General features: G+C 43.3%; 1 protein-coding gene across 2 annotated transcripts; it reads right to left on the bottom strand.

Annotated features, from left to right (window-relative positions):
* Positions 1 to 17,104: 17,104 nt before the first annotated feature.
* SLC39A13 (solute carrier family 39 member 13) lies at positions 17,105 to 39,894 on the bottom strand. 2 transcript variants are annotated; one of them, XM_063438221.1, is made up of 10 exons: positions 39,838 to 39,894; positions 33,908 to 34,128; positions 33,567 to 33,680; positions 30,597 to 30,736; positions 26,962 to 27,045; positions 26,612 to 26,701; positions 25,095 to 25,145; positions 22,961 to 23,093; positions 20,930 to 21,029; positions 17,105 to 18,872 (listed from the first exon to the last, which is right to left on the bottom strand). In XM_063438221.1, exons 2-10 carry the CDS (start codon positions 34,125 to 34,127, stop codon positions 18,797 to 18,799), a joined length of 1,008 nt encoding a protein of 335 aa, XP_063294291.1. In that variant the 5' UTR covers position 34,128; positions 39,838 to 39,894; the 3' UTR covers positions 17,105 to 18,796. The 2 variants fall into 2 exon arrangements, with proteins under 2 accessions (XP_063294291.1, XP_063294290.1); XM_063438220.1 differs by lacking the exon at positions 39,838 to 39,894 and adding an exon at positions 38,437 to 38,513.
* Positions 39,895 to 72,089: the final 32,195 nt, after the last annotated feature.

Below are 72,089 nucleotides of genomic sequence, written 5' to 3'. Positions count from 1 at the left end.
ATGAAGAATATACCTGTAAGGTACATGTATATCCAACGGCACGCTTACAGGCTATTCTTATCGTGACAGCAGTCCAGTGGTGATACAGTGTAAGTAAAATGTAACTTTTAATTGTCAATTTAAAAGAAAATAACACAAAATTTGTCTAAGAGGTAATGAATGGACAGAAATAATTAAGAGGTAAAGAGGTTGATGAGCCGTTAGTCGGCGAAACGCGCGTCGGGACTAGGGACTAGCATAGGAGAATGAGCTCGTACGGACTGAATTATGCTGCTTAACTAGACTTTCCTAAATACATAGATAGCCTCCTTCTTCAAGACGAATTCGATTAGCTTTTACAATATAGGATTTTAGCTAGGACTAGAAATAATAGCACTCAGGCAGGGAAATCTACCGAGGTAGTTTATGCCGTGTGATATAGAGAAGTGGGGGTTGCCTTTTTGACTTAGTGTGGCTACGCTGGGATTCAGCAGAGGGGAGGAATATCTGGGGGTTTCAGTATAGACCTTCTGAACTCTTTCATGGTATTTCCCTCGTATTTGAGCCACCTTTTTGGTTTCAACCTCTTTACCTCTTAATTATTTCTGTCCATTCATTACCTCTTAGACAACTTTTGTGTTATTTTCTTTTAAATTGACAATTAAAAGTTACATTTTACTTACACTGTATCACCACTGGACTGCTGTCACGATAAGAATAGCCTGTAAGCGTGCCGTTGGATATACATGTACCTTACAGGTATATTCTTCATTTCTTTCTTCTTTCTTAATCTCTGTAGCCCTGCCCGTTCTATACCTCTAAAATCCTGGGCCGTCATTCCTGGTAGGAATGCTTTGTTCCTCAGCAGGGGGGTCATTGGAGAGGGGGAAGACGCCAGGCCGTACTTAGGGGCGGCCGTGTCCCATATCCTCAAGGAATTGAGAATCGCTGGACAGGGCACTTTGATGTTTGGCCTGTGCTCCTTAGGCGTCCACATAAGGAACTGAGGCATATCCATCCCCATAAGGGACGCTTCCAGGTCCACCCATCTCCTTTCCTCCGGCGGAGAGTGCCACAATGCCACCTGGGCCAGTTGGGCTGCCTCTGGTTACTCAAATCGGGAGTGCCTGAAACAAGAACAATATTCTAGGGAGCACATTCATTTTCACAGAATGAATCCTCCCTATCCAAGAGATTGCCTTATCTGTCCATTGCTCCATATCCGTCATCAATGTCCTTATCAGCAGGGTATAATTCTGTTGAAATAATTTAGTTGGGTCCGCTGTCAATTGTATGCCTAGGTATTTTATGTGATCGCTTGCTATTCGTAAGTTATACGTTGCCCCTATGTAAGTGACGTCCCGCTCTGGCATACCTAAAGGCAACACGCTGGACTTGTCCATATTAACCTTGTATCTGGCCAAGTCTCCAAAGTCCTTCAATACATCTGTTAGCGCCACCATAGATTCCCTTGGCTCAGTCAGAGTCAGCAATACGTCGTCTGCGAACGCCGACACCACATATCTTTGCCCTCCGACGTCAACTCCTTTAATGTCCGGGTTCGCGCGTATTGCCTGGAGGAGTGGTTCTAGCTGTCTAGTGCCGTTACTCAGATCAAAAGGATAGATCTTTGCACCCGAAATGCAAATTTGCGCCCTGACGTTGGTATACATAGCTCGTACCGCCGTCGTAAACTGAGCTGGGAAGCCAAAATGATCTAGCATTGTAAATAAGTAAGGCCATTTAACCCTGTCGAACGCCTTTTCGGCGTCCAACGACAGTAACATCGTTGGTATTTTCCTTGTGGTTTGTCTCCATATGAGGTCCACATTACGTCTGGTATTCTCAAAAAGTTGTCTATTTGGTATAAACCCCACTTGGTCCGGGTGGACCAATCGAGGTAGCATCGGGTTTATACTGGCGGCCAGAATTTTCGCAAGTATTTTGGAATCGTGGTTGATAAGGGAGATCGGGCGGAAGTTTTCCGGGAACGACAAATCCAGTCCCGGTTTCGGTAAGAAAACAATATCAGCGAGTGACATGTCCCTATCAGGGGTACCTCCATCTATAAATTCGTTAAACCAAGCTTCCATATACGGAACCAGTTCTTCCCTAAAAGTTTTATAATAGGAGCCATCGAAGCCGTCGGGTCCCGGTGCCTTGTTACTCTTCAATGCAGAGATCGCCACATCTACTTCCTCTGCCGAGATCGGTTTCCTCAAGCCTTCAACCTCCGCCCCACTTAGTTTTGGTAAGTCCAGCCCAGCAAGGAAAGTGTGTATTCTATCGCTTTCACTTCACATTCCGGTTGGGTCCGTTGTGGAATGATTGTACAGTTTAGTAAAAAATGCTGTAAATACCTTTGCTATGTCCGTAGGATCTGTGTGGCACTGACCTGAGGCATCTTTGATTTTAGTGATGTGGGTTCTATGCTGTCGTGGTCGGAGCGACCTCGCCAGTAGGGTGTCCATCTTGTTAGCTTTTTCAAAGAAAGTCCGTTTAGACCCTATGATTGCCCGTGCCGTATCGTCTAGCAGCGTGTCTCTTACCGAGGCCCTCAGTTCCTGAACCGCCTGTAAGTTGGCGGGTGTAGCGTCAGTCTTGTGTCTTTGTTCAGCCTTACGCAAAGACTCCAAAAGGGATGATAGTAATAGGGCTTTAGGTTTTTTCTTTAATGTAGCTTCACGATGCCTCTGATCACTGTTTTATGAGCCGACCACACCGTCACCCTTGACAGATCTGATTCAGCTTCTCTAGCAAAATATTCAGTTAATTCCTTCTTCACCGTCTCAACGATCGCAGGATCACGGAGCAGAGACGTATTCAATTTCCAGGACCATGGGGACGCCACACTTAGTTTATCCAGTGTTAGGGAAACGTCTGCGTGATCCGACCAAGTGATTCCGATACTTTGGGGACTGAGGAGGGACTGACCAAAAACAGATCAATTCTCGAATGTGTCATGGGGTGCCGATTAAAATGTAAAATCGTTATCATCCGGGTGTTGCACCCTCCAGACATCAACGAGGCCTGTATCTTGCATGAAAATATGTAACAATTTGTCCTGCCCGCCCCTTTTATGTGACCTAGGGAGACTTTTACCAGGTCCCCTATCTCTCGCTGGGTATGGAACTGCATTGAAATCGCCCCCTACTATTACCATTCCATGTGGCAACGTGTTGATTACCTGGGTTAACTCTGCCCAGAACTCTTTAGAAGGGTCATTTGGGCCATAAAGATTTAGAATATGTATACTATGGGAATACAGTGTCCCTGATAGGAGTACAAAGCGGCCTCCCGAGTCCATGTGTACCTTTGAAACATTGAGTGGGCATCTGTGATGTATCAAAATAGCTACCCCATTCCTCTTATTGAGAGCTCTAGACTCATATGTAGTGCGGTATGTATGGTCCCTAAGCGCAAACTTCGCCGATGCCTGGATGTGTGTCTCCTGCAGGAAAGCTATATCAGGGTTTAATCTTTTGAGGTCCCTAAACATGAGGCGCCGTTTTTTGGGTGCATTGAGGCCTTTAACATTCAATGACAATATCTTCACCGGCATGGGTCCGCCCTATGGGTTGCGCTATAATAAGGCAAAATGTTAAGCATGCGCTCTAAATTGACCTCATTCACCTTTCTCGCAGGTAGAAGGAGTATTGTTAGCCAGCGCTTTCTAGTCTGTTTAGTGCCCATGGGACCAAGCAATGTAATCTTACCAGTCGTCACGTTTCCCCTCCTCGATTGAACTCGTCCATCCCTCGGGTGTACCTCATTAAGTCTCCGGCTGATCCTTAGGGGTGCCGCCCCCTCAACCCCCTCCAAGGAAAAGTGGGGTAGAAAATGAAAAAGGGAAAAAAGGGAATAGAGAAATGAGAAACATATTATGTACAACTGGTGCCTGGTCTTACCGATAGCCAGGCCTACGTGGGGTGTGAGTCCCTGTCCCTCAGTATTCCTTAGAGGTCCCACAGGGCCAGGGACCCAGACCAACCCAAATCTGAACATAAGTCATCTTAAGCCTCCGTTACTGATACAGTTGCCTAGTAGAGACATCCCTCAGCAGTTTGCCAAGGGTCATTATACGTGCATTCCTTATCGGGCTACCCCCATCCCCCATCAAATCGTCCGCCCCACGATTCCCTCACCATCCTGATCCCCTAGAGAACTCAATGGTTCCACCAAAGATGACAGTAGAGTTATAAACACCTAAGTAGGCCCGGTCAGGAGAACCATGGTGCGCACGGCAGAGCATGATCTCTTACCTAGTGAGTAGTCAGAAGCCCACAAAGTATAGCAAATTCCCAGCAGTCGGAGCTGGGAAGTAGGACGGTAAAAAACTCAAAAGACCACTGCTCCCCCCGCATACTCGCAAATCCCGTGCCCTACCCGTGCTTGAGGTGCCCTCTAAGCTATAGCTGTACTAGGTGCTACGAGTGGTGCTTACAAAGAAACTAGCAAATGATAGCGTCGTCCCCCAGCCACCCGCCACCACGCATCTTAACAGCGAACCTCGGCCTATATCCGATAATAAAAGCTCAAAAAACATTGGTACATTTAGGGCAATACAATTGGACCATACAGTGAATAAAACAACAGTTGTGAAATACAAAAAAAATACAATTTATCTCCCCGCCGCAAGCCACCCCGCCGCCCATTACAACCTTCCCGCCACCCGTCGGCCATTTTGCAAGACTTAAGTCCGTGCCCCGGTTCAAAATCCTAAGCGTCCACATAGAATCTAATATCTACACCGCGCTTCGGGTACAATCTGGGCGCGGGCATGGAGAAGCGATGAGAACGTGACCCCAAAGGGGACCAAAAACAGGGGTACCATCCCGCCCCTCATTGCAAGGAGTCATCACAGGGAGTCACAAGCCCTAACCCGCCCCACAACAAATCGGAGCCCCCCCCCCCCCGTACGGAGGGTCTCTAGCCGAGTATGGAGGACCCGGTCCCAGCGGGCAATAGAACCCCTAAACCAAAAATAGTAAAACGTGCCCGCAAAGAAAAAGAAAACCCCTCCTCCCAAAATCAGGATGCAGAACACCCCCCAGCCAGCCAGCTCATTTGGGGGTTAACCCCACGAGAAAATGGCCCCCAGACTGACGAAAATTCCCTTCTGACTTCACTCGCCCGCCGTGTACCAATCTCAGGGGAGGGGATGTACCGTCGCCGTCGCTGTCGCTGAACCAGGAACTGAGATTTCTCCCGTGTCTCGCACCCCCAGCTCGTGGAGAAATGACACCGGATTGCCACCCGGGTGCAGGATCTTGGAGCGCCCGTCCTTAAAGGCCATCAGCTGAAACGGATGGCCCCACGCATATTTAATAGAATGCCGCTGAAGCAATGCCGTTATAGGCCGCCATTCCCGCCGTTGCCGCAGTGTGTCCGGCGTTAGGTCTTGATACAAGGCCAGTTCAGTTCCTTTATACTTAATTTGGCCTTCCCTACCGTGTCTCATCAAAGCTTCCTTTGTTTGGAAAAATTGAAACTTAATGATGACATCTCTGGGCCTGCTATCATTAGCCCGGCGGGCTCGCAGTGCGCGGTGTGCTCTTTCAATATGCCAGTGGCTTTCCGGTATACTTGGAAGGAGCGGTTTAAATATGGAGGAGACCACCTCAATCAGGGAGCCGTCCCCCTCCTGTTCTGGCAAACCCCGCAGCCTGATGTTGTTCCTTCGCGAGCGGTTGCCCAGGTCATCCAACGCTGATTCAGCCGCCGCTAACCTGGACGTTAATGAGTTAATCTGAGCAGCAGCCGGCGGTGTTCCTGGCTATTTCTGTCGCCAGGTAGGACCTCACCTCAGCCAAGGTTTCCAGTATCTGTTTGGCATCCGGCTCTTGGGGTCCAAGTGCTGCGCTGGAGCCCAGGCTAGAAGGGGATCGGGGCCCTCCCGTGTTCTCCCGTCCGCCATCTTGGGTGGTAGTTCTCATAATGCGGGAGGCAGCGAAAAGGTCTGTCACCGCAGCGCCCTGGTCAGTGAGCTTTTTCAATTGTTTTTTCGGGGCCCGCTTATCCATCTCGGGTTCCCCGGTAATCAGGTTAGTAATAAACTTACGATCTGCGGCTATTATCGTCTGTTGGTCCGGCGATCCCGGCAGAGCTTCACACGGACACGTCCAGCTCGCTCCTACCGCAGACCACACTTGCGTTGACAAATTTACACATGTTCAGTTGTAAGATCACCTAGCAACATCCTAGTGTTTTTTAATGTTTCTTTTATGGGTCAGTGTTGACAAATCTTCGTGACCCCAGGCATTTGTGAACTGCATTTAGACTGTCTGAGCATCAAAGGAAATGTAGCTCCAATCAAATAAACTTAGTCATCAGTGAGAAACACCAAGCATTCATTTAGTGTTCTTGCCTGCTTAATTAAAAAAAAATATATTTGGTTTTTACTATTTTAAGAACAGAAAACAAAAACCCCAAAAAAGATTCCACTGTTGCTATAACAACAGGTATAGTCCTGTCTGGTCTCTTTTGTAAAGCAAGATATATCTCAGCATTTTCTCTGTATATTCTCCAGCCGAGCTTTGATGGCTACACCGACAAAGAACAGCTTGGTGACCTGAACAAATTCAACTTTGGACATTTTATCGTCTCACTCCTACACGTTAAATAGACCTATATATAATTACTTATTTTCATGGGAGGGGTCAGAGTCCCTGGCCAGTATGTCTCAAATGAGCACTGCTCCCCAGCAGTACTGCTTGGCCCTTGTGATACAAGGAGTCAGGCTTTTTCTGCAAATAAGACCTTCCGAACTTCCTTCCTGAGATTTATTTTTTCTCTTGAATCTCAATCGCTGATGTTTAGTGATCATGTATTGACTGTTGCATGTTTTGTTGATTTTTCTTTTTTTTTTTTAAAGATTCTTTATTTTTCATTTTTCAAAGTGAGAAAAAAAACATTTTCACAGAAGAGAAAAAAGTAAGGTTAGGGGTAGGGTTACAACAATATGGCATTACAATGGTTCAGTTAAGTGTGGGTTTGGCACATTCGAGTGTGAGGGTGATTCTTTGGGTTGTGCTCTTGGGTTGTGACCTGGTCGCTAGAGAAGCCTCTCGGGTCGTTCTTTTGTTATGGATGTGATTGGGTGGATTGTTGCCTGAGAGGTTAAGCCTGTTTAACCCCTTAAGGACACATGACATGTGTGACATGTCATGATTCCCTTTTATTCCAGAAGTTTGGTCCTTAAGGGGTTAAGGTACTGTTTTCCGGGTCGTGTGAGCAGATGATTGTGCTTGTTTGGTGGCCATTGGTTGTGATAGTAGTGGCGGTGGTCTTGTGCCTAGGGGGGTTAGGTGGTAGTATGTTGTCGTTGGCTGTTTGCCGTTGGTGGGTTGGGGGGGGGTATGGTGTGTGGGTGGCGGGGTGTGGGGGATCATTGCTGCCCTCCTAGGGTCCCTCCCGGACCCCGTTGGATGTGTTGAGTGGGTGGTGGGTTGCATGTTGGCGTTGTTGTTGCGCGTGCTGGGGTTTGTCAGTGTGGGTGTATTGATGAAGGGTTTACCATGGTATGGGGATATGGTTCTCCAGCCATGGGTCCCAAATTTTGTGAAAGGATTTTGGGGAGTCATGTATCAGTGCCGTTATTCTGTCCATGTCTATGCTGTCTGTTATTTTGTGGAGGATGCGCTTGTGGGATGGTATGTGGGGGGTAAGCCAAGTTTCGGCTATTGCTCTTCGAGTGGCTAAAGTTATTCTGGCTATTAGTTTGTTTTCGCTGCGGGTGAAGGGGTCTATAGGTTTGGATAGTAGGAGTGCCCACGGGTCTAGGGGCATTGGTCTGCTGAGGATTTTCGTTAAAAGGTTTGTGATGGATTTCCACAGGGGGACGAGCTTGGGACAGGTCCACCAGCAGTGGAGGAAGGTGCCGGTGCCTCCGCACATTTTCCAGCAGAGGTTTGTTGTGGATCGTTTCATGGCCATCAAGCGTTGGGGTGTGAGATACCACCTGAAGAGCATTTTATAGGCCTGCTCTTTGTGGGTGACGCAGATCGTGATTGATTTGGTGGCCGCCCATATGTCGGCGCATTCTGTGGGGTCTTCTAGGGCGCTTAGATCTTTTTCCCATGCTGAGATGTATGGTAGTGTTACCTGTGAGTGGTGGGTTGTTAGTGTGAGGTACAGGTCCGATATTTGGCTTTTTTGGGATGGTGAGTGAAGGCTTTTTTTTTCGAATTCGGTAAGGGTTGACGTGGCGGCTAGTCTGATTTCGTCTGTGGTTGCAAAGCTGCGGAGTTGTAGGAATCGAAAGTGATCGAATGTTGTCAGGGTGTGTCAGGATCGGGACAGGGATCCAACACGCAGAGTACGAACAGTAGAGATGTACGTATACCGGACCTTAGAATGGCCGGACTAACGTAAGGAGAAAGCAGAGAATAGTCAGAGACAAGCCGGGGTCGAGGGAACGAGAGGACAGGTAAGCGAGAGACAAGCCGAGGTCAAAGGACACGAGAGGTAAACAGGAACGATAGTACAAGCCGAGTCAAAACCAGATAGAACGATAAACATAAGAGCACTGAGGGACCAGACAAGCTAGAACCACGACAGGGCAATGAACCATTAGCCACATCCCTCTTTTATACCCTGGTTCTCTAAATCATGGCTCCGCCCTTGCCGAGCCCTGATTCGTTGTTCCGAACCAGATTGACAGGTCGGGATGTGATTGCCGTCATGACGTCGGCTCCTGAGCGTCGTGTCATAAAAGGAAGTGGGGTTCTCGCGGCCGGCGTGGGAATGACTATGAGAGCTGTGAGGATTAGATGAATCAGCCCCGCTGAGAGAACGGACGTCGGGAAGTCTAACCTCCTCCGAGATAGAGACTTCAGGTACCCTGACAGGGTGTCGGAGTTGGGTATGTCTGTGAATTGTAGGAGTTTGCCGTCGGGGTAGAGGTGTCCTATTCTGCTGATGTCTCTTTCTTCAAAGTGGGCGTAGTGTTGTGGTGTTAGGCCTGGTGGGAACATTTTGTTGCGTAGTATTGGAGTGAGGGGTGATATGCCAGCGGATAGGTCAAACTTTTCGCTGAGGCGGTCCCAGAGGTCTAGCGAGTCGGTGATTGCCGGGGAAGTGGGGGGGGGGGTATCGGTCTGTGCTGTCTTGGGAGCCACATGTATTGGGAAGGGTGGTCGCGTCCAAAGATTAGGTGTTCGAGGTCTACCCATCGTTTGTGGGTTGGTGGGAGGTGCCAGTGCTGTATTTGTGTCAGGTGTGCTGCATGTAGGTAGTGTGTTAAGTTGGGAAGGCCTAGCCCGCCCGATGGTGTGGGGACATATAAGGTGGTTCGGCGGACCCTAGGTTTCCGTCCGTTCCATATAAAGTGGTCTATTGCTGTTTGTAGGTGTTTGAGGTCTGTCTTTTTACATGGAATGGGTAGTGCTTGGAACGCGTAGAGGAATTTGGGTAAGAGGTTAATTTTTATAGAGGTGATTCTACCTAGCCATGAGATGTTCATGGGTTTCCAGCGTTGAAGGTCCGCCTGCGCTTTGCGGAAGAGAGGGGAGTAGTTAGTGGTGTATAGAGTGGTAGTGTCGTTGGTGAGTTGTATCCCTAAGTAGGAGATTGCTGTTGAGCAGATGCAGAAGGGGAATTTGCTTTTTAGGGTCTGGAGTGTGTCGTCCGTAAGGTTGAGTGGAAGTAGTTCTGATTTGGTGGCATTGAGTTGATAACCCGAGATTTCGGAGTATGTTTGTAGTGTCGATAGTAGTGCGGGTAGGGATGAGCAGGGGTTGGTCAGTGTCAGAAGGACGTCGTCCGCGTATGCTGCAATAGTGAATGTTTCGTCTCTGACGTGTAGTCCTTCTATTTGCTGGTTGTGTCTAATGGTTTCTAGGAGAGGTTCAAGGGATAGGGCGAACAGGAGGGGGGAGAGTGGGCATCCTTGACGTGCCGTTTAGGATGGGGAAGGAGGGGATTAGTAATTGTGCTGTTGGGTTGTGGTACATGGCTTGTAGGAAATGGACTAGTTCAGGTGGGAATCCGTATATATTCAGTACTTTGTATAGGTAGGGCCACAAGAGGCGGTCGAATGCTTTCTCCGCATCCAGGGAGAGTATTGCTGTTGGGGTCTGTCTGTGGTTGGCTAACCATATCAGGTCTATGATTCGTCTCGTGTTGTCTTGTGCTTGTCTCAGCGGTATGAAGCCGACCTGATCTGGGTTGATTAGTTTGTTTAGGAGGGGGTTTATTCTGTTTGACATTACTTTAGTCATTATTTTAAGGTCTTGGTTCAGAAGGGAGATGGGGCGGAAGTGCCCTGGTTCATCGTGTGGTTTGCCTGGTTTAGGTATCAGGGTTATGTTCGCTTGCGTCATATCTTGGGGTAAAGGGTCTCCTTTGAGCATAGCGTTAAAAACCTTGCAGAGCTTGGGGATTAGGATGTCACTAAAGGTTTTGTAGTATAGGGCTGTTAGGCAGTCTGGGCCTGGGCTTTTATTAGGTTTTAGGGTCTTGAGTGCTGCTAGTAGTTCTTCCGGTGTGATGTCTGCTGCTATGTGGGTTCTGGCTTCGTCGGTAAGGGATGGCAGGGAGAGCCTTTGGAGGAAGGAATCCGTCCGGGAGAGGGTGAGGCTAGAGGGAGGGTCCGGGGAATGGTTGTAAAGGGTTGTGAAGTACTTCTGAAAGGTTTCGCCTATCTTATGTGGAATGTCAGTGAGTGTTCCATCGGGGGTGCGTATTTTAGTGATTTGTTTCGTCTCTGTGAGAGTCCTGAGTCTTTTGGCCAGCATGGAGTCTGCCTTGTTTCCTTTCTCATAATATTTTTGTTTCGTCCAAGCTAGTGCTTTGGTAGTGGCTGTTAGGGAGAGACTCTTGAGTAGGGCTCTAGTTGTTGTGAGTTGCTCGAGGTAGGAGGGGTTCGGGTCTTGTTTGTGTAGTGTTTCTAGGCGGTCTAGTTCGGTCAGGGTGTTCATTAATTGTTGGTTATATTGGTTTTTGCGTGCTGTTGCTATGGCTATTAGTTTGCCTCTTATGACGGGTTTATGTGCTGCCCATAGCGTGATCGGGGATGAAACCGACTGGTCGTTGAGGGTGAAGTCTGGTCATATGGGGGATTGTGAGTGTTAGTGAGATGTCCGCATGGTCCGACCATGTGATATTACCTATAGAGGTTTGCGTGATTCGAGGGGTGAGGCCTGGGGAGATTAGGAAATAATCTATGCGGGAGTAGGTGTGGTGGGGATGGGAGTAGAATGTGTAGTCACGGTCCGAGGGGTGTTGGGCTCTCCATATGTCAAGGAGGTTGTTCGTGTTTAGAAAATGTGAGAAGAGTGTGTCGTTGGGGGAGGTTCTCGGTCCGTTCTGGTGTTTGGTGGTCCGATCTAAGGCTGGTGTGTGGGCTGCATTGCAGTCTCCTCCTATGATGGTGAATGTGGTTTTGTGCATCGCTATATGTGCTGAGAATGAGGGCCAGAACGCTGGATCTGGGGATGTGGGGGCATATACGGAGGTAATAGTGTAGGTGGTAGGGCCGATTTTACCCGTGATCATTAGGTATCTGCCTTGCTTGTCGGGGAAGGCTTGTATGTCTGAGAGGGGGCAGGAAGTTTTGAGTACTATTGCTATGCCTTTGGTTTTTGCTTCTGGCGAGTTGGCCAGGAAGGTTCGGTTGTAGTGTTTGGTTTTGAGGGGGAAGTGTTTGTGGGGGGTGAAGTGGGTTTCTTGGATTAAGAGGACATCTGCGTGCTGTGCATGAGCCCATCGTAATAGGGAGTGTCGTTTTTTCGGATTGTTTAAGCCTTTTGCGTTAATGGATACGCAGTGTAGTTTGAGGGGCATCCCTGGGCGTGGGAGTCTTGGTGGAGGTTTGTTTTGTTTGTTTGGTGGCGTAGACTCTGGGGTCGTGGTCTGGGCTCCGGGGGGATCCCGGAGGGCAGCAGGGGGGGTAGTCCTGGAGTGGGTAGGGGAGGTGGGTGCTGGGCTTATATCTAGTGCCAGCAAGGGTGTTCTGAGTTACCGGTAGCCTCTCTAGCCTGTGTCACCAGCATAGGCGTGCGCAGCCTATTGCATTAGGGTGTGCACCCTAAAGCACAAACACACGCCGCATGTGTATGTGTGTGTGTATATATACTGCTGTGTGTGTGTGTGTGTGTGTTGTTAGTGTGCTGTGTGTAAGGGTGCTGCTGTGTGTGTGTGTGTATGTGTGAGGGTGCTGTTAGTGTGATGTGTGTGTGAGGATGCTGGTAGTGTGCTATGTGGGTGAGGGTGTTTGTGTGTGTGTGTTTGTGAGGGTGCTGTTTGGGTGTGAGGGTGTGTGTGTTTGTTAGGGTCCTGTTAGTGTGCTGTGTGTGTGTGAGGGTGCTGTTTGTGTGATGTGTGTGTGATGGTGCTGTTTGTGTGATGTGTGTGTGATGGTGCTGTTTGTGTGATGTGTGTGTGGGTGTCGTGTATTTGTGAGGGTGCTGTTAGTGTGCTGTGTGTGAGGGTGTTGTTTGTTTGTGAGAGTCTGGTTAGTGTACTGTGTGTGAGCGTGCTGTGTGTGGGTGCTGTATGTGTACTGTATGTGTGTAGGTGCTGTGTGTGTGCTGTTTGTGTGAGGGTGCTGTATTTCTGTAGGTGCTGTTTGTGTGTGGGTGCTGTATGTGTACTGTATGTGTGTGGGTGCTGTGTGTGTGCTGTTTGTGTGAGGGTGCTGTATTTCTGTAGGTGCTGTTTGTGTGTGGGTGCTGTATGTGTGTGTGTGTTCTGTATGTTTGGAGGGATTGTGGAGGTGGGGGCAGATTAGTAAATCTAATCATGCTGCCATGTGCCATCCCTGGTGGTCCAGTGGAGAGTTAACTCTAGCCTGCGGGGCTAGAGTTAACTCTCGCGAGATCTGAGCGTTGCCATGGCAACGCTAAGATATCGCGAGAGGAACCTGGCGGAGCTGCTGTTTGGAGTTCCCCGGTTCCTCTCCTGCCTCCCTTCATGCTGCTGTGGGCCGGTGAGGTAGATCTTTGATCTCCCCGCCGGCCCATGGAGGCTTAGAGCAGAGCCGGCACTCGGATAACGCCGGTTCTGTGTGAGCCGACAGGAGAGAATAAAGTCCTGAGGAATAAAGTGTGGGAACTCTCCCAAGATTCCCCCCCCCAAAAAAATAATATACACTCCAATGTGTGTGTGTGTGTATATATAAATATATGTGCACACACACACACACTGACCCGCATACTCAGACACACACACATTGACACACACTCATACATTCACAGACACCCATACATACATTCACAGACACATACACTGACACACACTCATACATTCACAGACACCCATACATACATTCACAGACACACATATACACACACACATTCAGACACACACATACACACACATACACTGACACATATACACACACATTCACAGACACACAAATTATTATTTTTTCATTAAAAAATGTCCACCCAGCCTCCATACCTGGAGTGCTGGCGTGGACTTATCCCTGGGGTCCAGTGGGTCGGGCGCCTGTCTTCATCTAAGCCGCGGCGAGGGAGCTGTGTGCTTTCTGCTCCCTCTCACCGCGCGGGCTGTCTGCTGTAGCTGGGAGCCGGAATATGACGTCATATTCCGGCTCCGGCATCCGCAAACGGCGCGCGGCGAGAGGGAGCAGAGAGCACACAGCTCCCTCGCCGCGGCTGAGATGAAGACAGGCGCCTGACCGGGGGAGGGGGGGTTTGGGGTCCATCACCTCTTGCCCCCCCCACCCCCCCCCATGACAGGGGGAGGAAGGGGGGCATTTGGGGGCGCTGAGTGCCTGCAGGAACGGTGTTCCTGCTCATAAAAAGTGCAGGAACTCCGATCCTGCAGGTCTTAATCCATAGGCGTGCCGCGGGGATTAGGGTGTGCCCAGGCACACCCGGCACACCCCGTGCGCACACCTATGGTCACCAGGCGAGGGTGGCAGGTATCAGGGTGTATGGGGAGAAGTGGCCTTTTGCCAGAGAGAGGGCGGCAGGCATGTGATGTGTTTTGGCGGGGTTGTTAACAATCAGACCTAGGGTGAAGAAGAGTGTGTGGGATAAACTGGTCACCATACTATCCGTTTTTGGTTTGGCAGTAGGGTGGGGGGAGAGGGTAGCCGCGGTTCGGGCCCTGGGAGGGTAGCCTTAGCGGAACAGTGAGAACTGGTAACTTATGTACATATTTAGGTGTGGCGGGTCGCGCCGGGCTTCAGGCCATTTCAGTGGGTTATGTCCACTTAATGTGGGTGCTTTTCGGGTGTGAGTCTGTGCGGGATATCTTTGTCACGGGCTCGTCCCGTGGGGCGGGGGGGGGCGGTGCCCGTCTCTCTCAGGCGGGGGTGGCTTGCTTTCCCCAGGGGTGCCCTCACGGACTGCTGCATGTGGGTATTGTGACCTTTGGGATCCAGGGGGGTGTCGTGTTTAGGTTCGTTGGTCGTGCGGAGTTTGCAGTTGGTACATAACATTGCATTACAGGTCAGCATGACACTCCCGTTCTTCCCTCCCGCTTTCTGGCCTGTCGCGCCCCACCGCCCCCCTGACCCCAATGAGGGGGAGGGAGGGGGGGAGCGCGAGGGCCCGGCATCAAGCCCTCCCCCGCCCAATAACGGTTTTCCCTTTAACATATATTTGCTTTGACTACGTTCCTTTCTCTTTAGCTGACATTTATGTTGTCCCGAGCCTGGGAGAGGGCCCGGCCGAGCTTTGCCCCGAACCAGGGGCAGCCCCGGCGCCAGTGTTTTCCTGAGTGGGCGTCGCCGCCCCCCCCCCCCCCGCCCCCCCAACCCCGTTGCGGGGGGGGGGGGGAGGCCGCCAGAGCCCCAGGCTTTTCTATTGCATACAGTTGCCCGAAATTTTTCCCCGCCCTCTCCGTGTCCCCTTTCAGGCATTTACCCAGCAGGGCCGTCATGGTCCCCCGTCCCCCCAGCCCTGCCGATGAGCGGGGAGGGGGGGAGGGAAGGCCGCAAGGGCCCCAGACAGCCCCCCCCCCACCCCAAGGGCCCCCGGAATCGCCCGTAGGGCTTTTGTTGCTATAGTGGGGTAATTCTCAAAAGTCTTACGACAAGTCCACGGTGAATGTAGATTCTCAGTGTGGGAGTCGGTGTTCTCTGCTTGGCTGTGGGCAATTTCGATCGTAAGAAGTGCTAGTGTCAGTGTTCTTGCAGTGAAGTACTTCTTCGTTGCTCTTATACAGTTCATGCGGTGCGGCCTTGCTTGGCGTCAGATAGATGGTGTGATGTTTGTTCTGAGCTGTCTTGGGCGCCGGGATGCCGGGTCGTAGGGATGCTCTCAGATCGAGTGTCTGTTCAGCAGGTTGGGCTGGTCGTTTGGTCTGTTGCTTTGGGTTTGTGTTGCGGGTCCAGCGTTGTGAGCACCAGGGGGGGGGGGGGGTAAGGTGTGCAGGCCTGTCCAGTTCCCGGGGCAGCCCGGTCACCAAGTCTTTAGGGGTGGTGCAGTGTGGGTAGGGTTCAGGTGATTCCCAGGCCCGAACGTCGCGGCTACTTAAACATATGGGGGTTGGGACGGGCGCTGTCTTCGTTGAAGGTCGCGATTTCTTTGGGGTAGTTGGTGCTCGGGTCTCCAGGATGGAGCCGGGCGCTGGTCTGCTGTGGTTATATCCATGTTGATGTCTCGGATGCCCAGTTGCTCCGCCAGATCTTGGGCCTCGGATGGTTTGCGCAGTATATATGTGCGGTTGTCGTGGCGTACCATTAGTTTGAAAGGATGGCCCCATGAGTATCTAATCCGTCTAGTTTGTAGAGCTTGGGTTAGGGGCCGCAGTTCGCGCCGTTTGCGAAGGGTTGTTGGTGCGAGGTCGTGGTATAATTGGACCACGTGGCCTTCAATTTGCAACGGTGTCTCTCTTGTCGCTCGCATGATTGCTTCCTTGACGTGGAAGTAGTGGCAGCATATAATGATGTCTCGGGGTTGTGTGGGGTTTGTGGATGGCGGACGGAGGGCTCTGTGGGCCCTGTCTAGGAGGAGGTCGGCTGGCGGGGCGTCTGGGAGCAGGCTGCTGAGCACTTCATGGAGGATGCTGGTAAGTGCCTCCGGGTTGGAGGATTCCGGCAGTCCCCTGATGCGGATATTGTTCCGTCTGGACCTGTTATTTAGGTCCTCCTGCGTTTCTTCAAGAGATGCCAGCTGTTCTTTAATTTCTTTTAGCTCCATGTCGTGGGTTAAGGTAGTGGTAGCCATGTCGTCCATTTTGTTTTCTAGCTCGCGTGTGCGCTTGCCGAGGTCTGACAGGCCCTCTTTAAGTGGGGCTAGGTGTTTGGTAAGTTCAGATGCTACCAGTGATTTCATTTCCAGCAGGAGTTCATGAAGGTCTTTTTTGGTTAGGGGTGCAGGGTCCTTTCTGTGGCTGGTTGTGCTGGCGTCTGAATCAGAGTCAGAGGCCTGTTGCTCTCCTGCAGCCTGCGTGGTATCTTTGTCCGCCCTGACTTTAAAGATCGGGGCCACGGCCGCGCCCGATTTGGATTTTCTACCTCCACCCATCCCGGTTAGTTGTAGTGGGGTTCGGGGGTATGGTGTGAGGTCTGTGGCGTGGTGGTGAGCTGATCCGCCGCTGTTATTAGCTTTTATGTTTTCTGCCGTCTCGGAGACTCTCTAGTGTGCGGCCATCTTCGTCTGCGGTCAGGCTCCGCCTCCCGTTGATTTTTCTTTTAAGGTATAGGAGAGCGAATCTGGCTGCGTGTGTCACATGACAAGCGAGAATTAACCAGACCCGAAGAAAATATGATCAGGGTACGATTTTGTTTTCCTAGAATTAGAATTATTTTCCACCAAAAACAAGCTACAGGGATTGCCTTACTAGTAGTTATGGTGGAGTAGCCAATTTGTCTGATTTACAAACATTACGAATATATAAAATAGAAATCTGAATGTCAAACATCCAGTGGTATTATATCTCAAACTAATAATACACATCTGTTTTAATAATGGGACAACATTGGAGCTTCTAACTCTTCTTGATTCTGTCCTCTGTTACATGTTATAGATTGGAAACCTACATAATGAGATAAACTGGGTTTAACCTCAAGGAACCATGTCAGGGAACGGAAAGGGGAGTAGAATTTCAACAGCTTTTGATCTTTTGTGCATTATATTCACAGTGATTGTTATAATGAATGCTCTCTGCAGGACTATCTGAGCCGTGTTCAATAATAGACAAAGAGACATTCTGTTAATGAAATAAATAGAAACTTTTTTTTATTTAAGACTTCATGCAAAAGATAAAGAATATAATAAAACTCTCTCAACATAGTGTTCATAAAGAGGTATGCAAAATAAGATCTACTCTGATCCTTATAAAAACCAAATTTCTACTAGTTTCGTGTACAGAAATAGTCACGCAGACCCTTGTTATCTGACAGGTGGGGGTCTTTCTCCTTCGACTCCATGATGAGAGCGCAGACAACTGAATGAAGTACGTATAACTTTATGTGGGTGGTGATGACCTTGGCTTTGTGTCTGACTGGTATGCAAAAGTATACAATATATCTTTCTACCAAAGTCACTGTAGCAACTCTCGGAGGATACAGTTCAGCTTGGATACTGTAGAAAGACTCCCAATTTGTAAATAGCACCCTGTTCTTATTGCTCTTTTAATAAAATATATTCTTTTCTAAAGGACTGACATTTAAAAGTAGCTTTTCAAAAATATGACTCTATGCCTCTCCATTTTCAAACCTTCTATCCAGATGTTTCATCCAAAGTAGATTGCCAAACCGGTTGCTTCTGCAAATTTGGTACAGCATTTCTACCCAGGGAAACATCTCGACTGCAGTGCTATTTTCAGAACCCTTTGTTTTGTTCTCAATGCGCCCCTATACCAGTGATAGCCAAGTGGCACCATAGATAATTTTGCAATTACTTTACCCATGATGCATGGACATCCGAAAGATGGCCGAGTATGTTGTGAAAATGAGTTTGAAATATCTGGAACACCAAGATTATCTATCACTGCACTGCAAACAAAACGGCGATCCAATCCAATGCTGCGGAAGATGTATTAAGCACAGGAAGGTTCTGTTAGATCTAAGTTGTCCCTCCACTAAGCACACCTTAGTAAATAAACTATTGTTTTCTTTTTTTAATAGACAGCAGTGGTTCTGAAATATCTAGGTATAAATATGTAACAGTTAACTACCATTGCTACAGTCAGGTTTGTGCGATAAGACAGAGGCCTGGCAGCTATAGTAACAGATAAAAAAAATAAAAAGAAAGTCAGGTAAATATAATGATTTTTTTGTTGTCTCCCTCTCACTAGCAATTACTTACTATCCTCTGTTTAAACTGGCAAGCTAATACTACATGCGAGATCTTATTCCTGATCTTGAACGGGTCACAGATGTACAGAGCAGGGTACGGAGTGGCGACCACAAGGGAATGTCTTAGAGACAAACATTGGTAAAAACAACACAGAAAACATAAAGAGACACAGGCATAAAAGTAGTAAGGGGTTGCAGGCAGATCTCAGCGGGTAAAGCAAAGGAAATACAGAATTCCTCCATACACTCCGGAGGGTAAGTGCGACAAAGGACAGGAAGGCATACATACATAGACAATACCCAATCAACAGACACATAAATAAAAACATTACAAGGAGAGAAGTGATTGTAACAAAAAAGGGTATTTGCCCTTTGTGGCAGTTTACTGCCCTGTCCCATTCGTTCCTTCCTGTCCTGTGAAATGTATTTCCTCAGTGAGTACCAGTTCGGTAATGATTCTAGCATGAGGGTCAGTGCACTAAAGAGTGCGTGCAGTGGTGAAACTCCCCCGAGTGTTGCTACTCCTTGGAATTAAACTGGACTCTAATTGAAAATTCCAGGAAAGTTCTCTTGACCATGATGGGTGGTAGAAAGCCTTTGTCATTCTACGATTAATGATAGCACTGTCATCACAGCGATGCCGCAGCTTATAAGGAAAATCTGGATCACGGAATTTCTGGAAAAGAACAAAGTAAGAACTGATTATACAAGGTATCTGTATGAACACTTACTGCTCTGTTGTACAAAGACCTTTAGAAAAGATCTTAGATTTCAGGAAGTGAAAGGGCAAAAGAGCACTTGGCACCTTTTACACATATGTATTAAAATAATTGAAACAATTTCTAATTTTGCCACAAATTAGAAAATCATTTTTCCTTACTACAAAATGTCAGCCAGGTTTCTCCTTGGATCAACAATCGGTTACCTCACATATTAACTACTTGAATATTCAGGTTTTCCAAATAATTATCCAGACGTTGCTTAAAAAGATTTGCACAATCTGATAAAACAACTTCTTTAGACAGATAATTCCACATCTTCATTGGCAAAATAAAAAAATAAAAAAAACACTAAATGAAGTGGTCTGGGTGAGGGGGCCCTGTTGTTTTAACCTTGCAATCTAAAACATGTCGTTTATCAGAGAACGGTAATGTTATGATTATTATTATGAATATAGAAACCAATATAAACCAAGGAAAACCTTGAAAAGTATAAACGTTTATAAACGTAGTCAGATTGCATTATTGAGCACGCCTCTCAGCTAGAGACAGAAACAGGGGATCATTGTGTAGCAGTAGGAGAGAGAGACACCGGAGCCAGCTCTCTATGATCACACTGATCAGACTCCCTGTCTTCTTCCCCTGTTAGGATGTTGCTAGGTGATCTTACAACTGAACATGTGTAAATTTGTCAAGCTTGCTCAATCACCTTTTCCAGCATTCCTAGGAATAGGACAAAGATTAGGGAGACCAGTGTCCCCCCTGGAGTGGTTGTTTAAAGCAAGAAAGAAGCAGGCATTTATGAAAACAGGGCAGGGCAGCTGTCTCATTCAAACCTAAAGTGATGCATGTCCCTTTAACACACTTTAAAGGGACATGTCTTCCTGACAGCTACTAGAGGGTCCTTCTGCTGAATAACCGAGTCAGACTTGGCTATTTAATCAAATGACTCTCACAGAGAGCGCTTGATTGGCACAGCGCAGTCACTAGCCTCCCAATGCTTCTCTACAGGGAAGAATGGGATTGGCTGAGAACATCAGAATTGACCTGCAGCATAGAGACCATTGCGGTGCGCGTTGTGAGGCATGTTAACAGCTTTTTTTTATGTGGGGCCCTATAATGTGCATGGTGAGAGGAACACTATTCTGTTAGGAATATGTTTGTATTTCTTATAAGTGGCTCTGTCACTTTCTAGGATATTTGTACATTTTGGGGAAAAAAAACAGACGCGACATCTTTTACTGAGTGTGGTGGCCCTAGGGTGCATTGGAAGTCAGTTATACTTAACTGATGGTGTCTCCCATCTCAGAGCTTCAGATTCCATGTCAGAGTTGTACTCTTGCACGTGTGCGAGAATACAATAGATGAGTAAGCCAATGCCTTATTCCTCCCACCGTGCTAGTGACAGTTCAAAAACATGACAGCAGTAGCACTGCCTTTTGTCAACTTGATAGTTTACCACGAGACAACGGAGAACCTATGTTGTCTTTTCATCTTTTGACTCTGTAGGAATAATTGAAGTTCCAACAAAGTCTTTACAGGCATTTCATAAAGATTTTGAGGGGAGCAACAGAGCCACTTTACTCGGTGACTTATCATCCTCTGTACAGTGCTATTAATGAACAGGTTATGGAAGAAGTGTTTGTATATCATATCCGCCCTCTTAGCCACCTTTTCTAAAGTAAACATGTTTAGGTTCTCTAGCCCGACTTTTAAACTAATACGTCCTACATAGTTTTCATCCTGGCCAATTAGACCAACATCTAGCAATTTAGTTTTTAACATAACATCACACTGCGAAGTAGAGACAGTTTTTATAAATGTGCATTATTTATTATTATAGAGTGCTTTACACACATTAGCACCTGACATGAGCTTCTAGCATACATCTAGGGTTTAAGTCATAGTTGGACAAAGTTTACTGTAAAATTCGCCTAGTTCTCATTTCACACCTTCTTGCCAGTTAGTAAATAAGACCCATGGTATCCCAGTGGAGTGTGTCATTAACCCTTACCGTGCATTCTTCTCCTCTAAAAGGTCTGGCAGGACTGTCACCAATGCAATGTACAGGAACCCCCCCGATGTGAAGGGGAGAATCCAAGCCACGGTTTCTCCTGTGAGGGACAAAAGCACAAAATTATCAGGAAACCCTGACTGTAGAAATCTCCAAGTGCATATTAACAACTGCTACAATGAGACTTCACCAGTCCTTTTTTTCTTAAAATTATTCTACTTCCCGTATACAGATTTATTTGAGAGCCTGTTACACTATGGGGAACATGGCAATATCACTGAAATCCTTGAAATATACAGGGAGTGCAGAATTATTAGGCAAGTTGTATTTTTGAGGATTAATTTTATTATTGAACAACAACCATGTTCTCAATGAACCCAAAAAACTCATTAATATCAAAGCTGAATATTTTTGGAAGTAGTTTTTAGTTTGTTTTTAGTTTTAGCTATTTTAGGGGGATATCTGTGTGCAGGTGACTATTACTGTGCATAATTATTAGGCAACTTAACAAAAAACAAATATATACCCATTTCAATTATTTATTTTTACCAGTGAAACCAATATAACATCTCAACATTCACAAATATACATTTCTGACATTCAAAAACAAAACAAAAACAAATCAGTGACCAATATAGCACCTTTCTTTGCAAGGACACTCAAAAGCCTGCCATCCATGGATTCTGTCAGTGTTTTGATCTGTTCACCATCAACATTGCGTGCAGAAGCAACCACAGCCTCCCAGACACTGTTCAGAGAGGTGTACTGTTTTTCCTCCTTGTAAATCTCACATTTGATGATGGACCACAGGTTCTCAATGGGGTTCAGATCAGGTGAACAAGGAGGCCATGTCATTAGATTTTCTTCTTTTATACCCTTTCTTGCCAGCCACGCTGTGGAGTACTTGGACGCGTGTGATGGAGCATTGTCCTGCATGAAAATCATGTTTTTCTTGAAGGATGCAGACTTCTTCCTGTACCACTGCTTGAAGAAGGTGTCTTCCAGAAACTGGCAGTAGGACTGGGAGTTGAGCTTGACTCCATCCTCAACCCGAAAAGGCCCCACAAACTCATCTTTGATGATACCAGCCCAAACCAGTACTCCACCTCCACCTTGCTGGCGTCTGAGTCGGACTGGAGCTCTCTGCCCTTTACCAATCCAGCCACGGGCCCATCCACCTGGCCCATCAAGACTCACTCTCATTTCATCAGTCCATAAAACCTTAGAAAAATCAGTCTTGAGATATTTCCTGGCCCAGTCTTGACGTTTCAGCTTGTGTGTCTTGTTCAGTGGTGGTCGTCTTTCAGCCTTTCTTACCTTGGCCATGTCTCTGAGTATTGCACACCTTGTGCTTTTGGGCACTCCAGTCATGTTGCAGCTCTGAAATATGGCCAAACTGGTGGCAAGTGGCATCTTGGCAGCTGCACGCTTGACTTTTCTCAGTTCATGGGCAGTTATTTTGCGCCTTGGTTTTTCCACACGCTTCTTGCGACCCTGTTGACTATTTTGAATGAAAAGCTTGATTGTTCGATGATCACGCTTCAGAAGCTTCGCAATTTTAAGAGTGCTGCATCCCTCTGCAAGATATCTCACTATTTTTGACTTTTCTGAGCCTGTCAAGTCCTTCTTTTGACCCATTTTGCCAAAGGAAAGGAAGTTGCCTAATAATTATGCACACCTGATATAGGGTGTTTATGTCATTAGACCACACCCCTTCTCATTACAGAGATGCACATCACCTAATATGCTTAATTGGTAGTAGGCTTTCGAGCCTATACAGCTTGGAGTAAGACAACATGCATAAAGAGGATGATGTGGTCAAAATACTCATTTGCCTAATAATTCTGCACTCCCTGTACAAAGGAAAATGGTGTACTAGTGAGAGGTCAATGAACCCTATCATTCCAGTACCATAGGGGAGCACAGTAATTTGTTGAGCTGTGACTTTGTATATCAGTATTCTCCGCTCCTGCACTACATTTGCTGTATCCAGTGATTGTTAATTTCCAAAGGCCACTGCAAAGGCTTTACCTGTCCCCTTGGGTGACTGAGCACAGACGGCGAAGCCTGCTCCCAGTATTCCACCCATTGCGGTTGTCAACTGCATCTTAGCAGCACTCCAACGGTCAAACCCAGCACGGAGCAGGATGGCAAAATCCCCGACCTAAAGGAGGAGCAGAAGATCAAATGGATGAGGAGAAGGATGACAGTCATGAACATAGCATTTATAATCCACTTACAGAAATGACACTGGGGCGGAGCCTGGCTTCCTAGCAGGGTGGACGTGCTACACGATAGCTCCTGCAAACTAGCCGCAAAAACGGGGGATACACCTCGAATTATTGCACACACACTGCTGGGAAGGTGACTACAGAGTGGGGGAGACCCAGGCAAACGTAGTGATACCACACATGATCCCGAGATTCACCGGGTCCCCTCGAATCCAGCTTGCGGCCTACCTGCAAACGAGCCAGGGAGAGGCGGCCGCTCTCCTCGTTGGTAAACCTGCAGATGGCAACCTTGACGTACTCACCTCTAACCCCCCCCCCCCCTCTGGACCGGCGGGGGTCATCCCGGTCCTCGCTGGGGACGATCACCCCCAAGCCACGACCAGCACAAGAGACAAGTCCTCATGCGAACCGAAGCAACCTAGGCACAAATAAAATGGCGGCACGGACTCAGTCCATACTGAACCGCACACTTAACAAGCCCCCTAAATGCACGAGAGAATTCTACAACCGGCTATGTGCCAATCTGTGGATCAAGCTGCACGCCCGGGGACAGGCATTCAAGCAGGCGATGAAAATAGTAATGGCATGGATCCGCCCGGCGACTCGACGCCAAATAGGCGGGAATCTCCCCCATACCTTCACAGCAGCCCCGTGTCAAAGCAGAACCCATGAACCGGCACGGAGGACCAGCACCCATATCCTCATGACCCAGCAGGCGACCTACCAACGAGCATATTCTGCTCGCACCTCAGCGTTTTTAACAACTCTCAGCAGGCAGTGCACGGCTCCACACACGAACACCCACGGTGCCGACCACGATACTGACCAGGAGACAGCACAGCATCACACCAGCGGGGCACACAGACGGAGACCCCCCACACGGACCGCAAGAGAGAAATCATGGAAAAGTGGGGTAGTGGTGCCAACCATGAGACCTTCACAGTGGGACTTTGCGCAGATGCACCACCCACTGCAGGGATTACTCACCCAGTCCCGTCAAGGCATCGGCTGATCCCACGGGGACTGAAACTATACCACAGGCATAGTAACCTCAGACACTTGACTTTCTTTGCCCCTCTGGAACGCACACGCATGCCTGCTGATGTGTATCACTTATTTTATGTTTCCTATTTTGTTCAGCCTTATTTTCCTACATATCCCATCACTCGCAGCCATAACAGAGGCTATTAAGATAAGATGCTAGGGTAGATAGGGGGTTTTACTTATAACTTACTTTTTAAATCGATACTCTCATCTCATGTTCTACACATTCAACACTCTGGCACTGCTCTTGCTTAACGTACATATTTTTCATAAACCACGCAGAGTTAGCTACCGAGTTTAATTATAACTTGTAGTCAAAAATGTCTATACTTTGTTTGCATATTTAATTTAAAATGACTTGCACTCGCCACTGAGAATAAGCATTGTGCAGCCTGTTTCCTTTATGTCTTTATGCCAGTCAGGTTATTCTAGCATGCCATTCATGTTTTTGTCTGTATAATGTTCCGAATTGTGTGACCTGGGGCGAAGCGGTTCTGCCTCTATGGCCCCTCTTTAGCCAGCATGTTCACGTTGAGCACATTACGACAACGCCAACTTAAAATCTGCCTTCATTTTATGAATAACATCCAGCGGCTACTAAGCTACAGAAATAGATATAATTCATAGATTCACTTACTTTAAACATTACTATCGCTAGTCTTCTCGATATGTTTAACTTGTGCTTCCTACCATCTCATTATCTGACTCACTTTGTTTCTGCTTGTTTGTTACTCTTGAGGAAAAAAAAATGTGCACCCTTTCTTAATTGCCACAGAAATATGTATTTTGAAATGCCTGTAACTATTGTCGTGGCAAATTAACATGTCTGTCAAGCTTTTGCACATCAAAAATAAAGAATAAAAAAAAAAAAAAAAAGAAATGACACTTACCTCATGGGGAATCTCATGTAACAGAATAGCGATGGTTGTCAGGACCCCCACCTAGACGATGCACAAGCAGAAAGCATTAGAAGGGGACCACACACGTAGACATGTATATTAGGCAGGGCCACACAAGTAGAAAAGAACATTCTCAATGGTATACAACAAATGTTTACTCTACCCACCCCCTCTCTCTACACTTTGCCCCTCCTGGCTGTAAATGCCTTCATGGAATGGTGTCATCCCCATTACTCTTCTTAGGCCTCACTTCACACATATGGAACCCAGCAATACTGAATCTCTACATTCATCATTTCCCACCAACATTCAGGCTTCACTTCACACACCCAGAACTCTGCAATACTGAATCTCTCCATTTCTCATCTCCCTGCAACATTCAGGCTTCACTTCACACACCCAGAACCAAGAAATACAGAATCTCTCCATTTCTCATCTCCCTGCAACATTCAGGCTTCACTTCACGCACCCAGAACCCAGCAATACTGAATCTCTCCATTTCTCATCTCCCTACAACATCCAGGCCTCACTTCACACACCCAGAACCCAGCAATACTGAATCTCTCCATTCATCCTCTCCCACCAACATTCAGCCCTCACTTCACACACCCAGGACCCAGCAATACTGAATCTCTACCTTCATCCTCTCCCACCAACATTCATACCTCACTTCACACACCCAGAACCCAGCAATACTGAATCTCTCCATTTCTCATCTACCTACAATATCCAGGCTTCACTTCACACACCCTGAATCAAGAAATACTGAATCTCTCCATTTCTCATCTCCCTGCAACGTTCAGACCTCACTTCACACACCCAAGGATCCAGCAATACTGAATCTATCAGTTTCTCATCTCCCTGCAACATTCAGGCTTCACTTCACGCACCCAGAACCCAGCAATACTGAATCTCTCCATTTCTCATCTACCTGCAACATTCAGGCCTCACTTCACGCATCCAGAACCCAGCAATACTGAATCTCTCCATTTCTCATCTACCTGCAACATTCAGGCTTCACTTCACACACCCAGAACCCAGCAATACCGAATCTCTCCATTTCTCATCTACCTGCAACATTCAGGCTTCACTTCACACACCCAGAACCCAGCAATACTGAATCTCTCCATTTTTCTCAGCACTTCTCACCCACTCGCCCCTCTTCCATCCCACTCCGGTTCCTACTAAATATATAGCATGCTCCTCCAACTGTTTGAGAGTCTCACTTAATTACCTCCTCATTCTCTTTATATTTTACCAATAGCTGTAACTCTCTGTTAACGTCTTATAGCCATCACTTCAAATCACCCCCTGCTACCGCTTGTCTTTAATCCCCAATATATCCTTTAGATTGTAAACATAGGACGATAACAAACGTGTGTGTGTTACAAAAGACCGCACACAGAAAGAGAACGTACATAAGACCACAAACGTGTAGAAAGATGCATTAATAAGAGGACACATGTAGAAACGTAAGTGACCAGAAAGGAAGTTTAAATGTCCCCTACCTTTTTACTGACCAAGAAACCGCCGGCTACCGCCATGCCATGGGTGAAATTATCAATAGTGTTTGCCAACAGGTTAAGATAGCCACTGACCTGCAATGAAGGAGAGAAGAAAGAGTTATAAGGAAATAATAAAGATAAAATAAAGAAACAACAAAACAATGCAAGGTAAATGCCAACACATTGCTTGTATAGATCAGGCTAGTTGTTGGTCATGATTTGTAACATTGCAGAATATTAAGCAGTGAGTCTGAAGGGACATAATCTATACACCAAAACTCTTTTATTAAACTAAAACTGTTTTGGAGCATAGAATGTCCTTTTATAGAAAACACTCAATAATAGACACTTACTTTGATGTGGCTGTTCCGTTCTTCATCATTCCTTTTTTTAACCGTGTCATGTTTTCCATTCAACAGATTCACCGGTGTCTTGTTCTACAACAGATTGCTAATGTTAGAGTGCAAACTCTCTGAAGAGTCCCCAGTAAACAAATACTTAAAGGAAAGATTGAGAAATTAAACTACGCATTATCCTCCTATGGTTTCATTAAATCACAGAGCCTGCCATTCCTTTTACTGTAAAAGGTAGCATCGTAAAATATGGTTAGGGAACCTTCTGCCCTTCAGAGATGCTTATATAACTACAATTCCCATGATCCTCCACCACTCCATTTGCCATAATCATAGCTGGTAGTGGAATAAGGGAGTTCTGGTTAACCAACTGTTGAAGGCCAGCCTCCCCAGCTGACTGAGACTGCATTATCTATGCCCCAAAACTGCTTCATTAAACTTAAGTTGTAGTATCCCTTTAAGTTTGGGAGGGGAAGGGAGGGGTGACACAACCAAACCCAGTAATCAAACATTCTACGTAAGGTTCTTAAAATACCAAATGCCGAGGTTCGGAATTCACCACCCTATAAGAGTGTGCCGGCTTTGCAGAGCTTATAGATCACGTCAATATGAATGTATGTGCACTGCTAGATGTCATGGACAAAATGCCCCCTTTATGATGGCACCACATTTATTCACAGAACTACGTCACAAGTAAATGGGACAGTTCAATAGTTATTGCTTTTAGGGATTAACAAACACAATTTGAAATAGGAACATGTATATATGTTTGTGTCAGTTTTACTAAAACAGGAAAAAAAAAATATGTAAAAACAAAATACCAAAACAATACAAAAAAATATTCTACAGACAGAGGGTAACATCATAGCTTCATAATGTGAGTGCCCAGTAGGGAGCTGTGAATGATACATTTAATGATTTTTGAAAATCGGTGGAGCTATATTAAAAGCAGACAAACTGTGCATAATGAGTTCAAACAAAATACCTCTATTTCTTCATTTAATGTTCATGGCTGGGAATGAAGAGCAGTACAGCAGGGGTAAGACAATACCACAATAACGCTGATGCATGTCATGCCTCCTGAATGAATAAAGCCATGGCTTCTCCTCTGGCTGAAATTATCATCATTAATGATCTCAGCCAATCCATTGCTTCCCCTTTGGGAATCATTGAAGGGGGCTAGTGCACTGCACCAATCAATCAATATATCCTCCTAAAAATGCATTGGCTCAGGGCATCCCTAGAGCGTGAAGACTCTGAACATTGGATTGCAAGGATTGAAGGACTTTGTCAGGAAGCACCTTAGTGGCTGTTTGAGTGACAGCCAATTAGGCAGAAAAGGCAGTGTTAACATTGCTGAGCATACACGGACAGTCTCTTTTCCCCAGAACCCCTACATTAAATTGTAGTGGATCTAGAGCTTGTTGTGTTCCTGTAAGATACAGGGGGAATAAGGAAAGGAAACTGAAAGGAAAGGAAATATGACAGTTTTGCCTTAACCCCTTAAGGACCAAACTTCTGGAATAAAAGGGAATCATGACATGTCACACATGTCATGTGTCCTTAAGGGGTTAAAGGAGCACTATAGTGCCAGGAAAACAAACTTGTTTTCCTGGAACTATAGGGTCGTTAAACCCCCCCCACCCTCAGGCCCCCCCCCTCCTGCTGTTAAAACCCCTTCAGCCAGTTACCTTTCTCCAGCGTCGGGCTCCCTCTGTGCTGGGAACTCTACACCCCCTGCCAACGTAATTTCCGAATGCGCATGTGCATTAAAACAGCCCATATGAAAGCATTACTCAATGATTTCCTATGGACGTCAGCGTCTTCTTACTGTGATTTTCACAGTGAGAATCGCGGAAGCGGCCTCTAGAGGCTGCCAGTGAGACAGCCACTAGAGGCTGGATTAACCCTCAGTGAAACAAAGCAGTTTCTCTGAAACTGCTATGTTTTCAGCTGCAAGGTTAAAACTAGAGGGACCTGGCACCCAGACCACTTTGTTGAGCTGAAGTGGTCTGGGTGCATATAGTGGTCCTTTAACTGAATGAAAGTAAATGTCCCTGTGCCATTCTTTATACAGGAAGCATAGATTGTTATGGTGCTTGGAGGGTCCCTAAATCAAACTCTGGTTTGTTGCTGTTTTGAACATGATACTATTTCTGTTGTACTAGATGTTTCCAGGCAGCCAACCGGCCCTGTTCCACAGTCACAATGCATTTCACTCAAAATAACGTAACATAACCATATATGTATATAAGTGCAGCTTTTACTGAACATGGTATGATTGTAAACAATAATATACAATCAACAAATACATTATTTCTATTCATATACATATCCTTGAGCTCGCAAAGGAATGTAAACCCTTCTTATCTGAATATCAACACACAGAAAACAAAGAGATCAGAAACAACGCTATGGAACCAGAGTAAACTGACGGCAAGTGTCTAATACAACTGCAGACTCGACGAGAGGGGCTACATAAACATGCTCTAATCCCCGAGTTGGGAGAATGGCTTCAGCAGAAAACAGCGTGGCTGAAATGTAGGTCTTCTACAAGTTCCCTATTGTGGCTCAAATTCTGCAAATCCGTACTTGAAATAATGAGACAATATCATTTTAGACTACTGGATTCTTGGAACATACATGCTGTGCTTTAATATTTGTGCTTTATATATTCCTAAAAGCTGCAGTGAATCACAACCCACAAGAATTCTGTCTATTTCCATAGTGGAAGTGTTAAACAATCCCATCTCCTCTCTCCTTGCGAGGAGTATCAAGAGTCCCTTTTAACAAGGTCATATCAATGCATGGAAGGTGTTTTTCTAATGTCCTGCATGTGAAGTCTGACTGTCTTGGTAAGGCCACTCACAGACAGGACTTAGTACAGAACAAAACCAGGATACACCACTGACAGTGACAAGGCCGGGATTACAATCTTAACACATATACATCATGGATACTCATCATGAAGTAGTGATCATGCGTTAAAATAGGGACAATAGATATACAGCGGTGGTCTGGTAATCAAAACATTACTCCAAAACCTCTAAAGCTGTGATGCAGCAGGCAGAGAATTAGTAAACTTCATCTTGTAACCACAATGATAAGATGACCGTGTGATAAGTGAAATAGGGATCTTGTATTTAAAGGATTAATAGACTTGTAAGCAAGTATAAGCAGATATCTGGCAATCACAGGGTTAATACGAGCATTACTAAGTATCAAGCACTGATCTAGCAGCCATGAAGTAGATGCAACTATGTGTAAAGCTGTGATCTGGCAGTGATTGGGTTAAAACCTGCAACATTTCTTTAATGCAATGTCGTGGGCATTTGAGGGTTAAGCAAGCTCACAAAAGTTTCACTATGTTCTACAAAAAAAACACAGGAAAGGGGGCAGAATCAGGGGATGTGAGACAGACGATGCCCTGTTAAACTGTGAAGTTCCGTGATAGAACACTGAACTGAATGTGATGTGAGCTCAGAGCTGGCTGTGCACACACTATATACAGTATGCAGGATATTGTGGGGCCAAGTTACACAGACTCAGAGCACATTCTTTCCTTATGTAAGCACATTACTATGCAATAACTTTCCCTTTTCCCTTACGAAGTCCGTTCCATGTGACTCACTCACTGGTTTGGGATTGGTGCCCAGCTGCGGCTGCTGCTCGGATTCCTCATCGGAAAAGGTCTTCTCCAGAATTAGGAAAGTGAGAAAGCCAATGATGACCCAAAGCCCCAGGAGCTTCTGCTGCTGCAGAGACTGGGAACTGCCTACAAGAAGACAAAACACTTTCACACAGCTGGATCTGAGATATCCCCTGCAGTAACAGCCCTGTGATATGTATGCACATATAATACACCCTGCTTTGTGCCTGGACTTGTTACACGCAGACATGTATACACAAGACGTCTTCCAATCCATCAAATATTTTGTTAAATGAACATGCACTAAGTAAACTTATTAAACAGGATATAATATCTTTACAGGGTGAGGCCTTATCCACAGAATGCTGAGCATTAGAAAACGTTGGGACCGCCGAGGGCTAAGAGCTATCAATTTTATTTTATTTACTAAGGTGTCATACTAGGGAAGGAGTGCAAGTGGCAAACAGACTAGCTCCATTTCCAGACAATAATCATGTGCAAGTCATCGCACAATCACCGCTGCATAGAACAATCACAGTCTTCTCCACGTGAGCTGTTTACGGTTTGACTATTTAGGCATAAAAATTTAAATTCACTTTGAAAGCCAGACAATTCACACTTTAGTGAATAGCTCTGTTTAAAGTCAACTATGATTCCTGTAATAATTCTACCTTTTAAAAATGTAATCTGCCTTTTAAATCGTCTTTAAAAGTACAGCATCAGCACCATAGCTAGAATACTGTAGTGGTTATGGTGACAGGGGTAAACCGTTTTTTAAATGGTTTGAAAATCACTTGGGTCCCCTGGTCTCTAGCAGTTTGACCTTCAAAATTTTAAAGGAACACTCCAGGCACCATAACAACTTCATGGGAATGAAGTTATGGTGCCAGTTTACTTTTAAGGGTTTAAACCATTAACAACCGGTTCAACTGCCTGCTCCACATCAGTTTGAATCCAAGGCTTGAAACAGGAAACCTCGGACTAGGCACCGCAGGCAGCTTGAGAGCACCACCTGACACTCTTAGTCCATCAGTGGCTTCCCATAAAGCGTACGGTTTTCTCAAGCCATTTTGTGCATGGGGAGCTGCTGCTGGCTTGATACAAGAAGCCGTATGTGGAGGGGGCAGTACTACCCAGCGCAGGACAGAAGACTTGGGTTCATTGTTGAACCCCTGAAGGTAAGCCGGCTTCATGGACCTTCCAGCACCATACCTACAGTATTCAAATAAAGTTTTTATGGTGCCCAGAGTAATCTTTCACTAGTCCTACACTACTAGCCAAGCCTGGAGGGTCCATGGCACATTTACCAGGGGTAAATTTCTACCTGCCAGTGCTAAATTTTCACTTGCCAACAGCTAGTGGCAAGTGTAAATTTTGAGCCTCGATAATAAAAGATTAAACAATGGGGTAAAAGTGTTAGAGAATTAATTACGTACAGTGGTAACTACAGAGCAGCAATGGATTTACCAATCAAAGCCACACCTGATATACAGTTTCATTAAGTCTGCAACATTAAGTAGGCTATTCACACAAATTAGACTCATGAAAATTAACCGAAAATATTATATTAATATTTTACCTCTAAATACCCCATCTGCCAGCCAACAGGTAATGGCATGTCTGTTAAATATTAAAACTAACGTAAGGGCAGCCATTGCTGTAGTTATTTCTCAGGTCCCATAGGGTTGGGGCCTGAGAAATAACTAGTGGAGATATAGTCCCCCCCCTCCCACATGGTCATCGGGTGATGCATAGTATAACCAACCAAAGGCGTATGAATATGGCAGAGGGATCTGGTGTTCTGGGAATGTAGGAGCCAGATTTTCAGGTACTTTTACATACACTTAATTTTGTTTTTTTTTTAAATGCCATCTTTTCATTACATGGGGAAAAAAAAAAAAAAAGTAAAATTATGGTGACCTTTAAGTACTCTGATTGTCCCATTATGGTTGAAGCCAAATCTCAATACCGCTTCATTTAGAAACGTCTTTTAACCCCTTAAGGACCAAACGTCTGGAATAAAAGGGAATCATGACATGTCACACATGTCATGTGTCCTTAAGGGGTTAAAACCAGGAGCATTTTGTCCTGAAACAGGATTAAATTTAAAGGTTGCAATTAACCTTTTCACTGCCAAAGTACTTTTTTTTTTTTTTTATTTTTTTATTTAAACATGGGATGCCTGGCTGGCACATAAAAGTAGGATAAAACTGCAATTTTATGTACAGATATAGAAATTTACACAATAATTTTATTTTTTTCCAGAGAAGATAAAAAAGTTGTTGATCATATATTTAAGACATTGATGGAAATATTAGCACATGCCCTGTGTGCGACAACATTATATATAAATAAAGATGGTTTGCTACCATTTTGATTTTGTCGTAAAGCTATTTCTAATTGTGAAAGGATGGAGCCATGAAGTTTGAACTACAAAAGCTGCTGTATAGTGTTAGAATGTGGAGGGAGCAAAGGGTAAAAAAGTAATTAAGACTTTAGGTGCTTAATTTTAGCTGGCCTACATATATATATATAGTGTTTTTTTATATGTCCACGTTTACTTTTTTAAAACATTAAAACTCATAACATTTTGTGATATTAGCAGACATTAATTCCACGTGTACATGTGACCGGGACATTCAGTATATGCAAGTGACGGGGGGCATTTGCAATGTGAGAAGCACATGCAATGTGATTTACTGTACACAAAACAAATTGCATTTCTGGCAATTTAACAACATTTTAAAATGTCAGCTATATGGAATAAGTATCGGGAATAATCTTATTTTACGGTAAATACAATGAATATCTGTGCCACCTCTGCCAGTGATATGAGTAACTGTTGTACCCAAGGCAGCTTTTAGTGAATATACATACAACAACTGCCTGGGATGCCCCTGGCAGATAATAGTAAATATGTAGTTAGTACTCGTGGTTTCCCTGCTGGGGACAGTACCTGTGGTCGCACTGCATGTGTACGCCCAAGCCTCCGGCAGAAGGTGCACAAACACATCGCCCAGTAATCCACCAATGGCAAAGCTTAACAGTTGTTTCAATTTTTTGGAGCCTCCTATAAGAAGAATGATTGCTCTCATTAGTAAATACACATATAGCCCATAAACTATAGCCCATCGTCAACATAGCATAACAGGAGCAGCAAGCAGTTATTTTTTCTTATTGATAATTTTAGCGCTTGGCTTAGCAAAACTGCCTTCACTCTTGTTTCTATATTGTACTCAGTGAAAACATTTGTTCTAAAACATATAAAGGGGGGTAGCGAGGGATGTCCGCTCTCACCTTCAGACTTGAGAGATGCACCTGCTTCAATAGGAATTACCAGAAGGGGGAGTACGCCACTGAAGCCCACCAGCAGAGAACCAATCAGGGAGCAGATCCAGGCATCCAAAGAGGAGAAGGTAGCATTCTCACATGCACGGCTGCCTGGGGGGCATGCTGCACCGAGCCAAGGGCCCAGACATACCAAGCACAGCCAAGGTACTAGTCTGCCCCACATCATCCTGCAAGAATTGGGATCTACATTATTATCAGTAAGGAACAATGTAACATGCAATTTTATTCACTATTGAGGGAAGGGTGGGGAAGTTACAAAGTAATTGCAAATTTGAAAAACAAAATAATTAACAGAAAAAAATCCCTTGTAAATTCTCTTGCATTGCTAGTTTAGTACCATAGACAAGTTCAGGAATTTCTGTAAAAATGTTATGATTTATTAGATTACTTAGAAAAAGGCAAAACATTTAGTTTGGAAGTGTCTAATTTAAAGTTTTGGCAGAGTTAATGAGGTAAGACCGCTGTAGTGGTTATGGTGTCAGCATATCCTTTGCCTTCCCCCACTTGTGTGTCAAATGGTCTTCAAGAGACCCATAACCCGGACCCTCGCTCTTCATATTGCTAATGCGGCACTTACAACTCAGGTTCAAAAATATCGCCTTTCTCCATAATTGGATGGCATTCACTGTGTAAGGGTGTCAACATGTTCAGCGGATGAATGATGTCCAAACTTGGACAAAATTGATATTCCTAAGGCAGAAGTGACATTAGCGATATGGACAGCAAGAGTTCTCCAGCACCTGGAGACCTCTGTGTCAAATCTCTCAAAAAACAATTTGGCAGAGAATCAGCAGGCTGTAGTGGTTATAGTGCTTAGTGTTCCAGCGTAATGCACTACAGGTTTTGGTGTTAAGAATCTGATTCTGCAGTAATTTCTCTGTGAAAAAAATAGTGTTTACACTGAGCTGTAAGGACGCCTCAAGTGGCTTAACTCATACAGCCATTAAAGGGGCTTCCTCCTCACAGTCCTGCAATGTTTGAAGGACTGACGCTTGGTACTCTTGCGCTCCCTATAGATGCTTTAGTAGAATACATCTGAATTGCGCAGCAAGGTGATTGCCACGCATGTGCAGGAGTCCTCCCCTCAACGCTTCCCTGTTGAGAACCATTCGATTGGCGAACATCATCGTAATGATAATCTTAGAAAGGGGCAGAGCGGCTGATGTGATGAGACCCGTGCGGTAAAGGATATAAGGTTTCTCTTTATTTTATTTTTTTTGTCAATCAGTTTTTTTATTCACAGACGGTAAAATGGTATACAACACAGCAGTTGCAATAAGAAGATACAGCCAGCGTTGTATATAATAGTAGAGGGGGGACTTTCAATGGTAGAGTGGGAGGGGAGGGAAAGACTTTAAATCTAAATATGCAGGAAGAAACAAACAAACATAAAACATACATTGTTGTGTTTCAATTTTAGACTTTTCCTTTATTGTAAACAGTAGTTCTGAATGTTGAGAATATGCGTCTCATGTTTCTGTCTTATCTCAGTCTCCAAGTCAACAAGTCATTATCTTTCTGCATTGCATGAATCAATATAATTCTGAGAGTTTAAATCCCCTTTGAGAGCTCATTTGAATAATATCCTTGACAGAGTCATAATCCTGCTATAATTTTAGGTGTTCACTAATTAACTCATAAACAAGCTTTTAATGTATGTATCAGTTAGCAATCTATTTATGTTAAAGGAAAACTAAGAACCAGAACCACTTCAGTTTAATGTAATGGATCTGGTGCAGATAGAGTGTCTCTTTGGCCTCAGCAATGTAAATACGACTTTTCTGAGAAAAATATTGGCTATTTATATTAAAGATACATGTAATTTAACTACGTGTCGCTCAATGCATCGGGGTGCAACCAACCAATCAGAAAAGACTGTTGGCATTTGGCAAATCAAATTTCCACACTATTCATCAAGCCGTTAGAGTAGATTCTAGCCAATCGCAGATATGAAACTAGAGTTTTTAATTAAAAAGGTAATAAAACGTCATGAACAGATTAAGACTTTTCAAATGGTTTAATATATATATATATATATATATATTTATTTTTTGTATTTATTTATTTTTTTAACAAAACATATTGAAACGTTTAGCCAAATATATGACATTGAGGCGTAAGTTAGAAGCCTACCTGATTTTGTTTCTGCAGCCAGAGAAGGGGTACAGCTATAATGTATAAAACAAGGCAAGCCATATGGGCCTGCAGACTAAGCAACATTTTAGGAAAGGTGTCTTTCTGGCCCCTGGAATTCAAGTGACAGTTCCCCTTAGGGAGCCTGATATGAGATATGACAGAATGTGAAAAATGCAATGGTATACAAACGTTCTTTTCACATCTGGTTAAAGTGAACGTGTACTGTGGAAAATGTACATATTTGTTGGGAAAAAGCAGACAAATCCATGTTCCATATGTAAAATGGAGTTCCCCTCTCGTTGCAGTGGAATTGTGTGTGATTGTTTGAGGTTAGAAAACACCTCCTCAGAATAAAATAAAAAATAAAACCGCTTCCATCTAATATATGTGCCAGTTTTCCAACATTCTCCTAAAGAAACAGATATTAATACTAAAGTTTAGCATCACTATTCTACTACGTAAGATCCCAGCAAGTGAAAAGAGAGCCTTCTTTAACCCCTTAAGGACCAAACTTCTGGGAAAAAAGGGAATCATGACATGTCACGTGTCCTTAAGGGGTTAATACCACCGAAAAAATTAAGCTCTAGGCCAGAAAAGGGAAATAAAGCAGAAATGAACAGATACGATGTCAAATCTCTTCATACTCATCTACCCACAGAGAAACACCTTGCCCACAAAAACCCACTCACCCCACCCTCTCCTGCCCAACAAATAAGCCACACATCACTTTCACAATGTCAACCTCATTGTGGACAAAAAGGGAAAACCCACCTTTTGATTATCACTGCTACACACAAAACAAAAGCACATTCAGTAATGTGTATTATGTCTAATGAGGTACAGCTCAGCCTGTCCGCCCTACACATCAGTATCTTTACTTTAGCTATGGAAGGACTACGTTTCCTATAATGCTCAGTTGCAGACTAAACCTCTTGACCACCGGCATGCCAAAGGACGTCTAAAGCAGCGGCAGTACCAAAGGCCAATGTAAGAGAGATGTCAAGTTCACATTTCATAAGATTCTAATTATATAAGAGATTAGGTAGAGAATGGCCTTTTAATTACAAAACATATCCATTTGTAAAGGTGTATTTTACTAGATTAGAATTGGGATGAAACAAACACTGAGATCACCATATTAAAGTCACAATGGATTGTTTTCAATTTTAAATAAAAACACAAAAATACATGGGTGGATACAATCTACAAACGTTTAAAGTATTTTTTTTTTTAATTCAATCACATAGTATAAATATTAGATATCTGCATTCACATCAGGGGCACTGTACAAACACACAACATATTCTAAAATGCCCTCTCCAAAAACCTACAAACCTGCATTACACCTTCTTAAAGGAAAACGGTCATAGTTTATTACTTTTACTGAAAATAAAAATATTTTTTTTGAAAACCCCACAAATTACAATATCTATTGATTTGTATTTATTTTGTAACGAATATATAAATTTAGTAACACGCATCTGCTAAAACAACGTACGTGTAGGTGCGTTACCATGCCTGTTTGTATTTTACAGACACTCTGAGCGTATGCAGAATATCTGTGTTTTGTGAATGCATACTACATCTTTATTACCTGCACATAGGTTGTGCCTCTTCGAAAAACAAGAATTAAACAGGCAATATATTAAAATGAATTTACTTATATGAAAGCAATACAAAATAATGCACACACAGGCTATTTTACACGTAAACTTTTATTTCAAATATCATTAAAAAATAATTATGACAGTTTTCCTTTAAAACTACTGCCAGACGGCCAAATCTCTCAATTCTTCTGTCCGATCCCATCCTCTCCACTACCTGCAGACATTTCCCACCCATTCTCACACTCCCAAATCATAAAGCTTTCTTTCCACATCACCTCTAAAGCCAACAGATAGGATCTTGCATTAGCTTTCCCAGTAGCCAAAAAAAAAAAAAAAAACCTGTGTATTCATATACAAATGATTTATTGCAGGGGTGGTTGCTATTGGTACATTCAAAGAATTCATAAAAGCATGCAAACTTGTGTCAGGAGAAACAATAAATGTTATTTATAAGGTCTAACTGTATTGTTTCTGTTCTCATAACACTATTTACCTTCCTATACTGACCTGGCAATAATGTATCAAGACCTGACTGGGCCCCTGTGATTTAAATCATCCTAAATCCTCTTGTAGACTTAGTATCAGGGCAATATTTGCAATAAAATAGCTGTGAATATGTTTTATAATAGGGGTTCTCTGCCCCAAGTATAGGAGCTGGTCTTTTCATGACTTTACACCCCTAGTATTCAGTAAGAAGTTCTAACCAGCCTCCCCAGCCCCCCACAATCTTACCTGGCCATCTCTCCTGCACACAGACACTGCCACCCTCAGCCTGCCCACCAACCCTCCAACCTTACCCTCCCCTGTCTACTGCCACTTACTGTACTCTACCTAGCAAGCATCACATTGCTCCACCCTTACTTACTCCGTTATATCCCTTCACACCTCCTTAGCCTCTCCTTGACCCCTCACTGGCTTTCAAGGAGTCCTCTTCACTGAATGGAACAGAACAAATATGTAATCAAGGAGACTAGCCTCCATCCCACTTCCAGATATCACCTGCCCACTGCTCACTCACACACTGAGTTTGGAATCCACTACCAACTCACACAACTCTCAGCTTACCATTCACTAACTTCCAGCTTGGTATCCACTACTAACTAACAGAACTCTCAGTTTGGTATCAATTACCAAATCCCACAAATCTCAGCTTACCATTCACTAACTGAGTTTGGCATCCACTACCAACTCACAGCTTGGTATTCACTAGCAACTCACACAACTCTCAGATTACCATTCAGTAACTCTCAGCTTGGTATCCACTACCAACTCACACAACTATCAGCTTACCATTCACTAACTGAGTTTGGCATCCACTACCAACTCACACAACTCTCAGATTGGTATCCATTACCAACTCACACAGCTCTCAGCTTGGTATTCACTGCCAACTCACACACTCTCAGCTTTCCATCCACTGTCCACTCACATACTTTCAACTTATCAACTACCCACTCACAAACTCTCAGCTTGCCATTTACTGGCCACTCACAAACTCTCAGCTTGCCATTTACTGGCCACTCACAAACTCTCAGCTTGCCATTTACTGGCCACTCACAAACTCTCAGCTTGCCAGTTACTGGCCACTCACAAACGCTCAGCTTGCCAGTTACTGGCCACTCACAAACGCTCAGCTTGCCAGTTACTGGCCACTCACAAACTCTCAGCTTGCCAGTTACTGGCCACTCACAAACTCTCAGCTTGCCAGTTACTGGCCACTCACAAACTCTCAGCTTGCCATTTACTGGCCACTCACAAACTCTCAGCTTGCCATTTACTGGCCACTCACAAACTCTCAGCTTGCCATTTACTGGCCACTCACAAACTCTCAGCTTGCCATTTACTGGCCACTCACAAACTCTCAGCTTGCCATTTACTGGCCACTCACAATCTTTCTAATGTGCCCTCAATAATCAATGTAATTGATGCATTACCAGCTCAGACACCCTCCCCATTCTCATCAAGCCATACTAATCCTCCACTCACACTGAGAAACCTATTCACCTACCCACACCCAGGTATCAACCCATCCCTAACTGTCCTCCACTCACACTCAGTGAGTGCCTCCCCCAGCATCCCATGTAATCAGTGCATTCACTCCTCCGCTCAGAGATTAATTAAAGCAGTATTTACCGCTCTCAGTTCTCCTCTCGGACCCTGCCATAATCGGACTCCTCCACCCCTCTCCCCCATATCTCCGCCCAGCTCAGCGAGCCACGTGTCACCCTACACCGGAACCAATAGCCCTGCGCCGCGCCATCCAGGGGACGGCTTCAGCGGGACACTTCCGGCAGCAGCGCAATGGGGGAACGTAAATAAAGAGAAACACTTCCGGGATTTTTAATTTATTTTATTATTATTAATTCCCCCTTCCCTCCCTCCAAAGTACACTGTTGACATCCAGAATAAATAGTCTAATTGAATGTGCTGGTAACTAGTCGGAGAGGGTCTGAGATTGAGATTTTTTAAAGCAGCCATTTTTTTAAAGGGACACTCCATTGCCCCACCGCGCCCCCCCCCCCCCCCCCATGTATTTTTAAAGCACTGTTTGGTTGATATACCCTTAATAAAAATGTATGCATTGGGGGATATCTAAAAACAGCTTGTCTAAAGACAGATATCTTGTCTACAGTCTTTGTAAGCCATCCCATTGTACAGCGTCACGGAATCTGATGGCGCTATATAAATAATAAAATAATAATAATAATCCCCTTTCCCCCTACCACTCAGTGCTACAACCAACATTTTGGCAAGCACCAAAAGAAAAGGGTTTCTACATTATTAAAGGTTACTTCTTACCAGCATAACTAAATTGTCATCTTACTTAAGTGGTGCAAAGACCCCATCCCTGCAGCCAAACATTAAAAAAAAATATTTAATTCTGGGGGTAAATATCTTTTTATTTCTCTATGTTGAGCTAGGTGAAGTTTTCATCCTACAAATAAAGCTACTGTTCTTTACCACCACTGGAGTCCTGCTGTGGTGGAATCTCGGTAAAAATAAATTTAGTAGGCCGAGATTACCACGTGGCATGTGTACGTGCATATGCTGACGTATCGATCAGTTGGTTGCACGAGGCAAGATACGATCAGTAGTGTACGGAGCATGTGCAAGAATACAGGATGTAGTATTCCCCTCCTCCATTGTGCTGGACAAGCCATGCGGTCAAGCAGGAAGTTAATTCTTATTTGTATTGATTGGTCAAGAGAATGTGCGGGTGGAGCTTAATATGGGAGGAGTTATGTGCCTATATAAGGAGCCTGCACTATTGTCCGGGGCTCAGAACTTGTTGTATTTTGGTCCCTCTGAGTCCCGATCGGTGATCCAATAAAGAATCTCTTCCTTCCTGAAGAAACCTGTGTCCATCTCTCTGTGCTTTGCTTCCGTCAGTTTCTCCGGTATCATTTGGTGCATTGGCCGGGAAGCTCATCGTTCAACGGTAGCTGAGAGGCAGAGGCGTGAGACGGTCTATCTTTGCCCACGTTCTCTACGGCTGCACCCCTGAACTTCTGCGTGGACCTCCCTTCGTCTCGGCGCCACTGGTCTGTTGTCCAGGAGATCATCGGCCTCTACGTGAGAAGTGCTGGGGTGTCCCCGTCGATGAGTGTGAACTCAGGTTCAGGAACGAGGAGGTAAGACAACTGCTGTTTTAGACGGCAGACCCACTAGGGGTATACCGATTGTGCGGTAGGCCCATAAGGGGTTATTTGTGTATGGAATCTGCCCCCTCTGTCGGAGGGAAGGAGCGAAGGCGCACCGCTCAATCGAACGCTCTTTAGTCAGACCGTTTGATTTGGTTAGTCAGGCGGGGTCCTGTGTAAATAGCCCTAGCCGGACACCGGTGTCTTGTCTAGACTAGCGTTCTAGGGTGTATATTACGTTCGCTAGGTCGGAGGGACCGGGAGACTAAGCGGCGCCTGTGTAAATTCGGTTCGCTAGCTCTCAACCTATCTTGGCTAAGTGGGAAGGCGTGTAAATTTGGAACCCACTAGATTTTTGATAGTAATCGACTAAGAGGCGCCTGTGTAAATTCGGTCCTCTAGCTCGCTATATGTGGTGCTTGGGCAGTGTGGCTAACCAAAACGGGTGTACATAGTTTTAGGTAGTCCATTCAAGGTACTGGCCAATAGTTTAGTTGGGAATTGTAAATGTGATAAAGATTGTTTAGTAAAGTGTATATCTTGTTAGATAGCGCGAGCTCAGCCGTCTAGCGAGAGTGTTAATAGTGTGTTGCTGTATTATAGTGCACGGTACCATAACCCTGTATATTTACTGACACTGTATATAAGTACTAATCATTGTCGTCTATTGCATGTTTAACACCATAACCACTAATAATTGTATTGTGACCTTAAATTGTGCTTTGACCTATGCTAACCGTACTGTAACCGCTATTTGTAAAAGACGATGTTACTGGGGTGTGTTATAGACGGGTAATTCGTATATAGAGAATTATAGCGTGGGTGACTGTATAGTTTCGCCAAAGGGCATAATATTGATTATCTAGTGACTGGTGTAACAGCTGTGTGTGTACGGGAATTCCCTGAGTGTTTATTGTGTTATTGTATACGTTTCACTTGGTAACTGTACCACGTGGTGCTGTTGCCAGAGGAAACGGGTGTGACTGTTGAATAGTACGCGTGCATAGTATTCGTTGTCAACGACGTTCCATTGATAAGTATGGGCGCGTCGCAGTCAACGATTTGTTTGGATCAGTTTGGATCCAACTCTGGTACAGCGCTTACACGTGGCTGTATCGGGTAGGCCTGAACTTTACGGGCAGTTTCCTTATATTGATTGTTGGAGACAGGCCGTAAATGACTCGCCAAAATGGATTCAGACATGCCACGAGGAGCAATGTCGCCTCATGGTGGCTAGGACTTGTTTGTCCACTAGGACTGGTGTTAGGCCCATTTTGGACACGCCCCCTGAGTCCGAGATCCCTTTGCCGCCCCCTTACTTTCCGTTAAGAGGAAGTGACGCAAATGCAGGAAGTCCTGCACCCCTTCCCTCATTGCCCTCATCCACTTCCGCTTCCTCCTCCAGTACAGAATCCACCCCCTCTCGTACTAAATCTCCCCTTCCGGAACCAGAGCCAACCCCCATTAGATCCGAATATCCTGATTTGGCGCCACTTCAGACTTCCGGTCAAGCTTCTTCTAGCTCGGCTCGAAGTGTTTTATTTACTACCTTTTCCCAAAACCAAGCTCCCACATCCTCATGTTTTATTACCCCCCGACCGGAACCTCTAACTGACGCCCCTCCACGTAGCCCCATACTAACCCGACAACTGACCGGTACCCAACAATTAAAACATTATCAGATGCCTCTTCGTCTGAATCCCGGGTCAGCTTATATCGATGCCGCAGGTCAAATGGCACATGCTGACCCAGTCTTCGTATATGTCCCGTTCACGACAACCGATCTCTTGAATTGGAAGACCCACAATTCCTCGTATACTGAGAAACCACAAGCTATGACTGATCTGTTCACCTCAATAGTACAGACACATAACCCGACATGGGCTGATTGCCAGCAGTTATTAATGACTTTGTTTAACAATGAGGAAAGGACAAGAATTAATCAAGCGGCCATTAAAGCGCTAGAGGATAAAGCCCGTACTTTGAATCAAGCCAATCCATCAGCATGGGCCGCAACACATTATCCTAACACCGATCCCGATTGGAATGTAAATGGTGCTGATATGGTTCAACTCAGAGCCTATAGAGACGCTATAATTGCTGGCATGAAAGCCGGAGGAAAGAAAGCCATTAATATGTCGAAGACAGTTGAGGTGATTCAGAAAAGGGATGAAGCGCCCAGTGTCTTTTATAACCGATTATTGGAGGCATACCGCTTGTATACCCCCTTTAATCCGGAAGACGCAGATAATTCCCGAATGGTGAACTCCGCCTTTGTAAGCCAAGCTTACGGAGATATTAAGCGCAAGCTACAGAAGTTAGAAGGGTTTGCAGGTATGTCCATCACCCAACTAATGGAGGTAGCGAATAAAGTATACATGAACAGGGAAACAGAAAGTAAGAAAGAGGAAGAGCGCAAGATGCGTAGAAAGGCAGACATGCTAGCGGTAGCGATCGCAGGCGTAGATAGACGGGGCCCAGATAGAGGCGATAGTAGATGGAGTAGGGAGCCTTTGAGTAGGAATCAGTGCGCGTATTGCAAGGAAGAAGGGCATTGGAGGAACGAGTGTCCACAAAGAGAGCAGTACGAGAGAGACCAACCCAGGGCAGGTTATGGAAACTTTAGAGGCAGAGCGAGAGGTACAGGAGGCCCCGGAGGAAGTAATGGTAATAGAGGGAGCAATGGGAACAGAGGAAGTGTTAGGGAAGATAGGTATTTCCCAGCAGCGCAAAGGCCCCGCGATAGAGAAGGCAGGGACTTTGTAGGATTGGCTGACACGGTCATGGAGGACTATTGATACCGACCGGGCTCCATCCCCCTTGGTCGAGCGGAGCCTATGGTCGATGTATCAATAGGGGGAAAAAGGAGTGCGTTCATGATCGACACTGGTGCTGAACATTCAGTGGTGACTAATCTAGTTGCTCCTCCATCTGGAAGGACTATTACTGTAATAGGAGCAACTGGAAGAAGTGCTGAAAAACCGGTTCTTAAAAGTCGACTCTGTACATTGGGAGGCCACGTAGTAAAACATCAATTCCTTTATATGCCTGAATGTCCAGTCCAATTGCTGGGACGTGATATGCTATCTAAATTACAAGCGCAGATTACGTTCCTACCAAATGGAACAACATCCTTAAAGTTTAATGGACCTTCAGGTATTATGACATTATCCGTACCAAAGGAAGAAGAGTGGCGACTTTATACAGCGTTGACTAGCCAAAACCCTAGGAGTGATGAGTCCTTATTCAACATACCAGGAGTTTGGGCAGAGAACAACCCACCAGGACTGGCCCGCAATATTCCACCTATTAAAATTGAACTAAAACTTGGGGTTTATCCAGTGAGCCTAAGACAATATCATATCCCGCAGAAGGCTAAGAAGAACATCCAATCTTATCTGGATAAGTTCATACGGTATGGTATCCTAAAATTCTGTACTTCCCCCTGGAACACCCCATTGCTGCCTGTTCAAAAGCCCGGTACAGATGAGTATCGACCTGTGCAGGACTTGAGAGCAGTCAATGATGCGGTTGTTAGTATACATCCAGTTGTACCCAATCCATATAACCTGCTTGCTTTAATTCCGGGCGGGGCTACTTACTTTACAGTCTTAGACCTCAAAGATGCCTTCTTTTGCCTCCGAATTGCTGCAGAAAGTCAATGTATTTTCGCTTTCCAATGGGAAAACGCTGTAACGGGCTCAAAACGCCAAATGACCTGGACAAGACTGCCCCAAGGGTTTAAAAATTCACCTACCCTATTTGGTTCAGCTCTAAGTCAAGATCTACTGGATTTCGAGTCCATCCCAGGAGAGTGTGTATTGTTACAATATGTAGATGACTTGTTGATAGCAGCAGTTACAAAGGAAATCTGTCAGCAAGCAACGCACGATCTACTACACATTCTCTGGAAGGCAGGATACAAGGTGTCTAGAAAGAAGGCTCAGTTGTGTTTGCCAACTGTCAAATATCTGGGATTCCATATCTCTGAAGGTCAAAGAATTATGGGGCCAGAGAGAAAAGAAGCTGTGTGCCAAATACCGATACCCAAGAATAGAAGACAAGTGGGGGCAGCAGGCTTCTGTAGGATATGGATTCCCAGCTACGCGATACTGGCAAAACCTCTGTACGCAGCTATCAAAGGTACAGAGCTCGACCCCTTCTTATGGACTCAAGAACAGCAAACGGCATTTGAAGATGTGAAGAAGGCTTTGATGAGTGCCCCAGCATTAGGTCTACCTGATCACACACGACCATTCTACTTGTATGTACATGAGCAAAGAAGAATGGCTGTGGGAGTATTGACACAGTACTTGGGATCATGGCAAAGACCTGTTGCCTATATGTCTAAGCAACTGGATGCAGTGGCCAGCGGACTTCCACCTTGTCTAAGAGCCGTAGCTGCAGCCGCCCTGCTAGTAGCTGAAGCCGATAAACTCACTCTGGGTCAAGAACTTTATGTACGAGTCCCACATGCAGTACAGACGTTGTTGGATTACAAAGGAAATCATTGGTTTAGTAACAGCCGTATGACCAAGTATCAAGCAATGTTGTGTGAAAACCCAAGAGTGCATTTAGAGACTGTAAACACCTTAAATCCAGCTACCCTTTTGCCACAACCTACTGAAAGTCAACATGATTGTTTGGAAGTAATGGATGAAGTATTTTCAAGTAGACCAGATCTTCGTGATTTTCCCATCCAGAACCCCGATGTTCAATATTATACCGACGGCAGTAGTTATGTGAAAGAAGGGATCCGCTATGCAGGATATGCAGTAACAACAATAGACAAGGTGATAGAAGCTCGGCCACTGGCAAAAGGAACATCAGCACAAAAGGCAGAATTGATAGCACTGACACGAGCGTTACAATTGGCTGAAGGTTTAAGAGTGAACATCTACACGGACTCCAAGTACGCGTTTTTAACCACTCATGCCCACGGAGCTTTGTATAAAGAAAGAGGACTATTGAATTCAGAAGGCAAAGAAATCAAGTACGCAGCTGAAATCCTACAACTATTGGAAGCAGTGTGGGAGCCGAAAGAAGTCGGTATCATACATTGTCGAGCGCATCTGAGAGGAGATGGTGATGTAACTAAGGGAAATCGGATGGCAGATAGTGCAGCTAAGCGTGCCGCTGAATCGGGAAGACAGGAATATGTGGGGCATATAGCTGCCCTTATACCAACTCCACTGTCTCAATGGACTCCAGTTTATACAGCTCAAGAAGAGGAGTGGTTAAAGACTGAACCAGGAAAGTATTTGGAGAACAAGTGGTATCAGCTAGAAGATGGAAGAATAGTCATACCAGCATCACTAGCGGTAGAAATTGTCCAAAATTATCACAACGGGACACATTCTGGGAGAGACAGCACAGAAGAATCTCTCAGAAAACATTTCTACATACCAAGATTGTCCAACTTGACTCAGGCCATTGTACGAAGATGTGTAACATGTGCTAAAAATAATGCAAGACAAGGACCAGTAAAGCCACCAGGAGTCCAGTTTATGGGGGGACTCCCCATGTCCGATTTACAAATTGACTTTACAGTGATGCCTAAATCGGGTGGACATCGTTACCTGCTGGTAATTGTGTGCACCTATTCAGGCTGGGTAGAAGCATGTCCTACTCGTACAGAGAAAGCAGGAGAAGTTGTGAGATTCCTGCTACGAGAAATAATACCCCGATATGGACTACCCTGCTCTATAGGATCGGACAATGGTCCAGCTTTTGTTCATCAGTGCCTACAACAACTGACTCATATGCTTGGTATAAAGTGGAGGCTTCATACAGCATATAGACCCCAGAGTTCTGGTAGGGTAGAGAGAATGAATAGAACTATTAAGAATCAGTTGGCTAAAATGTGTCAGGAAACCCAACTTAAGTGGAACGTTCTCTTACCCATAGCTTTATTGCGAATCCGCAGTACCCCTACCAGAAGGATGGGCCTCTCTCCTTTTGAAATCATGTATGGGCGACCACCTCCCGTACTTGATAACTTAAGGGGGGACTTGAGTCAGTTGGGAGAAGGAATTACCCGGCAGCAGGTTGTAGAGTTGGGTAAGACTATGGAGGAGGTACAGAAATGGGTACAAGATAGATTACCTGTGAATATTTATCCCCCTGTTCATAGTTACCATCCAGGAGATCAAGTGTGGATTAAAGAGTGGAATAATGTACCGTTAGGGCCCAAGTGGAGAGGTCCTTATGTTGTTCTTTTGTCTACCCCTACAGCGATAAAAGTAGCTGAAGTGACTCTGTGGATACATCACTCCAGGGTTAAACCAGCAGCAGTCGATTCTTGGCAAGTTACAGCAGATCCAGAGAATCCCTGCAAGATCCGGTTAAAACGCACGACTCAGTCGGAGTAACGAGGAACTTGTGTGGATTACAAAATTTTATTGTTTCAGGGATTTGGTGCATGAGTGAGAGGGCCATAATAAAGCCTGTCCGCCCACCGACGTATAGTGTATAAGCCAGGGAAAGTCTCGAAGGGACTCCTGTGAAGACGAGCAGAACTCCATTCCCTGCAGCCCTTACATCCTGGAAGCTGAGGTGCCTTCGCACGGACGAAGACTGAGGATGACGGCGAAAGATGTGTTCTTGATAATGTTTATTTATGTGTATTTTTATATTCAGGAAGGTAGAGGTACCGACACTCCTAGCTGTGAGGTATGCATTAAGACTACAAGAACAGGTAACCATATTTCCCAAACCCTAATTTGGCATTCACAATACGAGTGTAAAGGAGATGTATCAAGATGTAGATACCTAAATATAGACTATAGTGTGTGCCATTTAGGAGTAGGAGAACCTAAGTGCTTCAGTCCGGAGTATCAACCTCGTACAATTTGGTTGACTCTCAGGAATGGAGATCCTCAGGGGACCCTAATTAACAAGACAGTATTAGAATCCGTACATTCTTCGGGTGTTCTGCTATTTGATGCGTGTAAAGCGATATCAAGTGGTAGAAAGCCGTGGAATGTATGTGGGGATCTTAGATGGGAGAGGACGTATGGGTCTAACGATAAATATATTTGTCCCAGTAGTAAAAATAAATATGTGAGTCCTAGATGCCCAAATAGAGATTATAACTTTTGCCCATATTGGTCTTGTGTGGGGTGGGCAACTTGGGGACAGACAGTAGACAAAGACATGATAGTGACTAAGTTGCCTACCAGCCCCTATTGTAAGTCTATGGAATGCAATCCAGTCCATATACTTATAAATAACCCCGATAAGTTCTTAGACAAGTATGGCAATTTATTTGGGTTTCAAATATACGGGACGGGTTTAGATCCTGGGACAGTATTGTTTATAGGGATAGAGACTGATACGGTATCCTCCCAAACTCATCAAGTATACCATTCCTTTTATGAAGAGATGAGTATAGATAATAAGATCCCCCATAATGCTAAAAACCTGTTCATTGATTTAGCCGAAAGTATTGCCGGTAGTCTTAATGTTACCAACTGCTATGTGTGTGGAGGTACTAACATGGGAGACCAATGGCCTTGGGAAGCAAAGGAGGTAATGTCCGGTTCTGAGGCAGTTGACCAATTAATATCTACACAAGCCGATTATCATATGAGTGTTAGAGGTAAATCTGAGTGGAGATTAAAGACCTCCATCATAGGTTATGTTTGCATAGCAAGGAAAGGAATAATGTATAATACTTCTGTAGGAGAATTAACTTGTCTAGGGCAAAAAGCTTATGATGATGATACAAAGAATACAACTTGGTGGTCGGCTTCAAATGTCTCAGAACCATCTAACCCATTTGCTAGATACGCCAATTTAAAGGATGTGTGGTTTGATTTATCCATCACATCTACCTGGAGAGCCCCAGCAAATTTGTACTGGATCTGTGGTAAGAAAGCCTATTCGGAGTTGCCACAGGACTGGGAAGGGGCATGTGTGTTGGGTATGCTCAAACCATCCTTCTTCTTGTTACCTATTGAAACAGGTGAGACTTTAGGTGTTAAAGTGTATGATGTGAATCATAGGAAGAAAAGGGGACCCATAGAGATAGGCGCCTGGGAAGATAATGAATGGCCTCCCCAGCGTATTATAGATTATTATGGGCCAGCCACGTGGGCAGAAGATGGTACCTTTGGTTATAGAACTCCTATTTATATGCTCAACCGTATTATAAGATTACAGGCAGTGGTTGAGATTATTACTAACGAGACATCACAAGCGCTCAATCTTCTAGCGAAGCATAATACCAGGATGAGGACAGCAGTCTAGTAAAGGTAGTGTATGCCTAAGACCCAAGGTCTAGGTAACACAAGTAAGATACGGATCTCAGAAGCCTGCTAAAATTAATAATCTTTAATAAGGTATACTTAACCATGAACAAATAAAACAACAAAATGTGGATACATTAAAATAAAAAATCACCCAAAAACTGTGCAAGAGGAGATTGAAATGGGCTCAGGGAGTAATGGATGAGATATCAACTTAGGCAAAAGTGCTCTAGATGTATACTCATTACTGGGGAATACAATTGGGAGGTACCACTGTACACTTAACTACCCGGCTGAATTGTAACAGAGCCAAACCCTTAACACTGGACTGCAGAAGTGTATATTCGTATGGAGGTATAGAGCCAAGGAGCTCTTAACAATATAACACTTCAAGATATAGCAACAGGTAATGTTAAATACTTGCTTAGAGGTCACAGGTGGATCATATGGCCGTCACAAAGTAACATAAGAGGGTACTGCAACTTAAAATAGTGCAGAAAAATACATTTGGTCACACCTTTATAGCTAAATACAGGGTAGTAACATAAAGCACTAGGTGGATAGTATAGATGTGGGATACTTAGATGTTCCCCTATTGAATATAAACAGACTCAACACTACTTAAAACTAACCTCAGTGCTGTATGCACTGACTGGTAGATAGTGTAGATATGGGATACTTATATGTTCCCCTGTTGAATATAAACGAACTCAATACTTCTTGGAACTATCCACAGTGCTGTATGCACTGATTTGTCAAAGCAAGGCTAGTAAAGTCGTATAACACTCTTAGTCTATTAGCTGAAAGCCAACAGTTAGTAGTAATAATAGTACAGCTCCCATCTTCCCTCCAAAAAAAAAAAAAATTCTCCAAACAGGCCCCAGCTCCTCTTGTCCTAATACAACACCCCTAACATAGTGAAGTGAAAAATCGTGAGAAAACTGTGATTATAAAATCATCTAAATTCTCTGCATGTCTGCCTAACGCGTTTCGGCGCTGTACAAAGCGCCTTTCTCAAAGGCTGTCATTGAGCAAATGCTCGAGAGAGCTTATTAAGTATAAATCCTAGCCGAAATTCGTCCAATCAGCAACACCATGGGCGGAGTATAAAGTTCGATCCGCCCCTCGTTCATGATAGGTGTAAGAGACATCAGTCTTGCAGCCTCTGGCCAATCAGAGCGGGTCCAGGGTGGGGCTTAATGCCGGAGCTATAGTTAGATACACCCATCAGCAGTGATGTGTGTTCGAGCTGTCCATCTCATAGGCTCTGACCAATCAGAGCGGGCGGGGGCGGGACTAAGTGCCGAAGCCGAAATCCAGTGTAAAGTGCTGACAGGGTCATAGGCTAAACCGCAATATGAGTGTGACAGCATTGGACTGGTTAGAAAACACATCAATGGGGATAACCCAATGGTGGGCATTATAGTGCATAATAGTAGCGTCCTAATTGTGTACATATAGAACAGACTGGGAACATTATCCAGCCGAAGTGACGTTCTTATTTTGGTACATATAGGACAGACTGGGAACTAAATAAGTATTACCCAGCCGAAGGTAAATCTTGCTGTATCCATATAGCCTCAAAGTTGGAGAGGATCATATGGATACCTTCGTACTATATATTAGTTGCTGACTGGTAGAACTTAAAATCGGTCGCTAGTAGTATGGTTCATGATGATGGCCTGATAAAGAAGTGATATGTACAGAGGAGTATGTACATTAGCAGACCACAAGTATAACGAAATGTGAAGGAAAAATGACTATTGAGAACAGAGTTCTCATTATAAAATAGTTCTCATTATGAAATAAAGGGGGTGAAGGAAAAACCTTCATTGAGGCCATTAGGGGACATGGTGTTCAATGTCTGAATCCAGAAACACTCTCTCCTCCTTAGGATGAGATCCATGAGGACAGCAGTCTACCAAAATAGATTAGCCTTGGATTACCTTTTGGCAGTAGAGGGAGGTGTATGTGGGAAGTTTAACCTGAGCAATTGCTGTCTTCAAATAGATGACGAAGGGCAAGCAATAGCTGAGCTTACTAGCCATATGGTTAAACTAGCGCATGTGCCTACTCAGGTATGGAAAGGGTATAATCCAAGCAGTTGGTTTGGTAGCTGGTATGAGTGGTTTGGAGGGCTTAAGGCAGTGGTAGGTGGAGTCCTGCTGATTTTAATGTTGTGTCTACTCCTGCCGTGTCTTATACCCTTAGTAGTTAGGTCTGTGCAAAGCCTGATAGAAAATATAGCAGAGAGGAAGGCTGCTGCACAGATAATGGCAATTTATAAATATGAGGCTCTAGATCAGGGAGAACCAATGCAGGAAGATGAGTGTTGAAGATTCACATCATAAGATAAGTCTGGTCTGGTTCAGGGTAACTTGCGGTGTATGCAAACCAAGGTTAAGTGATGCCTCAAGTAATTGTGAAATGTCAAGAGGCATCAAAGGGGGGAATGTGGTGGAATCTCGGTAAAAATAAATTTAGTAGGCCGAGATTACCACGTGGCATGTGTACGTGCATATGCTGACGTATCGATCAGTTGGTTGCACGAGGCAAGATACGATCAGTAGTGTACGGAGCATGTGCAAGAATACAGGATGTAGTATTCCCCTCCTCCATTGTGCTGGACAAGCCATGCGGTCAAGCAGGAAGTTAATTCTTATTTGTATTGATTGGTCAAGAGAATGTGCGGGTGGAGCTTAATATGGGAGGAGTTATGTGCCTATATAAGGAGCCTGCACTATTGTCCGGGGCTCAGAACTTGTTGTATTTTGGTGACGTTAGTCCCTCTGAGTCCCGATCGGTGATCCAATAAAGAATCTCTTCCTTCCTGAAGAAACCTGTGTCCATCTCTCTGTGCTTTGCTTCCGTCAGTTTCTCCGGTATCACTGCATTGTGTGTCCATCGGTGAAACAACAGAAGGATCACTGAGCCCCCCACTGCTATCGAGGGAGGCACCCTAGAGCGCTATTTTCACGTAACCTTGTGAGTGCATTTCATTAACACAATTTGTTTTTGTTTTTTAATTGTATTACACTATGTATGTTTTTTGTTTGTTCTAGATTTACAGCCGTATCCCAATCTCTTTGGTTGTTTTGTACTCTTGCTGTGTAAAGGACATTTTCTCTGGGTAGTGACCTGGGAGGCTGTCACACTGTATTTTTGAGATAAGTATTGATTTTCACTTTTTGGGCATATTTAGTGCCTATATATTGTTTTTCTAATTTATAAAAGTGCCAATTTCTATTGAAATCTACACCTTGTTTGCAATATGAAAAAAACACACTCAGCAAGCTAAAGTGGTTCAGGGCTCCCGAGTGTCCCTTTAATTAAATTCATTAAAATAATACGCTTTTGCAGTGGTGTATTTTCGATTTGTGCTGCCCTAGGTATGATGAAACTCGGGCATACCCCTAATTTAAATTTGCCACGTCCCTTCCTGTCAAGACTGCACCTCTTCCTATTAAAGACCAACAAGCACTTTGGCTGTGTCAGGATCGGGTCAGGGATCCAACACGCAGAGTACAAAGAGTAGCAGATACGTATACCGGTCCTTAGAATGGCCGGACTTAACGTATAACTACGATAGAATGGTCAGAGACAAGCCGAGGTCGAGAGAACGAGAAGACAGGTAAGCGAGAGACAAGCCGGGTCAAGGATAACAGAAAGACAGGAGAGTAAATACCAAAGCCGGGTCGGAACCAAAAGACAAGAGAATAACAAAGCACTGTGAGACTAGGCGGACTAGAACCACGACAGGGCAATGAGTGAATGAGAGAGCCACTGTTAAGTATCCTGGCTAGGGAGAGAAGACACGCCTCCGGCGAGTCCTGATTCGTCTCCTGAGATTTGAGTGACAGGACGTTCCGGGTTGGCGTCATGACGTCTACCTCCGGTCCTCCTGTTATAAAAGGAAGTGACTCCCTCGCGGCCGGCGTTAGCAAGACCGAGTGAACCGCGAGGGGCCGAGGAGACATGCCGTCCGGACGGATAAACTTCTAAGTCTCTACCTCTCTCAGAGGTAGAGGCTTCAGGTACCCTGACAGTACCCCCCCTCTCAGATACGCCCACCGGGCGGAAGGAGCCGGGGCGAGATGGAAAGCGGGAGTGAAATGCCCTGCGAAGGCGAGGAGCATGAACATCCTCTTGTGGTACCCAACTCCTCTCCTCAGGACCATATCCCTTCCAGTCAACTAAATATTGTACTCTCCCCCGGGAGACACGAGAATCAATAATGGAGTTAACCTCATACTCCTCCTGACCCTCCACCTGAACAGGGCGCGGAGGGGCGATTGTGGAGGAGAATCTGTTACAGATTAGAGGTTTCAGCAATGACACGTGAAAGGAGTTCGGGATGCGTAAAGTAGCTGGGAGAGCTAGACGATACGCCACTGGGTTAATTCGAGTCAAGATCCTGTAGGGACCAATATAACGAGGAGCGAATTTCATGGAAGGAACTTTAAGACGAATATTCCTAGTACTCAACCAAACTCTATCGCCTGGAACAAAATTCGGAGCCGCCCTTCTACGTTTGTCAGCATGTTTCTTAACCAGTACAGAATTGTGTAGAAGAATCTGTCGAGTCTGATCCCACAACTTCCTCAAATTGGCCACATGGACATCAACCGACGGCACTCCTTGGGAAGGAGAAACCGAGGGAAGAATAGATGGATGAAAGCCATAGTTCATGAAGAAGGGGCTTGAATGCGTAGAGTCACAAACGAGATTGTTGTGCGCAAACTCCGCCCAAGGGATCAAACCGACCCAATCGTCCTGGTGTTCGGAAACAAAACAACGTAAGTATTGCTCAATCTTCTGGTTGGTTCGTTCGGCAGCTCCGTTAGACTGAGGATGATAGGCGGACGAAAAATTCAATTTGATGCCTAATTGAGAACAGAACGACCTCCAGAAGCGTGAAACAAATTGGGAGCCTCTATCAGAAGTGATCTCCGAGGGAATCCCATGCAAGCGAAAAATCTCTTTAGCAAAGATTTCCGCCAATTCAGGAGAAGTCGGGAGTTTAGGCAACGGTACGAAATGTGCCATCTTGGTAAACCTATCGACTACGGTGAGGATAACAGTGTGCTTTTTAGAAACAGGCAAATCCACAATAAAGTCCATTGCCACACAGGACCAAGGTTTGCCAGGAATTTCCAGAGGCTGCAGAAGGCCACAAGGAAGCGAATGCGGTAGTTTAGTTTTAGTACAGACCACACAAACTCCGATAAAATCCTTAATATCCTTCCGTAACGAAGGCCACCAGAAATCCTTGGAGATCAAAGAATACGTCTTGCGAACACCCGGATGACCAGCCACCTTACTCTCGTGAAGACACTGTAAGAGCTCCAATTGGAGTTCAGGAGGAACGAAAAGTCTGGAAGCCGGAGTCAGTCTAGGTGCCAGATGCTGCAAGCTCCTTATCTGATCAAGTAGCGGAGAATGGACTTTGAGAGTAGTGTTAGCGATAATGTTACACTTGGGTACTATAGAGGACAAAACCGGCTCAGATACGGCAGCAGGTTCATACTGGCGAGATAAGGCGTCGGCTTTAGAATTCTTAGAACCTGGCCTATATGTGAGTACGTAGTTGAAGTGAGTGAGAAATATGGACCAACAAGCCTGTCTAGATGATAGTCGTTTAGCCTCTCCAATATAGGATAAGTTTTTATGATCTGTCAAAATAGTAACAGGATGCAAAGTACCCTCCAATAAATGTCTCCACTCCTTCAAGGCCATTATAACCGCTAGTAGTTCCCTGTCACCAATGTCATATCTGCTTTCAGTACCTGACAATTTTTTGGAAAAGTATCCACAAGGATGTAATGGTTTATCTACACCCAACCTTTGGGACAGAACAGCACCTATACCTGTCTCAGAAGCGTCAACTTCGAGTAGGAAAGGTAGTGTAGTATCAGGGTGAACTAAAATTGGTGCGGAAGCAAACAGCTCCTTGAGTGTCTTAAAAGCCAGAAGTGCTTCAGTAGACCAATTCTTAGTCTCAGCCCCTTGTTTGGTCATATTGGTGATGGGAGCAATGATAGAGGAGTATCCCTTAATGAAACGTCTGTAGTAATTGGAGAAACCAATAAATCTCTGGATAGCCTTGAGACCCTTAGGTAAAGGCCAATCTAATATGGATTGGAGCTTCTCCGGGTCCATTTCAAACCCTTCCCCAGAAATCACATAACCAAGAAAGGTAGTTTGGGATTGGTCAAAGCTGCATTTCTCTAGTTTGCAGTATAAGCCATGCTGAAGGAGTTTGTGTAAAACCCTTCTGACTTGTCCGTGGTGAGTCTCAATATCCCTGGAATGTATAAGTATATCATCAAGGTATACAATCACACAGTCATCTTGAAACTCCCTAAGAACCTCATTAATAAGGTCCTGAAATACCGCCGGGGCATTGCAGAGACCAAAAGGCATTACAGTATACTCATAGTGCCCATATCGAGTATTGAATGCAGTTTTCCACTCGTCACCGTCGTGAATTCTCACCAAATTATAAGCACCTCTAAGGTCTAACTTAGTGAAAATTTTAGAACTTTTTAATCGATCAAAAAGCTCGGTGATCAAGGGAATCGGATATACATTTCTGATGGTTATCTTGTTAAGACCTCGGTAGTCAATGCAGGGTCTTAAAGAACCATCCTTCTTTTTAACAAAAAAAAATCCAGCCCCAGCAGGAGAGGAGGATCTTCTAATGAACCCCTTGTCTAGGTTTTCACGAATATACTCCTCTAGAACTAAGTTCTCATTCGTAGACAAAGGGTATACATGACCCCTGGGGGGCATGGTACCAGAAAGTAAATTAATTTTGCAATCAAAAGGCCTATGTGGTGGTAAGGTATCAGCCTTTCCTTTGTCAAATACTGCCTTTAAATCTTGATACAAGGACGGTATCTGTACTTTGGTAGAGTCGGTAGCGTTATTAAGTGAGTTGACACTACAAAGAGGTGACACTTTCTTTAAACAATTCTCTTGACAATCCTGACCCCACGAAACTATTTCCCCTGATCTCCAATCTATAACGGGGTTATGTCTCTTAAGCCAGGAGTATCCCAGGACTATGGGAACAGAAGGAGATGAAATGAGTAGTAGGGATATTTCCTCCTTGTGTATAATACCAGTAGTTAAGTAAAGAGGTGTGGTCTCCCGGAAAATCACAGGCTCAACTAAAGGTCTACCATCAATGGCTTCAACAGCCAAGGGTGTCTTCCTTAACTGGGATGGGATAGTGTGTTTGGTGAGAAACTCTTGGTCGATAAAACTCTCAGCAGCGCCGGAGTCTATCAATGCCATAGTCTCTAAAGTTCCCTTCTCCCAAGTTAAAGAGACCGGTAATAGGAGTCTATGTTCTTTGTAGTTATGAGTAGAGGACAAAATCGAAACACCCAAGGTCTGTCCTCTAGAGAAACTTAGGTGCGAGCGTTTCCCGGACGACTGGGACAGCTCAAACGTACATGACCTCTGGCCCCACAATACATACACAGTCCCTCCCTTCTCCTGTACTGTCTCTCCTCCTCTGATAGACGAGTAAGGCCTAACTGCATAGGTTCTGAAACCTGTGGATTTTTGGTTTCAGAAATTTGAAATGATGGTGCTAGTCTAAAGGAAGATTTACCGGTTCTATCTCGAGTATTTTGTCTCTCCCTTAGACGTTCGTCAATACGAGAGATAAAGGAAATTAAGTCCTCCAGATTCTCGGGAAGCTCTCTTGTCGCTACCTCATCAAGTATTACATCAGATAATCCATTTAAGGATACAACAGAAATATTGTGTGTTTAGGCGCTTAAGTTGAATTAAGTGGAAAAAATAGTGCTGCTACCACCAATGTGCAATCCTCCCACGACTTAACACAAGTATAACATCTATAGTATTTGACTGTGTGGTTAATAAATCAACCCCAGTCTATAGGTGGAGCGCTCGAAAGTGAGATAACTCACCCCCCTCTTTTAGGCCGTGTAGATAACCTAGAGCAGGGGATGAAAAAGAATAATATCGTGTGATATGTTAAAATTAATGATAGAGTGGTGAAGAAAGATATGGATCCACTCACATGGTTCTGAGCCTTATCTGGATAGGCTCAGATCACTTTTGCAGGCGTGTTTGGGATAACACGGAACCTTACACTGGAGGAATGGTAACGCTGTTCCTTTAAGAGACAAAAAAACCAAAAATTTGGTGCAGCATATAAAGATGTTGCAGTATAGGTGACAGGATACAGTGAACTGCTCACCTGATACAGAGCCTGAATTCTGGCTCTGAGTATATGGACGTATGTGTTTATGTGGGGACACAAAACCCTCTAGGTGGATGTAGGAATGGTACTGTTGTTCCTTTAAAAGACAAAAAACCACATTTGGTGCAGCATGTACAAATAATGCAGTGTAGGTGACAGGGTACAGTGAACTGCTCACCTGATTCAGAGCCTGGACCCTGGCTCTGAGTATATATGCATATGTGTCTATAAGGGGACACAAAACCCTGTAGGTGAATGGCTGGAGCACAAGTAGTTTCTTCACCAGGAGGAGGTTAGTAAAAAGGTAATTTATTAAATAAAAGACTAGTATAAGTAAAATAGTAAAAAACAATGAATCTACTAAGTCCTCAGTCCTGTGGGTTGTCCGAGACGCGTTTCGCCGGTCGGCTTTATCAATCGGTGTAGTCCTGTGTGCTCGTGTTCTTCTTTTATATCGCCGCTGAAGATCTCTTTTCAGGTGTCCTCGATTTCGAAATTGGCCGCGGCTCTGTTCCGCCTATGTCACTTCCGCTTTCGTCATCACTTGTTGCGGTCGCATTTCGTCTGCCCATATATGGGTGAATCTGCGGCCGCCATATTGTTTATGGGCAACAACGTCTCTTTGTATACATAGAAAGTCTCTCTTACAGTGTGACAGATGGGAAAGTAAAAAACCAGATAATGGAGAAGGGTATGATTAATACTCCAATCGAGTTATATTATAACATAAGTTAGCTAAATTTAACATTTGTATTTGTACCATATCCCTCACCCAGAAAGCAGTGTGTATCCAAACATATTTATAAATAAACAAATGTCTTCATTAAGCAATCTACTAGATGATGAGTATATATTTTCTTGCTGGTATTATTTAAAGTGATATCTTACTAGAGGAAATATTGGTATAGTATAGATATTAGTTTAGATAGTTATATCACGAAATTTAAAGGAATATATAATCCTTATGAGCTCAAAGGGATTAGTCTATTTACAGATCTATGATTTCACATCGAATTTTTCCAGATGTATTTCTGATGTGTATGTGGCTTTACAGCCTTCGATTTACTTAACACTTTTTAATCAATAAAATCTTAATATAGTGCTCTATTGAATTAATAATGTAGATTTAGCTGGTATAGAGGTTTGGATGTATGTCTCGCTTATATGTCATAAGCTGGCTGGGCTTGAGTTGCATTATTTAGGACCTTTTGTGATATCATCATAAGAAATGGCAGATTTCAAAATCGCTGTTTAATCCATGAGGTAGCATGGTATTTAGATTGAAGATCCACCTCATTTCTATTCGTCCTATATGTTGTATAAAATCCCCTCCTCTCCAGTTTGGGGTGATTTTTTGTATCCCCATAAATTTTGTGTTTCTAGGGTCCTTATTGTGTGATTTTAAAAAGTGTAAGGAAAGGCTGTGTTGTTCGAAACCATTCTTTATATTTCTAACGTGTTCCTGTATACGTACATGAAGGGGGCGAATCGTACGGCCTACGTACACAAGACCACACGGACAAATGATGGTGTATATCACTCTTTTCGAATGACATGTAATTAATTCTTTAATTGTGAAGTTCTGTTTCGGATTATTTGGGTGTGGGAACGATGTGATATGCCTCTTTTTGCTGCAGGTGTTCTTACAGGCTGTGCAGTTCCCACATCCAAAGAAGCCTTTGTGGTTGTTTAAAAAATTAGTTTTTTCTTTTGTCTTGATATGATTGTGCACTAGAGTTCTATTGAGACTTGGAACCCCTCTATAGACTATAGTTGGCTTGTCAGTTAGTATAGAACTCAAAATGTCGTCGTTCTTAAGGATGGGCCAATATCTATTTAAAATCCTCTTCACTTGTTTGTTTTTACAATTGAAATCGCATATGAATACAGGGTCATTTTGGTTCTTATTTATATTCTTTTCTTTATATGTTAATAGTGATGCCCTATCTTTTATATGAACTTCTTCATATGCTGTATTCAACAAAGTGTCCTCATACCCCTTCTCTCTGAAATTTTGTATAATAACCGATGCCTGGTTTTCAAAATCTTGATTATCAGTGCAGTTGCGTTTGATCCTGAGTAATTGGGCCTTTGGGGCATTCAAGAGCCAAGGTGAAAAATGGCAGCTGCTCTCTTGTATATAGCTATTTACATCTGTTTTCTTAAAGAACGTGTTTGATTTTAATGTTCCATCTTCGACATATATATTTAGGTCGAGAAAATTGACCTGGGATTTGCTAAAGTGAGTTGTCAACTTTATTCCCCAGTCGTTGGATTCTAAGTGTGATAGAAAAGTTAGGAGTGATTGTTCATCACCTCTCCAAATGAACAACAGGTCGTCGATATATCTGCGATAGGTCACGAGGTTTGCCTCCCATCTGCCATCTCCATAGATGAAGCGGTCTTCCCAATGCGACATAAAGAGGTTGGCATAACTGGGGGCAAACCTCGTGCCCATCGCAGTGCCGCACAGCTGGAGGTAGAAGTTATCTCCGAACCAAAAATAATTGTTCCGGAGTATCCAATCTATCCCTTCAACTATGAAGTCCACCTGTTCTGGATGGAATTTTTGAGAACGTTCTAAAAATAGCCTAGTAGCTGAACATCCCTTTTCATGAGAGATTATGGTGTATAGTGAGGTCACGTCTGACGTGACGAGAAAAAAGTCTTCTTTCCATTCAATATTTGTAAGGACCTGTAGGATGCTGATGGTGTCTTTTAAATAGCTAGGACATTGTTGTACGATGGATTGTAAATTTCTATCGATGTATTGGGACAGACGGCTTGATATTGATCCGATCCCAGATATTATGGGCCTCCCTGGCGGGTTTTTCTTATCTTTATGTACCTTCGGGAGGTAATAAAACACAGGTATTTTTGACTGTGTGATGTTAAGGAAATTATATTCCTTTTTGTTTAATATATTTTTTGTTTTGCCTCTCTCTATTAATGAATGGTAACTTATTTTGATGTCACTAGTTGGATCTTTATTAAGTATGGTATATGTGTGTGTATCTCCTAAAATTCTGTTCGCTTCTTTCACATAATCTGTGTACTCTAGCAGGACTATCCCCCCCCCCCCTTGTCCGCAGGTTTAATGACAAGTGTGTTGTCGCTTTTAAATTGTTTAAGGGCAGTCCTCTCTTTTAGGGTTAAGTTGTATTCATATTTATTGAGTCCCTTGATTTTGTTTATATCCTGCATCACCATTCTCTCAAAAGTGATCATCTCTTCTGAGATACAACCCTTAGGAAAGAAAGTTGATGGTTCTCTTAAGTCTGTGTGGACGAATTCCGAGGATTCTATTGAATTTGACTGTTCAGGATATTTAGCAAAAAACTTCTTAAGGCATAATTTTCTTTTGAACCGGTTCATATCGATGAACATGTCAAACTTATCAATGCCTTTCGAGGGTGCAAATTTAAGGCCTTTTGCTAATAATGATGTTTGTGACGGAGTTAAATTTCTATGTGTTAAATTGAATACTCCATCATTGTTGGTCAGTGTCACTGTCTGTTTTGTCTTTCCCTTCTGTATGTGAGTTCCTCCTCTATTTCCCCGTCTTCTGAACTCCTTTGCCTTTTGTTTAATGGTTTTGAAGGGAGTGGGTTTTCTTTGTGTCTGTCTCTCATATATGAGATTTGAAAATCCTCCCCTCGGGATGGTCTCTCTGTAAAATTAGACCTGTTTGGTGGGGAGTGTATGGGGGATTTATTCCTAAGTGTTGATTTTTCAGTAGTGTGGATCATTTTGGTAGTGGAATTTATCCTCTGTCTTGTTCTGGTTGTGTGTATTTTATCTTTTTTAAATTTTTCAGGTGATCTATTGTATCTTACCATTGATGCGTAAGATGGTCGATGTTCCTTATATGATCTATATGTCCTAGGTGGAGATGATCTATATATCCTAGGTGGAGATGATCTATGTTCTAGTGGTCTATATTCCCTTGTTCTTTTGGGTGGAGTATAGTGAGCGGATTTGGGGGCATCCATTTTTTGATGTCTATAATGGGTCTTCTGATTATCTTTGGTCTTGTAGTTTTCTCTATATGTATATTGTCGGGATACATGATTTTTATTATATGATCTCACTTGCTTTTTTGAATAGTCACTAGTGTCTCTCTGATATTTTCTTTTCTTTATTTCAATTACTTTGTTTTCTAGTCTTTCAAGGTTGGTTTGTATTTCCCTGGTTGTAGATTCATATACTTCAGATGAAGTATTTAGAATTAAAGTACTTTGTAGTCTATTTATTTCTGAATCTAATTGAATTAAGGTATTTTTCCGTCTTTTTATAATGAATTCCATCAAACTGAAAGAAAAACCTTCTAATAACTCCATCCATTCATTGATGAAGTCATCTTCTTCTTGATCAAAGGACAGGTTTTTAGAAAACCTAAGTCCTCTTGGGGTTATTCTCTCTTTGATGTACTTTTCTAATGTGGCTATCTCCCACTTGATCTTTATTTCCCTGCTTAGTGTCTTTTCTAAAGCAAATTTGCAATCATTAATTTGGAATGTTGGACATTGATTATCCTCACTCTGATGTGTTGTATCTTCAGCAAATAACACATCAATATTTTTGCCACATTTGTTTCTGTTTTCAAACAGTGTCATATTTATAGATATTAGCTGCCCACACAAAAAATGAGAGAAATACAATTTGGAAAAAACAGAAATATTGTGTGTTTAGGCGCTTAAGTTGAATTAAGTGGAAAAAATAGTGCTGCTACCACCAATGTGCAATCCTCCCACGACTTAACACAAGTATAACATCTATAGTATTTGACTGTGTGGTTAATAAATCAACCCCAGTCTATAGGTGGAGCGCTCGAAAGTGAGATAACTCACCCCCCTCTTTTAGGCCGTGTAGATAACCTAGAGCAGGGGATGAGAAAGAATAATATCGTGTGATATGTTAAAATTAATGATAGAGTGGTGAAGAAAGATATGGATCCACTCACATGGTTCTGAGCCTTATCTGGATAGGCTCAGATCACTTTTGCAGGCGTGTTTGGGATAACACGGAACCTTACACTGGAGGAATGGTAACGCTGTTCCTTTAAGAGACAAAAAAAACAAAAATTTGGTGCAGCATATAAAGATGTTGCAGTATAGGTGACAGGATACAGTGAACTGCTCACCTGATACAGAGCCTGAATTCTGGCTCTGAGTATATGGACGTATGTGTTTATGTGGGGACACAAAACCCTCTAGGTGGATGTAGGAATGGTACTGTTGTTCCTTTAAAAGACAAAAAACCACATTTGGTGCAGCATGTACAAATAATGCAGTGTAGGTGACAGGGTACAGTGAACTGCTCACCTGATTCAGAGCCTGGACCCTGGCTCTGAGTATATATGCATATGTGTCTATAAGGGGACACAAAACCCTGTAGGTGAATGGCTGGAGCACAAGTAGTTTCTTCACCAGGAGGAGGTTAGTAAAAAGGTAATTTATTAAATAAAAGACTAGTATAAGTAAAATAGTAAAAAACAATGAATCTACTAAGTCCTCAGTCCTGTGGGTTGTCCGAGACGCGTTTCGCCGGTCGGCTTTATCAATCGGTGTAGTCCTGTGTGCTCGTGTTCTTCTTTTATATCGCCGCTGAAGATCTCTTTTCAGGTGTCCTCGATTTCGAAATTGGCCGCGGCTCTGTTCCGCCTATGTCACTTCCGCTTTCGTCATCACTTGTTGCGGTCGCATTTCGTCTGCCCATATATGGGTGAATCTGCGGCCGCCATATTGTTTATGGGCAACAACGTCTCTTTGTATACATAGAAAGTCTCTCTTACAGTGTGACAGATGGGAAAGTAAAAAACCAGATAATGGAGAAGGGTATGATTAATACTCCAATCGAGTTATATTATAACATAAGTTAGCTAAATTTAACATTTGTATTTGTACCATATCCCTCACCCAGAAAGCAGTGTGTATCCAAACATATTTATAAATAAACAAATGTCTTCATTAAGCAATCTACTAGATGATGAGTATATATTTTCTTGCTGGTATTATTTAAAGTGATATCTTACTAGAGGAAATATTGGTATAGTATAGATATTAGTTTAGATAGTTATATCACGAAATTTAAAGGAATATATAATCCTTATGAGCTCAAAGGGATTAGTCTATTTACAGATCTATGATTTCACATCGAATTTTTCCAGATGTATTTCTGATGTGTATGTGGCTTTACAGCCTTCGATTTACTTAACACTTTTTAATCAATAAAATCTTAATATAGTGCTCTATTGAATTAATAATGTAGATTTAGCTGGTATAGAGGTTTGGATGTATGTCTCGCTTATATGTCATAAGCTGGCTGGGCTTGAGTTGCATTATTTAGGACCTTTTGTGATATCATCATAAGAAATGGCAGATTTCAAAATCGCTGTTTAATCCATGAGGTAGCATGGTATTTAGATTGAAGATCCACCTCATTTCTATTCGTCCTATATGTTGTATAAAATCCCCTCCTCTCCAGTTTGGGGTGATTTTTTGTATCCCCATAAATTTTGTGTTTCTAGGGTCCTTATTGTGTGATTTTAAAAAGTGTAAGGAAAGGCTGTGTTGTTCGAAACCATTCTTTATATTTCTAACGTGTTCCTGTATACGTACATGAAGGGGGCGAATCGTACGGCCTACGTACACAAGACCACACGGACAAATGATGGTGTATATCACTCTTTTCGAATGACATGTAATTAATTCTTTAATTGTGAAGTTCTGTTTCGGATTATTTGGGTGTGGGAACGATGTGATATGCCTCTTTTTGCTGCAGGTGTTCTTACAGGCTGTGCAGTTCCCACATCCAAAGAAGCCTTTGTGGTTGTTTAAAAAATTTGTTTTTTCTTTTGTCTTGATATGATTGTGCACTAGAGTTCTATCAATTTTCTCGACCTAAATATATATGTCGAAGATGGAACATTAAAATCAAACACGTTCTTTAAGAAAACAGATGTAAATAGCTATATACAAGAGAGCAGCTGCCATTTTTCACCTTGGCTCTTGAATGCCCCAAAGGCTCAATTACTCAGGATCAAACGCAACTGCACTGATAATCAAGATTTTGAAAACCAGGCATCGGTTATTATACAAAATTTCAGAGAGAAGGGGTATGAGGACACTTTGTTGAATACAGCATATGAAGAAGTTCATATAAAAGATAGGGCATCACTATTAACATATAAAGAAAAGAATATAAATAAGAACCAAAATGACCCTGTATTCATATGCGATTTCAATTGTAAAAACAAACAAGTGAAGAGGATTTTAAATAGATATTGGCCCATCCTTAAGAACGACGACATTTTGAGTTCTATACTAACTGACAAGCCAACTATAGTCTATAGAGGGGTTCCAAGTCTCAATAGAACTCTAGTGCACAATCATATCAAGACAAAAGAAAAAACAAATTTTTTAAACAACCACAAAGGCTTCTTTGGATGTGGGAACTGCACAGCCTGTAAGAACACCTGCAGCAAAAAGAGGCATATCACATCGTTCCCACACCCAAATAATCCGAAACAGAACTTCACAATTAAAGAATTAATTACATGTCATTCGAAAAGAGTGATATACACCATCATTTGTCCGTGTGGTCTTGTGTACGTAGGCCGTACGATTCGCCCCCTTCATGTACGTATACAGGAACACGTTAGAAATATAAAGAATGGTTTCGAACAACACAGCCTTTCCTTACACTTTTTAAAATCACACAATAAGGACCCTAGAAACACAAAATTTATGGGGATACAAAAAATCACCCCAAACTGGAGAGGAGGGGATTTTATACAACATATAGGACGAATAGAAATGAGGTGGATCTTCAATCTAAATACCATGCTACCTCATGGATTAAACAGCGATTTTGAAATCTGCCATTTCTTATGATGATATCACAAAAGGTCCTAAATAATGCAACTCAAGCCCAGCCAGCTTATGACATATAAGCGAGACATACATCCAAACCTCTATACCAGCTAAATCTACATTATTAATTCAATAGAGCACTATATTAAGATTTTATTGATTAAAAAGTGTTAAGTAAATCGAAGGCTGTAAAGCCACATACACATCAGAAATACATCTGGAAAAATTCGATGTGAAATCATAGATCTGTAAATAGACTAATCCCTTTGAGCTCATAAGGATTATATATTCCTTTAAATTTCGTGATATAACTATCTAAACTAATATCTATACTATACCAATATTTCCTCTAGTAAGATATCACTTTAAATAATACCAGCAAGAAAATATATACTCATCATCTAGTAGATTGCTTAATGAAGACATTTGTTTATTTATAAATATGTTTGGATACACACTGCTTTCTGGGTGAGGGATATGGTACAAATACAAATGTTAAATTTAGCTAACTTATGTTATAATATAACTCGATTGGAGTATTAATCATACCCTTCTCCATTATCTGGTTTTTTACTTTCCCATCTGTCACACTGTAAGAGAGACTTTCTATGTATACAAAGAGACGTTGTTGCCCATAAACAATATGGCGGCCGCAGATTCACCCATATATGGGCAGACGAAATGCGACCGCAACAAGTGATGACGAAAGCGGAAGTGACATAGGCGGAACAGAGCCGCGGCCAATTTCGAAATCGAGGACACCTGAAAAGAGATCTTCAGCGGCGATATAAAAGAAGAACACGAGCACACAGGACTACACCGATTGATAAAGCCGACCGGCGAAACGCGTCTCGGACAACCCACAGGACTGAGGACTTAGTAGATTCATTGTTTTTTACTATTTTACTTATACTAGTCTTTTATTTAATAAATTACCTTTTTACTAACCTCCTCCTGGTGAAGAAACTACTTGTGCTCCAGCCATTCACCTACAGGGTTTTGTGTCCCCTTATAGACACATATGCATATATACTCAGAGCCAGGGTCCAGGCTCTGAATCAGGTGAGCAGTTCACTGTACCCTGTCACCTACACTGCATTATTTGTACATGCTGCACCAAATGTGGTTTTTTGTCTTTTAAAGGAACAACAGTACCATTCCTACATCCACCTAGAGGGTTTTGTGTCCCCACATAAACACATACGTCCATATACTCAGAGCCAGAATTCAGGCTCTGTATCAGGTGAGCAGTTCACTGTATCCTGTCACCTATACTGCAACATCTTTATATGCTGCACCAAATTTTTGTTTTTTTTGTCTCTTAAAGGAACAGCGTTACCATTCCTCCAGTGTAAGGTTCCGTGTTATCCCAAACACGCCTGCAAAAGTGATCTGAGCCTATCCAGATAAGGCTCAGAACCATGTGAGTGGATCCATATCTTTCTTCACCACTCTATCATTAATTTTAACATATCACACGATATTATTCTTTCTCATCCCCTGCTCTAGGTTATCTACACGGCCTAAAAGAGGGGGGTGAGTTATCTCACTTTCGAGCGCTCCACCTATAGACTGGGGTTGATTTATTAACCACACAGTCAAATACTATAGATGTTATACTTGTGTTAAGTCGTGGGAGGATTGCACATTGGTGGTAGCAGCACTATTTTTTCCACTTAATTCAACTTAAGCGCCTAAACACACAATATTTCTGTTTTTTCCAAATTGTATTTCTCTCATTTTTTGTGTGGGCAGCTAATATCTATAAATATGACACTGTTTGAAAACAGAAACAAATGTGGCAAAAATATTGATGTGTTATTTGCTGAAGATACAACACATCAGAGTGAGGATAATCAATGTCCAACATTCCAAATTAATGATTGCAAATTTGCTTTAGAAAAGACACTAAGCAGGGAAATAAAGATCAAGTGGGAGATAGCCACATTAGAAAAGTACATCAAAGAGAGAATAACCCCAAGAGGACTTAGGTTTTCTAAAAACCCGTCCTTTGATCAAGAAGAAGATGACTTCATCAATGAATGGATGGAGTTATTAGAAGGTTTTTCTTTCAGTTTGATGGAATTCATTATAAAAAGACGGAAAAATACCTTAATTCAATTAGATTCAGAAATAAATAGACTACAAAGTACTTTAATTCTAAATACTTCATCTGAAGTATATGAATCTACAACCAGGGAAATACAAACCAACCTTGAAAGACTAGAAAACAAAGTAATTGAAATAAAGAAAAGAAAATATCAGAGAGACACTAGTGACTATTCAAAAAAGCAAGTGAGATCATATAATAAAAATCATGTATCCCGACAATATACATATAGAGAAAACTACAAGACCAAAGATAATCAGAAGACCCATTATAGACATCAAAAAATGGATGCCCCCAAATCCGCTCACTATACTCCACCCAAAAGAACAAGGGAATATAGACCACTAGAACATAGATCATCTCCACCTAGGATATATAGATCATCTCCACCTAGGACATATAGATCATATAAGGAACATCGACCATCTTACGCATCAATGGTAAGATACAATAGATCACCTGAAAAATTTAAAAAAGATAAAATACACACAACCAGAACAAGACAGAGGATAAATTCCACTACCAAAATGATCCACACTACTGAAAAATCAACACTTAGGAATAAATCCCCCATACACTCCCCACCAAACAGGTCTAATTTTACAGAGAGACCATCCCGAGGGGAGGATTTTCAAATCTCATATATGAGAGACAGACACAAAGAAAACCCACTCCCTTCAAAACCATTAAACAAAAGGCAAAGGAGTTCAGAAGACGGGGAAATAGAGGAGGAACTCACATACAGAAGGGAAAGACAAAACAGACAGTGACACTGACCAACAATGATGGAGTATTCAATTTAACACATAGAAATTTAACTCCGTCACAAACATCATTATTAGCAAAAGGCCTTAAATTTGCACCCTCGAAAGGCATTGATAAGTTTGACATGTTCATCGATATGAACCGGTTCAAAAGAAAATTATGCCTTAAGAAGTTTTTTGCTAAATATCCTGAACAGTCAAATTCAATAGAATCCTCGGAATTCGTCCACACAGACTTAAGAGAACCATCAACTTTCTTTCCTAAGGGTTGTATCTCAGAAGAGATGATCACTTTTGAGAGAATGGTGATGCAGGATATAAACAAAATCAAGGGACTCAATAAATATGAATACAACTTAACCCTAAAAGAGAGGACTGCCCTTAAACAATTTAAAAGCGACAACACACTTGTCATTAAACCTGCGGACAAGGGGGGGGGGATAGTCCTGCTAGAGTACACAGATTATGTGAAAGAAGCGAACAGAATTTTAGGAGATACACACACATATACCATACTTAATAAAGATCCAACTAGTGACATCAAAATAAGTTACCATTCATTAATAGAGAGAGGCAAAACAAAAAATATATTAAACAAAAAGGAATATAATTTCCTTAACATCACACAGTCAAAAATACCTGTGTTTTATTACCTCCCGAAGGTACATAAAGATAAGAAAAACCCGCCAGGGAGGCCCATAATATCTGGGATCGGATCAATATCAAGCCGTCTGTCCCAATACATCGATAGAAATTTACAATCCATCGTACAACAATGTCCTAGCTATTTAAAAGACACCATCAGCATCCTACAGGTCCTTACAAATATTGAATGGAAAGAAGACTTTTTTCTCGTCACGTCAGACGTGACCTCACTATACACCATAATCTCTCATGAAAAGGGATGTTCAGCTACTAGGCTATTTTTAGAACGTTCTCAAAAATTCCATCCAGAACAGGTGGACTTCATAGTTGAAGGGATAGATTGGATACTCCGGAACAATTATTTTTGGTTCGGAGATAACTTCTACCTCCAGCTGTGCGGCACTGCGATGGGCACGAGGTTTGCCCCCAGTTATGCCAACCTCTTTATGTCGCATTGGGAAGACCGCTTCATCTATGGAGATGGCAGATGGGAGGCAAACCTCGTGACCTATCGCAGATATATCGACGACCTGTTCTTCATTTGGAGAGGTGATGAACAATCACTCCTAACTTTTCTATCACACTTAGAATCCGACTGGGGAATAAAGTTGACAACTCACTTTAGCAAATCCCAGGTCAATTTTCTCGACCTAAATATATATGTCGAAGATGGAACATTAAAATCAAACACGTTCTTTAAGAAAACAGATGTAAATAGCTATATACAAGAGAGCAGCTGCCATTTTTCACCTTGGCTCTTGAATGCCCCAAAGGCCCAATTACTCAGGATCAAACGCAACTGCACTGATAATCAAGATTTTGAAAACCAGGCATCGGTTATTATACAAAATTTCAGAGAGAAGGGGTATGAGGACACTTTGTTGAATACAGCATATGAAGAAGTTCATATAAAAGATAGGGCATCACTATTAACATATAAAGAAAAGAATATAAATAAGAACCAAAATGACCCTGTATTCATATGCGATTTCAATTGTAAAAACAAACAAGTGAAGAGGATTTTAAATAGATATTGGCCCATCCTTAAGAACGACGACATTTTGAGTTCTATACTAACTGACAAGCCAACTATAGTCTATAGAGGGGTTCCAAGTCTCAATAGAACTCTAGTGCACAATCATATCAAGACAAAAGAAAAAACAAATTTTTTAAACAACCACAAAGGCTTCTTTGGATGTGGGAACTGCACAGCCTGTAAGAACACCTGCAGCAAAAAGAGGCATATCACATCGTTCCCACACCCAAATAATCCGAAACAGAACTTCACAATTAAAGAATTAATTACATGTCATTCGAAAAGAGTGATATACACCATCATTTGTCCGTGTGGTCTTGTGTACGTAGGCCGTACGATTCGCCCCCTTCATGTACGTATACAGGAACACGTTAGAAATATAAAGAATGGTTTCGAACAACACAGCCTTTCCTTACACTTTTTAAAATCACACAATAAGGACCCTAGAAACACAAAATTTATGGGGATACAAAAAATCACCCCAAACTGGAGAGGAGGGGATTTTATACAACATATAGGACGAATAGAAATGAGGTGGATCTTCAATCTAAATACCATGCTACCTCATGGATTAAACAGCGATTTTGAAATCTGCCATTTCTTATGATGATATCACAAAAGGTCCTAAATAATGCAACTCAAGCCCAGCCAGCTTATGACATATAAGCGAGACATACATCCAAACCTCTATACCAGCTAAATCTACATTATTAATTCAATAGAGCACTATATTAAGATTTTATTGATTAAAAAGTGTTAAGTAAATCGAAGGCTGTAAAGCCACATACACATCAGAAATACATCTGGAAAAATTCGATGTGAAATCATAGATCTGTAAATAGACTAATCCCTTTGAGCTCATAAGGATTATATATTCCTTTAAATTTCGTGATATAACTATCTAAACTAATATCTATACTATACCAATATTTCCTCTAGTAAGATATCACTTTAAATAATACCAGCAAGAAAATATATACTCATCATCTAGTAGATTGCTTAATGAAGACATTTGTTTATTTATAAATATGTTTGGATACACACTGCTTTCTGGGTGAGGGATATGGTACAAATACAAATGTTAAATTTAGCTAACTTATGTTATAATATAACTCGATTGGAGTATTAATCATACCCTTCTCCATTATCTGGTTTTTTACTTTCCCATCTGTCACACTGTAAGAGAGACTTTCTATGTATACAAAGAGACGTTGTTGCCCATAAACAATATGGCGGCCGCAGATTCACCCATATATGGGCAGACGAAATGCGACCGCAACAAGTGATGACGAAAGCGGAAGTGACATAGGCGGAACAGAGCCGCGGCCAATTTCGAAATCGAGGACACCTGAAAAGAGATCTTCAGCGGCGATATAAAAGAAGAACACGAGCACACAGGACTACACCGATTGATAAAGCCGACCGGCGAAACGCGTCTCGGACAACCCACAGGACTGAGGACTTAGTAGATTCATTGTTTTTTACTATTTTACTTATACTAGTCTTTTATTTAATAAATTACCTTTTTACTAACCTACTCCTGGTGAAGAAACTACTTGTGCTCCAGCCATTCACCTACAGGGTTTTGTGTCCCCTTATAGACACATATGCATATATACTCAGAGCCAGGGTCCAGGCTCTGAATCAGGTGAGCAGTTCACTGTACCCTGTCACCTACACTGCATTATTTGTACATGCTGCACCAAATGTGGTTTTTTGTCTTTTAAAGGAACAACAGTACCATTCCTACATCCACCTAGAGGGTTTTGTGTCCCCACATAAACACATACGTCCATATACTCAGAGCCAGAATTCAGGCTCTGTATC

The sequence above is a fragment of the Pelobates fuscus genome, chromosome 12, assembly GCF_036172605.1.
Source record: "Pelobates fuscus isolate aPelFus1 chromosome 12, aPelFus1.pri, whole genome shotgun sequence".
Taxonomy (NCBI): Eukaryota; Metazoa; Chordata; class Amphibia; order Anura; family Pelobatidae; genus Pelobates; species Pelobates fuscus.
This window is presented reverse-complemented; position numbering and strand designations above follow the sequence as displayed.

Coding starts and splice junctions, on each gene's coding strand:
- SLC39A13 (XM_063438220.1), bottom strand. Junction 23,094..25,094: donor TACATGAGATTCCCCATGAG/GTAAGTGTCATT, acceptor CTCCTCCTTTAG/GTCGGGGATTTTGCCATCCT. Junction 18,873..20,929: donor TTAGAGGAGAAGAATGCACG/GTAAGGGTTAAT, acceptor GTTCTTTTCCAG/AAATTCCGTGATCCAGATTT.